The sequence below is a fragment of the Phocoena phocoena genome, chromosome 1, assembly GCF_963924675.1.
Source record: "Phocoena phocoena chromosome 1, mPhoPho1.1, whole genome shotgun sequence".
Lineage (NCBI taxonomy): Eukaryota > Metazoa > Chordata > Mammalia > Artiodactyla > Phocoenidae > Phocoena > Phocoena phocoena.
Genome location: NC_089219.1, coordinates 166,805,475 through 166,877,563, shown reverse-complemented (window position 1 = coordinate 166,877,563; position 72,089 = coordinate 166,805,475).

The window sequence follows — 72,089 nt, the reverse complement described above, 5'->3', positions numbered from 1 at the left end:
TGAAATGTCTAGAGATAGAAAATAAAATATCTGAAATGAAAAGTTATCTAGATGGGATTAATAACACATTAGACAGTGTGAGAAAGACAGTAGCAGTGAACTTGATGAAATTACAATAGAAACTAAGTAAAATGGGCTCTTTGTGAATTGTTTCTGGCTCCTAAGGAGGAGGTGTGGACAGAAATTGAGGTTCACAAGTCATCAGATCGAGGAGAATCATACTCAAGTAACTACACTGAGGAGCATCATCTGTACTTGGACCTGATGTGGATAATAATAATCTGTACTTCAAGACAATGCTACTTGGCAGTGCTAGGACTAGAAAACAGCTTCAGTGAGAAGAGATTAAGATGGCAGACTAGAAGGATGTGGAACTCACCTCCCTCCACAGACACATCAAAAATACATCTAGAGGTGGAAAAATTCTCACTGAAAACTAACTAAAGACTGGCATAAAAACTTCTGTACAACCAAGACTGTAAGAAAGATCCACACAGAATTGAGCGGAAAAGAAAGAGAAGCAATTAGGTCAGGACCTGTGCTCTTGGGAGGGGACTCAGAAGAAGAGGGGGATTACAGAGTAGCTAGGGAGTAAGCACTTTGAGCCACATATTGGGTGCACAAGCTCTGGGGTCTGACACCAGGAAGATGAGTTCCCTAGGCTGGTTGGAGGGCCTGTGGTACTAACAAGAAGGCTGAGGGAAGCCTAGATTCCACTCGTGATGAGCATGCACACATTCGCTTACTCCTGACACAGGGCAGAGTGGAAGATTGAAACTGTATGGGTCACTGGATGGTTTCCCATGACCACCCCAGCACATGCCCCAGCTCAATTTGAGTGACTTCTCTGGCCTCACTTGCATCACAACACAGCGTCACAGTGGATCAAGGGCTGCCGTAGCCAAAGGGAGAGCTTGGCTGTGAAGCACAAAGATAGCTCAGACCCAACACATTATCAGAGGTGGACGGAAGCAGACATTACTGGCATTCACAAAAGGCAGCACATCAGAAGTGGCCCAGGTCTCTGACTGCTGCCAGATAACCACAGCCTGCACCCAGACCCACATCAAGCACACAGTGACCCTGCCTGCCCTGCATCACAGCTCTACGCTATGGCAAGGGCAGCAGAAGTTGAGGGGAGAGCTCAGCTGTGAAAGACACAGGCAGCTCGATCCAGAGCAGCATCTGATCAGGTTGAGCACAGCCATTACTTGTCTTTACTCAGGCAGCACATCAGAAGTGGTCTGGGTCACTGACTATGGCCAAGGCTGACAAAGACCATGCCCAGAACCAAAATGACCACCCACACCAGTCCTCTTGATCCAGCACTACTCTCCTCTGGGGTGAGGGTGCCAGTGCTGGAAGTGGGGGAGCACACACTTAAAGGGAACAGAGGCAGCTTGGACAGAATTCTCAGAATTTCTGCTCCAGCAACTTGGGACATGACCTTGCCCCCAGTAGGGCAGAGACAGCCACTGAGCAAAGAGGAAGCCCCGGGTCACACCTGGGTCTGGCCCTAGCCCCTCCATCTGCAACCCTAACTCCTACCAAGGTAATAGCTGCCAGCATACCTCAGGGAAAGACATGATTTGTGTTCACATCAGATCCAGCTCTCCCACCAAAGCCAATGGACACATGAAGACTGTATAGGAATGCTCCCACAAAAGGACACCCCTCAAGACTGCAGTAAGTAACTTTCAATGAATTTTTTGGAGACAGAGAATGGTAAGCAAAATGAAAAGACAAAGGAATTGTTTCAATTGAAAGAGAAAAAAAAAACTAATGAAACAGAAATTAACAATTTACCAGATAAAGTGTTCAAAGCATTACTAATAAGAATGCTAACTGATTAAGGGAAAAGAATAGATTAACACAGTGAGAATTTTAACTAGGAACTAGAAAATATAAACAGGAACCATTCAGAACTGAAGAATGCATTAACAGAAATGAAAAACACACCAGAAAGAATTAACAGCAGAATAGATACAGAAGAATGCATGTGATCAGGAAGATAGAATAATGGAAGTCAGCCAATCAAAGCAAAAAGAAAAGCAAATTTTAAAATGAGAGCAGTTTAAAGGACCTCTGAGACAACATCAGTATGCCAACATTCACATTATAGGGGTCCTAGAGGGAGAAGAGAAAGAGAAAGGGATCAAAAATGTATTTGATAAAATTATGGCTAAAAACACCCCACGCCTGAAGAAGGAAACATATATCCAGGTAGAGGAAGTACAGAGGGTCCCAAACAAGATGAAATCAAACAGACCTAAAACAAGACATATCAAAATTAAAATGACAAAAGTTTAGATAAAGAGAAAATTCTAAAGGCAGCAAGAGAAAATCAAAGAATCATATACAAGGAGACCCCCATAAGGCTATAAGCTAATTTTTCTGCAGAAAGTTTGCAGACCAGAAGAGACTGGCAGGATATATTCAAAGTGCTGAAAGGGGAAAATCTGCAAAATAGGTTACTCTATCCAGCAAGATTATCATTTAGAATTGAGGGAGAGATAAAGAAATTCTCAGACAAGCAAAAACTAAAAGAGTTCATCAATACTAAACCTACCCTAAAAGAAATATTAACAGGTCTTCTCTATGTGGAAAAGAAAAATCTATGTCAAGAAGTAGGTATCTATAGGAAAGGAAAACCACCACTAGTAAAAGAAAATATATAATAAAGGCTGAGATTCAACAAATCAAATAAGTTAATATGAAGGTTAAAGGCAAAAAATTGTAAAATCAACTATAACTACATTAATCAGTAAAGTGATGAACATAAAGATGTAAAATATCACATCAAAAACACAATTTGAGAGAGGAGAGTAAAAAAATGTAGATATTTTAGAATCTGTTTGAACTTAAATGACTACCTGTTTAAACAAGTAGATATAGTTCAAGATATATAAATCCCATGGCAACTAAAAACCAAAACTTACAATAGATACATGAAAACTAGAGAGAAAGGAACACATGCATACCACTAAAGGAAATCATTAAACCACAAGGGAAGAAACTAAAAGAAGAAAAGAACAGAGAAGAACTCCAAAACAACCAGAAAACAAGTAACAAAATGGCAGTAAGTATTCAATACATACATATCAATAATCACTTTAAATACCAGTGGACTAAATGCTCCAATCAAAAGACATAGGTAGCTGATTAGATAAAAAAATAATAATGATAAGACCCATCTATATGCTGCTTATGAAAGACTCAATTCAGAGCTAAAGACACACACAGACTGGAAGTGAGAAGATGGAAAAAGGTATTTCGTGCAAGTGGAAACACCATAAAAAGTGGGGGAAGCATTCATATCAGACAAAATAGACTTTAAAGCAAAGTATATAATAAAAGACAAAGAAGGACATTATATAATGATAAAGGAATCAATATAAAAAGAGTATATAACACTCATTTAAAAATATGCATCTCATAGAGGAGCACCTAACTATATGAAACAAATGTTAACAGATATAAAGGGAGAAATCAACAATAATACAATAATAGTAGACTTTAACACCACAATTACATCAGTGGACTGTCATCCAGAAAGAAAATCAATAAGGAAACAGTGATTTTAAATGAAACATCAGACCAGTTGGACTTATAGATATCTACAAGACATTCCATCCCAAAATAGCAGAATATACATTCACATGGAACCTTCTCCAGGATAGATGATATGCTAGGCCACAAAACAAGTCTCAATAAATTTAAGAGGATAGAAAGTATATCAAGCATGTTTTGCAACCACAATGGTATGAAACTAGGAACCAATTACAGGAAAGAAAATTGGAAAAGCACAGACTTGGAGGCAAAACAACATGCTACTAAAATTAAAATCAATTTCAAAAAACTGATGGGTCTGTAAAGAAATCAACAAGGAAATCAGAAAATACCTCAAGAAAAATGAAGATGGAAACACAACTTTCCAAAATCTATGGGATGCAACAAAAGCAGCTCTAAGAGGGAAGTTTACAATGATACAGGCCTACCTCCAGAAACAAAAAATCTCAAATAAACCACCTAACCTACCATCTAAAGGAAACAGAAAAAGAAGAAATCAAGCCAAACATCAGCATAAGGAAAGGAATAATAAAAATTGAGAGAAAATAAATAAAAAAGAGACCAAAAAAAAAAACAGTAGAAATGACCAATGAAACCACAGGTTGCTTTTTTGAAAAGATTAACAAAATTGTTAAAATTTTAGCCAGGCTTATCACAAAAACAGAGAGAGGACACAAATAAACACAATAAGAAATGAAAGAAGAGAAATAACAACTGATATCACAGTGATACAAAAAAATCATCAGAGAATACTACAAACAGTTATATGTCACCAAGTTGGACAACCTTGAAGAAATAAACAAGTTTCTAGAAACATACAACCTTCCAAGACTGAATCAGAAAGAAATGGACAATAGGGAATTCCCTGGTGGTCCAGTGGTTAGGACTCCATGCTCTCATTGCCAGGGTCCCATGTTCGATCCTTGGTCAGGGAACTAAGATCCTGCAAGCCACACAGTACAGCCAAAATAAAAAAAGAAAGAAATAGACAATCTAATAGTGAAATTGAATTTTTAATTGAAAAATATCTCCCAGCAAACAAAAGTCCAGGAACAGGCAGCTTCACAGGGGAATTCTACCAAATACATAAAGAAGAGCTAAGACCTATACTTCTCAAACTATTCCAAAAAATTGAAGAGGATGAAACACTTCCAAATTCATTCTATGAGGGCAACATTACCCTGATATCAAAACCAGACAGGGGCTTCCCTGGTGGCGCAGTGGTTGAGAGTCCGCCTGCCGATGCGGGGGACACGGGTTCGTGCCCCGGTCTGGGAAGATCCCACATGCCGCGGAGCGGCTGGGCCCGTGAGCCATGGCCGCTGAGCCTGCGCATCCGGAGCCTGTCCTCCGCAACGGGAGAGGCCACAACAGTGAGAGGCCCGCGTAACGCATAAAAAAAAAAAAAAAAAAAAAAAAAAAAAAAAAAAAAAACCAGACAAAGGCACTACAAAAAAAGAAAATTATAGGCCAACATTGCTGATCAATATAGATGAAAAATCCTCAACAAAATATTAGCAAAATGAATTCAATAATATATTAAAAGGATCATACACCATGATTCAGTGGGATTTACTCCAGAAATGCAAGATGGTTCAACATTCAGAAATCAATTAATGTGATACACTACATTATCAAAAGGAAGGATAAAAGTCACATGATCTTCTCAATAGACACAGAAAAAGCATTTCACAGAATTCAACATACATTCATGATAAAAATTATCATCAGAACTGATATAGAGTGAACATATCTCAGCATAATAGAGGCTATTTATGACAAACCCACAATTAACATACTCAAAGTAAAAAGATGAAAGCCTTCCCTCTGAAATCAGGAAAAAGACAAAAATACCCATTCTCTCCACTTCTATTTAACATAGTATTGAAAGTTCTAGCTGCAGCAATCAGACAAGAAAAAGAAGTTAAAGGCATCCAAACTGGAAGGGAAGAAGTTAAACTGTCACTATTTACAGATGACATGCTAATACATATAGAAAACCCTAAAGTCCCCACCCAGAAACTATTAGAACTAATAAATGAATTCAGTAAAGTTGCAGGATACAAGATTAATATATAGAAATTTGTGGCTTTTCTATACACAGATAATGAAATATCAGAAAGAGAAAGCAATAAAACAATCCTGTTTAAAGTTGCATCAAAAAGAATAAAATACCTAGGAATAAACTTAACCAAGGATGTGAAAAACCTATACTCCGAGAACTATAGAACACTGATGAAGGAAAGTGATGGTACCAAAAAATAGAAAGATATATGTGTTCTTGGATTGGAAGAATTAATATTGTTAAAATGGCCATACTACCCAATCTACAGGCCATACAAAGCAATCTACAGGCTTAATGCAATCCTTATCAAAATATCTATGACATTTTTCACAGAAGTGGAACAAATAATTCTAAAATTTATATGGAACTACGAAAGACCCTGAATTGCCAAAGTAATCTTGAGAAAAAATATCAAGCTTGAGATATCACACTCCCTGTCTTAGGACTATACTACAAAGCTACAGTAATCAAAACAGTGTGGTACTGGCACAAAAACAGACACATAGTTCAATAGAATAGAATAGAGAGCCCAGAAATAAACCCATGTTTATATGCTCAATTTATCTACAACAAAGGAGGCAAGAATATACAATGGGGAAAAGCTAGTCTCTTCAATAAGTGGTACTGGGAAAACTGGGTAGCTACATGTAAAAGAGTGAAATTGAACATTTTCTCATACCATACACAAAAATAAACCCAAAATGGATTAAAGACCTAAATGTAAAATTCCTAGAGGAAAACATAGGCAGAACGCTCTTTGACATAAATCACAGCAATATTTTTGTGGATCTGTCTCCTAAGGCAAAAGAAACAAAACAAAGATAAAGAAATGTGACCACATTAAATTAAAACTTTTGCACAGCAATGAAAACCATCGAAAAAACAGAAAGACAAACTACTGAATGGGAGAAAGTATGTGTAAATGATGTGACCAATAAGGGGTTAATATCCAAAGTATATAAACAACTCGTGGCTTAATATCAAAAAGACAAGCAACCTGATTAAAAATGGGCAGAAGACCTGAAAAGGCATTTCTCCAAAGAGGATGGTCAATTGGCCAACAGGCACATGAAAATAAATAAATACTTGACATTGCTAATCATCAGAGAAATGCAAATCAAAACCACAATGAGGGACTTTCTTGGTGGCACAATGGTTAAGAATCCGCCTGCCAATGCAGGGGACCTGCGTTTGAGCCCTGGTCTGGGGAGATCCCACATGCCATGGAGCAACTAACCCCTGTGCCACAACTACTGAGCATGTGCTCTAGAGCCTGTGAGCCACAAATACTGAGCCTGCATGCTACAACTACTGAAGCCCATGCGCCTAGAGCCCATGCTCCACAACAAGAGAAGGCACTGCAGTCAGAAGTCTGCACACCACAACAAAAAGTAGCCCCTGCTCACTGCAACTAGAGAAAGCCCCCATGAAGCAATTAACACCCAACATAGCCAAAAATAAATTAAATTTTTAAAAAATGCAATGAAACATCACCTCACACCTGTCAGAATGGCTATCATCAGAAAAAGTCTACAAGTAACAAATGTTTGTGAGAATGTGGAGAAAAGTGAACCGTACTACACTCTCAGTGGGAATGTAACTTTTTGCAGCCACAATGGAAAACAGTATGGTGGTTCCTTGAAAAACTAAAAAAGGAACTACCATATGATCAAGCAATCCCACTGTTAGGTATATATCCAAAGAAAACGAAAACACTAATTTGAAAAGATGCATGTACCCCAGCGTTCATAGCAGCATTATTTACAAAAGCCAAGATATGGAAGTAAGCTAAATGTCCATCAACAGATGAATGGATAAGGATGTCATATATGTATATGCAATGGAATATTACTCAAAAATAAAAAAGAATGAAATTCTGCCATTTGCAGCAATGTGGATGAAATTCTGCCATTTGCAGCAATGTGGATGGACCTAGAATGTATTATGCTGAGTGAAATAAGCCAGACAGGGAAAGATAAATACTCTATGTTATCACTTACCTGTGGAATCTAAAAAATAAAACAAATACATATAACAAAACAGAAACAGACTCACAGATATAGACAAAAAACTGGTGGTTACCAGTGGGGAAAGGGAAGGAGGAGGGGCAAGATAGGTGTATCTAACTGAGAGATACAAACTACTATGCATAAAACAAATAAGCAGCAAAGATATATTATGCCACACAGGTAAATATACCTATTATTTTGTAATAACTTTAAATGGAGTATAATCTATAAAAATATTGAATCACGGTGTTGTACACCTGAAATTAATATTGTAATTCAATTGTACTTCAATTTAAAAAAAGAAACTAACTAAAATGAAGTACCAGGAGATAAAAGACTGAAATAAAATAATCAGAGTCACAGTATTATATAACAATACCTATAGAACTAATGTACTTGTAATTGGAGTCTCACAGAAAGAGGAGGAAGATTCAGAAAAATTATTTGAAGGAATAGAGGCTGATATTTTTCCAAATTTGATGAAAACTATAATCCCACAAATCCAAGAATTTCAGCAAACCCTAACCAGTAGAAACATTTAAAAAGAAGAAAAAAAACTAAGGCACATCATAATCAGATTGCTGAATACCAACGTTAAAGAGAAAATCTCAAAAGCCGCCAGAGGGGGAAAGAAAAAAAGACAAGTATATACAGAGGAAGAAAATATACCACCCATGTACCTAGCTCAATGGATGGACCTTTCTTTGTTGCACTTTGACTGACCTTCAGCATCACCCAGTGTCTGCTGACTACTACTGCATTTCACACATGATTAGGTCATGCATTATGGAAGTTTTCCATACATTTTATTCTGGGTTGCATTTTTCCATTAGGATAATAGGATAAGAGTCTCTGCACATCCTAATTACCAAATCTTTTTTTTTTTTTTTTTTTTTTTTTTTTTGCGATATGCGGGCCTCTCACTGTTGTGGCCTCTCCCATTGCGGAGCACAGGCTCCGGATGCGTAGGCTCAGCGGCCATGGCTCACGGGCCCAGCCACTCCGCGGCATGTGGTAACTTCCCAGACGAGGGCACGAACCCGTGTCCCCTGCATCAGCAGGCGGACTCTCAACCACCGCGCCACCAGGGAAGCCCCCAATTAGCAAATCTTTAAAAGAATCTGCTGACAAATGGAAAGTTTTTAACCGTCTACTATAAAATAGACCATATAGATACATAGGTTCTTATGAACCATTTTCTATATTTAAATATTAATCTTGGAACAATATTTACATATGCCCTTCTGGAATGTATGAGACTCTGTTGGGAAGGAAAGAGAATCCTTCATAAGCTTTTAAGCACTGAAATATTAACTGATTTCTCAACCACTCTTGTGCATTTGAAAAGTAAAACAGCAGAACCAAGCAGAGAAATAAAAGAATAGAAACGCCCACACCTCCTCCCGTAATACACTAGTTCCTCAGATCCCTCTCAGAGGCAGGCTCTCCTCAGAGATTACACTCATTCCTTCTCACGCCTCCCATTGTGCTACTGGTTCCCAAATACACCCAGTCCTAAGAGTCTGCTCACGTATCTCTAACCACCTGATTCCAAAGTGTCCCCTCTCCCCTGAATTCCCTTTCTCATTGGATAGCATCATCATCAACCCAGATGCCAAAACCAGAAAACTGAGTGTCAAACTTGATAGCTCCTTATTCCTCAATCCTCACATCAAATAAATTAGCAATTTCTGTCAAATCTACCATCTACATGTCCCCTGATCCCTCCTCTTCTCCACGTCCCCAATTCCTACTTAGTCTCCCAACTCTACCTTGTCTCTTTCACACTTCAACTAGAAAGATGACTTTTTTTTCCTGCTCAGTGTAATCGTCTCACTTCTGAAAAGTTTCTGTACCCTCGCCTAAGAATTTAACCTAACCTTTTTCACTTTAATTATATTTTTAATTTTATGTAAAACTTTATAAGACTCATTAGGAAAAACAGCCAGTCCCCAAACTTTCCCACCATCCTACTCCCTTGATACTCAATGGCAATCACTTTTCATCTTTTTTAGCTATTTTGGTGTTTACAAAATACCAACAGCATTCTTACATTACAATTTCTTGATATTTCAGATTTAGATGTTATCTATTAAATTCCTATCATGGAGAATAAAGATTTAGCTATCTTCCCAACAACTATCTCCCAAACCCACACAAACGCATACACACACACAAACTTTCCCTCCCTCATCCTCTGAAATAATTATATTGAAATGTGGGGTTGAATTCATAATCAAGTTAACATGACTAGGACCATGTAAATATTGTTCATAGGGAGCCATGCAGTATACAACAATTAAATTTCCTCTCTTATATAAATAATATTTTTCTCTTGACTTAATAATTGTTTCAGTTTTAAGAGCAATGTCAGGATGAATAATGGCTCTCAAAGATATCCAGGTTCTAATCCTTGGAACCAGTAAATGTAACCCTTTATGGCAAAAGAAAATTTGCAGATGTGATTTTAAATAATTAAGGATATTGAGATGTGGAGATTATTCTGAATTAACCAAGTGGGTGCTAGATGTAATCACAAGTATCTGTGTTAGAAAGAGATTCTACTACAAAAAAGAAAAGGTGATGTAAACTCAGCCAAGAGAGACTTGAAGGAGAAAGGGTCTGTGAGCCAAGGAATGTAAGGAGTTCAGCCCTATAAACTAGAAAAGGCAAGGAAATGGATTGTTATTAAATGCTTGTTATTAAGTTCTTGTTATTCATTTATTCCCCAATTCTCCACCAGCAGTGTAAGTCTGGTCTCAAATCATTCAAACACATCAGCTTGGGCATCGATTTCATCTTCACTCCCCGAGCCCTCCCTCAGCCTGCTCAGTCCAGACTGCTGCTCTCCAGGTCTGCTGCAGACCTGGTGGCCTGAGGGCTCCCTGCACCATCATCCAAGTGGATCTGGTCACCCCCTTCCTGTTTTGGACTCCCTACTTCCTGGATCTTATTTCTCTCTCCCTAATTTTATATTACACCCTCACTTACTCCACTCATCCCCTGAGGAAACAAAACTTCTGAAACCTTGCCTGTCTGAAATGCTGTATTCAAGACTCACACTTTATTTATATTTTGTATTTTGTCTGAGTATAGAACTACAGTTTGGACATAATGGAACTTAGAAGACATTCTTCCTTCGTCTTCTAGCTTTCATTTTTGCCCTTAAGAAGTTGAAAACCATTCTGGTTCCTGAACTGATGTATATGACCATTTTTCTCTTAAGGGAAGGTCTTAGGATCCTCTCTTTGGCCCAGTGTTCTGAAAATTTACATTTAATGTGCACTGTAATGGGTTTTGTTTGCCCCATTGTCCTGAGCACTTTCAATCTGAAAACTCATATTCCTCAATTCTACGAAATTTTCTTGAATTACTTCTTTGATGATTTCCTTTAATTTTCTTGTTGTAAAATTATTTGTCTTAAATTTGGACCTCCAAGTCTTGTTCTCTAGTTTTCTTACCATTCTTATTCTATTCTCTATCTTTTTTTTTCCTATTCTACTTTCTGAAACATTTCCTCATTTTGTCTTCTAAACCTTTTATTGAGTTTTTTACATCTTCTATAATAACTTTCATTACAAAGAGCTCTTTTTGATAATCTTAATGTCCTTTTCTCTGGTAGATTTGTCTATCCTTGTTTTATACATGAAATGTCATCTCATTTCTCTTAGAGTATGCTTTTTTTTTTTTTAAATAATGTATTCTATTTTTCTCTTTCTTCTGAAAGCTTTTGTGGTTTTTTTTCTGTTTATTTTGACTCTTGCTTTCATGTCAAGGCTCATCTCAAATATATCTGTTTATAGTTTGTTATACTGTCATTTTTAAGAAGGATACACTAAAAACCTGACTGGAAGTTTGTACACAGGTATCTAGCTTATCACCTAGTAAGCCTCACTGTAGTGTGATACAACAGGGCCAAGCTGTTTCCTTGCAGATTCATAACTAATATTATTTGTACTACTTTTCTATTGTGCAGATATTTTCCAGGACTAAATTTTTAAATTTCCTGCCAGAAGGTTGGGAGTGGGAGATAAATGTAAATCCAACTGTGACCAGTTTGGAAGGCAAGTGGGGGAAAGAGATTGAGGGTATGGATATCGTTGTTCAGAACATCAACCTTCAGTTAATTCCCCTATTTTCATTGGAACCCCCAAACTTTACTGTGGTTGGTGTTCCTAAATATAGAGTCTCACTGGTTTAATCTCTTCAGGGAATTAGTTACCATCTTATGCAGGAGTGTCTAGTGATATTTCTAAAAATATTTTATTATGGCTTTCTCTTGTATATCACTCTTCAATAAGTCCTATTTCGTTTGGGAAAAATTCAACTTGCTGAGCATAACCTCCTGATCTGGTTTCTGATTATCTTTTCTCCCTTATATTCTCTACACATTTTCTTCTTCCCCATTTCACCACTATAATTCCATCCACCTCCACTGTGTGCTCCAGGTAAACTGGGCTTGTTTCAATTGCCTGCCTGGGCCCTGCTCTTCCAGACCTACAGGCCTTCTCAATTGCTCTACCGTCTTCCAGTGACCAATATTTTCACCCTTCTTTTACATGAGTAACTCCGACCTATCCATTAGGTATCAGCCCATATGTCACTTCCTATGAGGAATTTTCTTTGACTTAGATAAACTGAGTTAGATCATATTTTGTGTCTCCTCCAGCACCCTGTTCTTTCATCTTCATGGACTTTACCACACTATATTATAATTGCTTATATATTTGATCTTCCGTTAGAGAAAATGTTCTCTGGGTGCAGGGACCTAGCACTGATCACTGTACTTGGTCCATAGAAGCATTTTAGTAAGCATTAATTAGGTGAAATGATTAAGGAAAAGAATGAAGGAGGATGGCAGGGAGAAAGGAAAAAAAGAGGAAGCCCTCAGGATCCTTCTCTTCCACATTCCTAAGTCCTTAATCACAGTAAACCAGAAATTTTGTAAGATATGTATGGTTAATTTTCCCTTTTATTAAACGAATGTACCTATATTTTTATAGGTACATTAGTCTACCTGATGTAAGGTATAATGTAAAGTGTAATGTTGTGGATGCCCACATCTCTTTCATTTCAAAGCAAGCTGAATGCTAACTCAGTCTAGGTCCCTATCTCAGAAATACACCAAGGGACACCAGAAATACTGGGCAAAAGAATACACTGGGGCAGCCCAGATCTAGCCCTCCTGCTACTTGGGTGGAAGGGGAGGCCTATGGCTTCTCACAGTGGGTGAATGGCATTATAAATAAAAGACGAAATATAATTGGATTTTACAATGAACCAATTTGGTGGATAAAAGGAGAAAGAATTTTCTGTATTGTTCTTAAGTGCACATTTGGATTTTCCTGTTAAACCTACTGGGCAATGAGCCTTTTAATCATAAGCTATTCCTTCACCCTTCTCTATAACCTCTGTCAGTGTCAAGCACTCAGCACAGCAAGCCCTCACTCACTACCTCTGCATCTCCCACCTCTCCCTTTCTGAATGCTCTTCTTCATGAACCAGACTTTGGAATTTTAATTCATTCCTCCCTCGAGAGACCCTTGAACCAGCTCTTTCCCCGCTACTCACCATTAGAATATACCCTTCCTTATTGGTTGTATGTAGTAGCTCCCAGGTAAGTGACACAATGTCCTTCTAGGTGAAATTTCTAGCTTAATTAGATAGTAGAAGAGCCTTCTCAGAGATATATTGGAACTGTGAGTCTGACCCTGTTTAAACATTGGCAGTTGTAATGAGAAGAACCCAGCTGCAAACTAGATGACCTAATAAGGTCTTTTTCATCTGTAGAATCTCTGATTATAGGCGTGTCATTTCTATTCCCATTCCAGAATAGCTTTGTTACTTTCTAAAGACTGAAAAAGTCTCATTCAGTTCTTTATGAAGCCAGAAGTATGAAATTTAGAGAAGTTCAGGTTTAATGACACATTTGACATACCATGTTTAGAGTCTCCATAGAAACAAATTTCCTCTCAGTGTCTGAATGTGTAACATTACCAACTAACACTCATATGAAGAAAAACCCCTATCTGGACACTTGCAGTACAGCTTTGAAATTCTCATGTGTTCTGAGAGTCTAGTAAGAAATTTACCTTTAAATAGTAGCTTTCACGCTAATAGGCCAAAGAATTTGCAAATTTTATCCCGGAAGAGAATTTCTCATGTTTTATTAAAACACAAGAGTTTATATTCAAATGACTTGCCTAGTCATGCTCAAAGGAAAGATGGGGCTGGGGGAGTAGGAGTGGGGGAAGTAATTGTAGATCTGTAATTCTTGTGGAAGTGGGGTAGAGTTTTATCCCACCAACAGAGATTTGTCATGTTACATCAAGGGCCACTTCCATTTTGAGTATGTCTCCTCTAGGAGACTTAAGCTAAACTTTAGAAATCCCAATTCTTGATCATTTATACTAAGCTTATCTTTATATCAGTGTTTCCCAGTCAATCATGTTACTTTCCACTTGTGCAGAAAAGAGTAACCATAGCAAGCTAACCTTAAAAAGACCTACATAGAAGGTTTGCCTTTGGCTGGCCTCTAGGAACTTGGATTTCAGGAGGGTTCCCACCCTAACTTACGAGTGGCCCACTGTGCCTGCACAGCTTAAACAATAATATGGTTTGTGATGAATACCTGCTGTCCTTCTGAAAGTCTGGAATTTTGGTATTTGCTTGGCAAATATGCCTGTATGATGATTCCCCCAGTAAAAACCCTGGGCATTGAGTCTCTAACAAGGTTTCCAATTGGCAGCATTTCACCTGTGTTGTCACAGTTTGTTGCTGGGGGAATTGAGTCTTGTGTGACTCCACTGGGAGAGGACCCTTGAAAGCTTGCACCTGGTTTCCTCTGGACATCACTCATGCATCTTTTCCCTTTGCCAATTTCGTCGTTGGTCCTTTGAAATAAATCACAGCCATGAGTACAATTATATGATGAGTTCTGTAAACCCTCCGAACAAATCACTGAAACTGGCATGGTCTTGGGGAACCCTGACACAACACCGTAGTCACAAAATTTTGCAATTACAAGACATTGTTATCAATGACATTGTTTTTAACATTGAAGTTGTCCCTTGTTTAAATTATAAAAGAACGAGTCCTCTAATGTGTATACTCATTTCTCTCCAGTAAAGACTCACTGTAATTCTCTTTATTTTCTGATTTTAGCCATGTGTTATTTTCTCATCTGGAGCCTACTTCCAGAAGTCACTTGTAAAACTAGAAGCTGAATACATAACTGGCTGGCTTCACTCAGCAGTGGTCTAGCAGTACTTTAAATCCATTGTGTGTTACTGAAACTTTTTTTTCTGGGGTACTCTCTGTTTTCTCACAAACTTTGTCTTGTTCTTTGATTTTAATATAGAATAGTCCAAATTCTATTTGCTTCTTTGCTTCTTTCATTCTCACGTACAACACTTGTTTGTAGTTACCCCTGCCTGGTCTTTCAAAGGCACTTGTTTTTTAAGACAAGATGCTTTGAAAAGAAGATGCTTTGTTCTTTGGTAGGAAACTTACAAGGCAAAAGTTACCACTTGTCATAATAATCTTATTTAATTGGATTTTATTAGAAAGTGGAGGAAAAGATACTTGGGGCTACAAATTCCAGGGCAAGACCGCCCTCACGGCACTTGACAAAACCAAGACTACACTTTAGGAAATGTGATCAGACGACCTACGATATATTCCACTGGGCTGGAGTCAGCCCCATCATTAACATAATACATAATGCATGTATTACAAACAAGAGTCTGGCTTTCTCTGAAAGCATATGAAATTACAACAAAGTTCTCAGGAAACTTTGGAAGCCTAAGGAGAAACCTAAGAACCTTTTAGACTGACATAAAAAGTCAGTTCATTGCTTTAAATCTTACCAGTCTTAGAGATCGCAGCCTTAATAGGAAAGAGAGTAAACCCTACAGCAAATGAGAGTCAAGCTTTAGGAAAGAATAACCCTTCTGCCTAAATCCCTCAACTCCAGTTTGGGAGGATGAGCTTATCCCTTCAATAGCCTCTCATGCCCAAATGGTATTTCCAGCTCTGACAGTCCATAAATGATTGTTATCCATCATCTGGTCACCGGGTTCGAATCCCAACCTGACCACTTATTAGCTGAGTGACACTGAGCTATGTGCATTAATTACATTGGGCTTCAGTTTCCTCACCTGTAAAATGCACCTGATAATAGCATCTATTTCATAATGTTGTTGTTAGGATTAAAGGAGCTCATATATAGTCAATACTTAAATCACGCCTGGCACCTTATAAGCACAGGACTCTAACTATGTATTATCATTAATATTATTGTAGCCACTTGAGGTCACAGCTTTCTTTTCATGAAAAAGAAATGTTTGTTTCCAAAGTTGGTAAAGGACTGTATGACCCAATCACTCTCTACTCTGGTTGAGTCATTGGAAGAAAAAATATTTGATTTGAATGTTCAAGAAGTTAAAACAAAAAGGATCCAACCCAAGTTAGAGTGAGAGGGCAGGAATTGTAGCTGGTTCATAATATGCCTCACTCGTTTATTGAGAGCTAAAAATGGCAGTATTTTTAAAGATTTGACATAACTCTTCAAGTCCAAAATGTTCTGTGATTTTTTTCCCTCAACTCAGGACTGCCAAGCATAAAATTTCCTAGAAGCTTCTTTTTAGTTTTATTTTGTCTACGCGACCCCACCGCAGTGCCTGAGAGTAAGTCAGAATCCAATCACTGTGCCCCTCTCGATGCAACACATTAACTCATCCAATTGAGTGGTTAAGAACCCATCAAGCCCTGCAGATGTTTTCTTGAGTCCCAAGATCTGTGTATTTGGCAGCATTTAGATACCAAGTGTTGTGAAAACCCAAACAACACTACCTCTGACCATATGCCAAATGGAGCTCAAGTTTCCAAGAGGTTGTGAGAGATGGTAAATGCATTTACCAAGGTTTTGCGAGGATTTCTGCCATATGAAGTGCAAAATATTTTGATTATCATTTGATTAGTCATAGGGTTTATTTAAGCACATATTTGGGTGCAGCTTACTATTTCAGTTAGGTGAATTACCCCAGGCTTAGAACATAAATCTCTGAAACTGAAAATAGCAGATAATACGAATTTTCTTTTTTAGACTGATAAAAGGCTCACCCTTCATGACTTTTTCCTTAAAGAAGGCCTTTCCTTGGTTTTGCTTCAAAGTTTTATAGTCTGTTGACATAATGTTAACTTCAGCTCAAACTTCACTACATGGATTGGAATTTGCAAAAATCGTTTGCAGATGGGAACCACAACACTAAGCATTGTAACATACCAGTGACCCATTGACCACCTTTCTCCAATGGGACTTTTAGTGAAATTTTTTAGTAGGCATATTGGGGCAGTGGGGAGTATGCTCTAAAGTGCATTTTGTCATATCTTCATTCCCATTAATTTTGCCAGAAATTTTACATTACTTAGAATCTAACCAAGGAAAAAAACTTTATGGGCCCAGAGATCTAACAATCAGATACATTGCTATCTTGCTGGGTATTTTTATGTTGGGGAGTGTGTATGGGTTTTGACACAAGAATAGATGTTATTCCATCTTGTGGATGTCAGGAAACAAATATGAGGCTATAATAGGCGTCATGAAGGAGTAAGAATACCCTTACCTTTAAGGTATTTATAGCCTAGTAAGAAATACAGTAAATAGCACATGCAAGTGTGCATGTGTATATACATAAACATATTGGAAAGTATCAAAGATTAAAACTTGAGAACATGAACTGGATTGACGGGTATTAAAATAGATAGCTAATGTCTATGAAAGGAGGAAAAGATCAGAGAGAAGGAAAAGGAAGTAACATTTATTGAGCAACTATGCAGTGCAGTAACTATGATTTCACACACATTATCTCCCATAATCCTCACACCAACTTTTCATGGCCAGCAGTATCTTAGAGATGAGGAAAATTTTGAACTTAAACCAAGGTCAGTAGACTCCCAAATCCCAGCTTTTACTCAAGACGACCCATTAACTCACCAAGCTACATGACATTAATTTTCTTTCTTTTGAATGCTGCCCTCTATATTATGAATATATTCAAGTACATGGTGTGTGCACATGTGCACACATGATACATACTTACTATATTATAAAGCTTCTTGAAGGAAAGGGTATTCTCACTCCTTCATGGTGCCTATTATAGCTCAGCACTGACTGGCAGAAGCAGTCTGCAGCTGACGTACAGGAAAGTAAAATTTTAATCAATCAACCAGTTGAACTAAGTTTTATTGCTACTAAAGTGGTTAAAATTAACTGTCCACTTTAACCAGCATAGGGAAAGCCTGACTAACTGAATAATGAACAAAATTGTAGAAGTAGGGTGGAACAGAAGTGCCTTCACCTCAGCACTGCCCTAACCACATGACAGTCATGAGCCACTGCCTCTGAATCTCTTGGACTCCCCCAAATTCACAAACTACAGTTTTAGAAACAACTAGATCAGAATGCTTCAGACCATAACCTCTGTTTTCAGAGCAACACTCCCATTGTTTGGTCTCAATATGAGAGAATGCTTTTTAAAAATGTAATGGTAGTGCAAAACTTGGTTCCAATCTCTTCTTTAATCACCTAATAAACCAATATATGGCAGAGTTAGGATCTATGCTAGAAGGTTATTCCCAAGGCAATTCCCTAAGAATCTGGAGAACAGGCTGCAGGGGAAATTTTCAAGTCACTCTATATCAGTAGGAATATAAAAACTGAACAGATGTTTTCTCATCAAAATATTAATCTAGAACATTCCTTTTCAAGTGTAATGAAGCAGAATTGAGGAAGTTAGTTCTGTGATCCATATAATTATTCTGATTTGGGGTTTACAACTGCTTAGAAATCAGAACGGGATAAGAGAAGGAAATGGGAAATGAGGATGAGCTAGAATCCCAGTCAGCAGGATGTTTGAAAGCTGTCCACTTTACTCACATTCTAAGAAAAATGTTAAGAACTCAGATTCACAGAAATGGGAAGTAGGTGCCTCCTTTGGCATATGGCTCTGACAATCTTGAATAATTTTCAAAAGTTTAGCCACTAAAGATTTAACATAAGTGAAAACAATTAGGATGCCTTTCTGTTCCCCAAATAATTAATATATTTGTTTTCATAGTAAAGTCCACTTTAGAAATTTAAAATTTAGAAATTTGAAATAGTTCATCATGAGATCAGGCACTGAGCTCTACACCATAACACAAAATCTTATAGAACAAAAATAGTAACAACCCAATAGAAAAATAAATGGGCTAAGGTTATGATTAGGCAATACACAGATGAGAACCAAAGACAGCTCATAAATGGGCTCAAAATCATTAGTAATCAAAGAAATAAAATTAAAACAAAATGATATTATTCTAGGCCAAACAGGCTGCCAAAAACTTTACAAGGTGAATAGTTCCAAGATTTTGGCAGGGTGTGGGTCTTAAGACCCAGGCATCAAGAAGGATAAAATTACCTTCATCAAAGATGGAGAAGGATACTAGAGCAGATTCATGAGAGAAAATCTAGAGTCTTGTTTTTGACATGTTAATTTTGATATCCATTAGATATCCAAGTGGAAGTGTCAAGTAGGGGATTGGTTATACAGATCTGAAGTTTGGATGAGGAGTTTAGGCAGGAAATATAAATTTGACTATTATGAATATATAGATGGCATCTAAATCGGAGGACTTGGTGAGATTAACAAGCAGTAAGAGATTGCCAAGTGTAGGTAGTAAAACAAATAAGGTCAAGGACTGAGCCTTAGTGTAACTCAATGTTAATATGAGTGATCAAAGGAGAACGCAGCAAAGGAGACTGGGGAGGTTTCAATGTTCTCTGGGGAGAACAGAGGTGTGTGACATTCCTGGAGAGAAGGAGGTGTGACAGACCATGCCAAATGTCACTGAAGTTCAATCACTGGAAATAGCAACATAGAGGTCGATATCAAAAATGCAGTGGAGGGGAACTAGTGGAGGTTCATGGAAGACATTTCACTGGATAATGTTTGGTACCTTTTGGATGTTTATCCATGTGAATGAATTATCTATTCAGATTAAAAACAAACAAGCAAAGAAACAAATTTTCTTAGTCTATTGAAGCTGCTATGACAAAATATCACAGAGCGAGTGCAGAAATTTGTTGCTCATGCTTCTGGAGGCTGGAAATTCAAGGTTAAGGTGTCAGCATGGTGGGGTGAGGACTCGCTTCCAGATCACAGACTTCTCATCACATCTTCACATGGAGGAAGGATCTAGGGATCTCTCTCAAGCCTCTTTGATAAAGTGTTAAAATCCCATTTATGAGAGCTCTGCCCCCATGACCTAAGCATCTCCCAGAGGCCTCACCTCCTAATACCATCATCATCAGGGGTTAGAATTTCAATATATGAATTTTAGGGGGACACAAACATTCAGGCCATAGCATAAATAGAACTTTTTATTTATTTATTTATTTTTTAAATATGTAATTTATCTTTTTTTACATCTTTATTGGAGTATAATTGCTTTACAATGGTGTGTTAGTTGCTGCCATATAACAAAGTGAATTGCCTATACGTATACATATATCCCCATATCACCTCCCTCTTGCTTCTCCCTCCCACCCTCCCTATCCCACCCCTCTAGGTGGTCACAAAGCACTGAGCTGATCTCCCTGTGCTATGCGACTGCTTCCCACTAGCTATCTATTTTACATTTGGTAGTGTTTATATGTCCGTGTCACTCTCTTACTTTGTCACAGCTTACCCTTCCCCCTCCCCATATCCTCAAGTCCATTCTCTAGGTCTGTGTCTTTATTCCTGTCTTACCCCTAGGTTCTTCATGGCATTTTTTTTTCTTAAATTCCATATATATGTGTTAGCATATGGTATTTGTCTTTCTCTTTCTGACTTACTTCACTCTGTATGACAGACTCTAGGTCCATCCACCTCATTATAAATAGCTCAATTTCATTTCTTTTTATGGCTGAGTAATAGTCCATTGTATATATGTGCCACATCTTCTTTATCCATTCATCTGATGATGGACACTTAGGTTGTTTCCATCTCCTGGCTATTGTAAATAGAGCTGCAATGAACATTTTGGTACATGACTCTTTTTGAATTATGGTTTTCTCTGACCCAGTAGTGGGATTGCTGGGTCATATGGTAAGAACTTGATTTTTTTTTTAAATCAAAGGATAGAGTTAAAAGCAGACTAGGTATAACTAAAGAAAGAATCAATGAAACATAAGATATAGACTCCAAAATGCCACATTACATAGAAAAATAGGAAATATGAAAGAGAGGTTACAAGATATGAACACTAAATGAAAGGTTTATCATGCATATATCAGTTTCCCAAAAAGACAGAATAAAAACGTGAGGCATTATTTTAAAATACCATGGCTTTGAATGTATTACAGCTGATAGTTAATATGAATCTACAGATCCAGGAAGCCCAAGATATTCCAAGTAGGAAAAAAAAATTCATTCTAGACATATGGTAACAAAGTTGAAAAACAACAAATACAAAGAGAAAGTTGATAAAGCAGCCAGCAAGAAAGGATGGATCACCTAACAAGAAATGACAACAAAAATGACAGTAGACTTCTCCAGATCAATAATAGAATCCAGAAGACAGTGGAATAACATCTTCAAGGTGTCAAGATAAAATAATTGTCCGTACAAACTTTTTTAACTAGCAAAATTTTGTTCATGAACAAGAGTGAAATGAAGTCATTTATAAATAAAAAGTAACTGAGAGTTTACCATACAAAATCTTGTCATAAAGGAACGTATAATGGAGTACTTTAGATAAAGGAAAATAATTCCAGAAGGACAGTCAATATAAGAAAAATGTATCAAAAAAGAAATGCAAGTGAGGTTCTGAAGTTTTCCCTAGCCTAGCTGTGAGGTCATCAAACTCATCTTCCAAACATGTGGTCCTCAGTTTAAAATCAGAGAGTAAAGCAGGTTATTCTTGACCACAGGTAACTTCAAAGTAGTTGACAGTTCAGCTCCTGAGTCTCAGTGGCAAAACACGTTGCTGTGTTTATCTGTTAATAAAATGTTGGTTGATCAAGCCATTTGGGGACAAGCTCTTAACAAGTCATTCCAGACTTTTCCTGCTGCTACTTTTTTCTATCTTCCTATTAGAGTAACTCATTTGTTCTCAACTGAGTCAAAACATTTCCCTACTCTCTGACCAATCCAGGACTTTATTTGAGGAGTCACTGTTGTGGTCACTGAAGCTGGGACTGGATTTTACCCTCACTAAGTCTGCTTTCCTTGAAAACAAAGTCATAAAAACCTTTTTCTTGCAGAATTTCCCAGCTTTATAGACCTTTGCTGCTGGGACCAAAACAACTCTACTTCTTCCCCTCTTTGTTCAATCACTCCCAGGGAAAATTCTCTAATCACGTTCATGCCAAATTCTGGCTTGAGTCTGAGGTAAAATAGTTTATTTTTACAATTTTCTTTTTTGTTCAATTGGTGTGGTGTTTGGAAAGAAAGATTCTATGGTTTAGTTTAAAGCCATTAACTTCACACAATAAGTGGATAGATAAAGCAATAGCTTAGACATACTTGAAGAGACAAATTGTACACTGAAAATCCACAAAATGGACATATAAGTAAATGAGTAAATGAGAGGTTAATAAGCATAGAGGATGGAATAAGGAGACACAGAAGGAGAGAATGTCAGCTATAGACAAGAGAAATTCATTTAAAAAAAAAAAGCTGAGAATTTTCCGACATCAAAGAAAAAAAAAAGATGTCATTGATGAAGCATACCAGCTGAGCTGGCCTCTATACACACTTACTTGTATTCTGGCACCTGTGACACCATATAGTATCAATTTTCTTGTCTATCTCCCCACTCAGACAAGCCACTTAAGAGCAGGAAATTTTATCATATTCATTTCTACATCACTAGCACCCATGCAGAGTTTTGCAGAGCTTAATAAACATGTGCTGTTTTACAGAAGATAGAAAATAAAAAGAGCTTATTAAGAAAGTACTTACTACACATTTGTTGAATGATGGGGACATGCGCTGTGACCATTTTTCTTTTCTTTTTTTTTTCATTGAAGCATTATTTGTAATCACAAAAAATATTGAAAAAAACTTAAATAACCATCATGAGGGACCAGTTACATACATTATGGTATTTTCACACAACGCAATGTCATGCAGACTTTACAAAGAAATGATATTAAGGGTTTCAAAAAATTTTGAAAAGCCAGAGGCAGGACTTCTTCAATCACTGTAAAAACCAAGGTAGTCTTTTTACTTTTTTTTTTTTTAATTCAAACAGAAAGTCACAAAAATTATAATCATCCCCAATCAGTTCACTCAGTCCCATGTAATTAATTTTTTTTATCTTGATCTTTTGTTAGCACTTTTATGAATTCAGCAGTTTTCCATTAGAGTTCTGAAAATGCATATTCATTCAGTTCAGCAGTATAGTCAGTTACCAGAAACCTGTACTTGTCAGAGTCTTCTCTATGAATTACTTGAAGATGAAACCATTTTATAGGAACATTTTTGCAAAAGCATCGGAGTACACCCAGGACTGTCTGTAAATGACAAAAGACTTGAAAACGACCACAGTTAAAGATTTGATGAAAATTCATAATAATGCAATTGACAAGAAAATTTAGTTATTTCTGAGATATATATTTTAAAGTAATAACTAGAATTATGACTTATAACATTATACCAGAACATATAAGATTTTTAGGAATTTCTGGTAATGTCTGAAACATTTATATTAGCATATTTCTATACAGATAACCCAAAGAAAGTATAGTATTAGGGTTTTTTTGAATTTTATTTTATTTATTTTTTTATACAGCAGGTTCTTATTAGTCATCAATTTTATACACATCAGTATATACATGTCAATCCCAATCACCCAATTCAGTACACCACCAGCCCCACCCTACCGTGGCTTTCCCCCGCTTGTGTCCATACCTTTGTTCTCTACATCTGTGTCTCAATTTCTGCCCTGCAAACTGGTTCATCTGTACCATTTTTCTAGGTTCCACACACATGCATTAATATACGATATTTCTTTTTCTCTTTCTGACTTACTTCACTCTTTATGACAGTCTCTAGATCCATCCACATCTCAACAAATGACTCAATTTTGTTCCTTTTTATGGCTGAGTAATATTCCATTGTATATATATACCACAACTTCTTTATCCATTCGTCTGTTGATGGGCATTTAGGTTGCTTCCATGACCTGGCTATTCTAAATAGTGCTGCAATGAACATTGGGGTGCATGTGTCTTTTTGAATTATGGTTTTCTCTGGGTATATGCCCAGTAGTGGGATTGCTGGATCATATGGTAATTCTATTTTTAGCTTTTTAAGGAACCTCCATACTGTTCTCCATAGTAGCTGTATCAATTTACATTCCCACCAACAGTTCAAGAGGGTTCCCTTTCCTCCACACTCTCTCCAGCATTTGTTGTTTGCAGATTTTCTGATGATGTCCATTCTAACTGGTGTGAGGTGATACCTCATGGTAGTTTTGATTTGCATTTCTCTAATAATTAGTGATGTTGGGCAGCTTTTCATGTGCTTCTTGGCCATCTGTATGTCTTCTATGGAGAAAGGTCTATTTAGGTCTTCTGCCCATTTTTGGATTGGGTTGTATGTTTCTTTAATATTGAGCTGCATGAGCTGTTCATATATGTTGGAGATTAATCCTTTGTCCATTGATTCGTTTGCAAATATTTTCTCCCATTCTGAGGGTTGTCTTTTTGTCTTGTTTATGGTTTCCTTTGCTGTGCAAAAGCTTTTAAGCTTCATTAGGTCCCATTTGTTTATTTTTGTTTTTATTTCCATTACTGTAGGAGGTGGGTCAAAAAAGATCTTGCTGTGATTTATGTCAAAAACTATTCTTCCTATGTTTTCCTCTAAGAGTTTTATAGTGTCCAGTCTTACATTTAGGTCTCAAATCCATTTTGAGTTTATTTTTGTGTATGGTGTTAGGTAACGTTCTAATTTCTTTCTTTTACATGTAGCTGTCCAGTTTTCCCAGCACAACTTACTGAAGAGACTGTCTTTTCTCCATTGTATATCCTTGCCTCCTTTGTCATATATTAGTTGACCATAGGTGCATGGGTTTATCTCTGGGTTTTCTATCTTGTTCCATTGATCTATGTTTCTGTTTTTGAGCCAGTACCATATTGTTTTGATTACTATAGCTTTGTAGTATAGTCTGAAGTCAGGGAGTTTAATTCCGCCAGCTGCATTTTTTTCCCTCAAGACTGCTTTGGCTATTTGGGGTTTTTTTGTCTCCATACAAATTTTAAATTTTTTTGTTCTAGTTCCATAAAAAATGCCATTGGTAATTTGATAGGGATTGCATTGAATCTGTAGATTGCTTTGGGTCATATAGTCATTTTCACAATATTGATTCTTCCAATCCAAGAACATGGTATATCTCTCAATCTGTTGGTATCATCTTTAATTTCTTTCATCAGTGTCTTATACTTGACTTGCATACAGGTCATTTGTCTCCTTAGGTAGGTTTATTCCTAGGTATTTTATTCTTTTTGTTGCAATGGTAAATGGGAGTGTTTCCTTAATTTCTCTTTCAGATTTTTCATCATTAGTGTATAGGAATGCAAGAGACTTCTGTGCATTAATTTTGTATCCTGCAACTTTAACAAATTCATTGATTAGCTCTAGTAGTTTTCTGGGGGCATTTTTAGGATTCTCTATGTATAGTATCATGTCATCTGCAAAGAGTGACAGTTTTACTTCTTTTCCAATTTGGAATTCTTTTTCTTCTCTGATTGCTGTGGCTAGGACTTCCAAAACTATGTTGAATAATAGTGGTGAGAGTGGACATCCTTGTCTTGTTCCTGATCTTAGAGGAAATGTTTTCAGTTTTTCATCATTGAGAATGATGTTTGCTGTGGGTTTGTCATATATGGCCTTTATTATATTGAGGTAGTTTCCCTCTATGCCCACTTTCTGGAGAGTTTTTATCATAAATCGGTGTTGAAATTTGTGGAAAGCTTTTCCTGCATCTATTGAGATGATCATATGAATTTTAACCTTCAATTTGTTAATATGGTGTATCGCATTGATTGATTTGCATATATTGAAGTATCCTTGCATCCCTGGGATAAATCCCACCTGATCATGGTGTATGATCCCTTTAATGTGTTGTTAGACGCTGTTTGCTAGTATTTTATTGAGGATTTTGGCATCTATATTCATCAGTGATATTGGTCTATAATTTTCTTTTTTTGTAGTATCTTTGTCTGATTTTGGTATCAGGGTGATGGTGGCCTCATAGAATGAGTTTGGGAGTTTTCCTTCCTCCGAAATTTTTTGGAAGAGTTTGAGAAAGATGGGTGTTAGCTCTTCTCTAAATGTTTGATGGAATTCACCTGTGAAGCCATCTAGTCCTGGACTTTTGTTTGTTGGAAGATTTTTAATCACAGTTTCAATTTAATTACTTGTGATTGATCTGTTCATATTTTCTATTTCTTCCTGGTTCAGTCTTGGAAGGTTATACCTTTCTAAGAATTTGTGCATTTCTTCCAGGTTGTCCATTTTATTGGCATAGAGTTGCTTGTAGTAGTCTCTTAGGATGCTTTGTACTTCTGTGGTGTCTGCTGTAACTTCACCTTTTTCATTTCTAATTTTATTGATTTGAGTCCTCTCCCTCTTTTTCTTGATGAGTCTGGCTAATGGTTTATCAATTTTGTTTATCTTCTCAAAGAACCAGCTTTTAGTTTTATGGATCTTTGCTATTGTTTTCTTTGTTTCTATTTCATTTATTTCTGCTCTGATCTTTATGATTTCTTTCCTTCTGCTAACTTTGGGTTTTGTTTGGTCTTCTTTCTGTAGTTCCTTTAGGTGTAAGGTTAGATTGTTTATTTGAGATTTTTCTTGTTTCTTGAGGTAGACTTTTATAGCTATAAACTTCCCTCTTAGAACTGCTTTTGCTGCATCCCATAGGTTTTGGATTGTTGTGCTTTTATTTTCATTTGTCTCTAGGTATTTTTTGATTTCCTCTTTGATTTCTTCAGTGATCACTTGGTTATTTAGTAACGTATTGTTTAGCCTCCATGTGTTTGTGTTTTTTAATGTTTTTTCCCTGTAATTCATTTCTAATCTCATAGCGTTGTGGTGAGAAAAGATGTTTGATATGATTTTAATTTTCTTAAACTTACTGAGGCTTGATTTGTGACCCAAGATGTGATCTATCCTGGAGAATGTTCCATGCACACTTGAGAAAAAAAGTGTAATCTGCTGTTTTGGGATGGAATGTCTTATAAATATCAGTTAAATCTACCTGGTCTATTGTGTCATTTAAAGCTTCTGTTTCCTTATTTATTTTCATTTTGGATGACCTGTCTATTGGTGTAAGTGAGGTGTTAAAGTCCCCCACTATTATTGTGTTACTGTCAATTTCCTCTTTTATAGCTGTTAGCAGTTGCCTTATGTATTGAGGTGCTCCTATGTTGGGTGCATATAAATTTATAATTGTTATATCTTCTTCTTGGATTGATCCCTTGATCATTATGTAGTGTCCTTCCATGTCTCTTGTAACATTCTTTATTTTAAAGTCTATTTTATCTGATATGAGTATTGCTACTCCAGCTTTCTTTTGATTTCCATTTGTATGGAATATCTTTTTCCATTCCCTCACTTTCAGTCTGTATGTTTCCCTAGGTCTGAAGTGGGTTGTTGTAGACAACATATATATGGACCTTGTTTTTTATCCATTCAGCAAGCCTGTGTCTTTTGGTTGGAACATTTAATACATTCACGTTTAAGGTAATTATCAATATGTTTGTTGTTATGACAATTTTCTTAATTGTTTTGTGTTTGTAGGTTCTTTTCTTCTCTTGTGTGTCCCACTTAGAGAAGTTCCTTTAGCATTTGTTATAGATCTGGTTTGGTGGTGCTGAATTCTCTTAGCTTTTGCTTGTCTGTAAAGCTTTTGATTTCTCCATGGAATCTGAATGAGATCCTTGCCAGATAGAGTAATCTTGGTTGTATGTTCTTCCCTTTCATCACTTTAAGTATATCATGCCACTCCCTTCAGGCTTGTAGAGTTTCTGCTAAGAAATCAGCTGTTAACCTTATGGGAGTCCCCTTGTATGTTATTTGTCATTTTCCCCTTGCTGCTTTCAATAATTTTTCTTTGTCTTTAATTTTTGCCAATTTGATTGCTATGTGTCTCAGCGTGTTTCTCCTTGGGTTTATCCTGTATGGGACTTGCTGCACTCGCTGGACTTGGGTGGCTATTTCTTTTCCCATTTTAGGGAAGTTTTCGACTATAATCTGTTCAAATGTTTTCTCTGATCCTTTCTCTCTCTCTTCTCCTTCTGAGACCCCTATAATGTGAATGTTGTTGTGTTTAATGTTGTCCCAGAGGTCTCTTAGGCTCTTTTCATTTCTTTTCATTCTTTTTTCTTTAGTCTGTTCTGCAGCAGTGAATTCTACCTCTCTGTCTTCCAGGTTGCTTATCCGTTCTTCTGCCTCAGTTATTCTGCTATTGATTCCTTCTAGTGTAGCTTTCATTTCAGTTATTGTATTGTTTGTCTCTGTTTCTTTGTTCTTTAATTCTTCTAGGTCTTTTTTAAACATTTCTTGCATCTTCTCGATCTTTGCCTCCATTCTTTTTCTGAGGTCCTGGATCATCTTCACTATCATTATTCTGAATTCTTTTTCTGGAAGGTTGCCTATCTCCACTTCATTTACTTGTTTTTCTGGGGTTTTATCTTGTTCCTTCATCTGATACATAGCCCTCTGCTTTTTCATCTTGTCTATCTTTCTGTGAATGTGGCTTTTGTTCCACAGGCTGCAAGATTGTAGCTCTTCTTGTTTCTGCTGTCTGCCCTCTGTTGGATGAGGCTATCTGAGAGGCTTGTGTAAGTTTCCTGATGGGAGGGACTGGTTGTGGGTAGAGCTGACTGTTGCTCTGGTGGGCAGAGCTCAGTAGAACTTTAATCTGCTTGACTGTTGATGGGTGGGACTGGGTTCCCTCCCTGTTGGTTGTTTGGCCGGAGGCAATCCAACACTGGAGCCTATCTGGGCTCTTTGATGGGGCTAATGTCAGAATCTGGGAGGGCTCATGCCAAGGAGTACTTCCCAGAACTTCTGCTGCCAGTGCCCTTGTCCCCACGGTGAGCCACAGTCACCCTCTGCTTCTGCAGCAGACCCTCCAACACTAGCAGTAGGTGACCATTTTTCTTGCACGTGTTTGCATGACACCAGCCCCTCCCATCCACAGGATACTGTAGCTGGGGTTGGGGTGAGGAAGAGAGCTCCATTCTGAAGGGAAGAGTTTGTCAAAAGGCTACAGCTAAGATAATTTCCATGAGCTGCCCTCCAGCTTCATTTACTCTTCCTATTTACCCTAACATAGGATTCTGGTTGTGTGTAAAATAGAGCATTGACTTTAACCTGAAGCACATGGAACAAGAGCAAAAGCCAAAATAATGAGCAAGATCCACACGAGACAACGAGTTAAAAAAATAACCAAAAATAGCTACAAAGAATTATGAGTCATTGAACCTCAGTGGAATAGAATCATAGCCTTACCCCCCAGCCCCCCTAAAAAAAAATCCTGAAAGTGGGAGAGGTCAAACAAAATAGATTTTCTGAAAATATCTAATCTTTCTGCTGTTCCGCCAAATATCTAAGTTGTGATGCAAACTGATAACACTTGGCACTCACAGAGGTTTTCATTTTCACACTCTCTATACAGAATCTAAGTAATTAATCCTGACAGCTCTACTCCATGGGATGCTGGTTAAGAGCCAGCAGAAGTGTGTGTGTCCACACAATTACTGTGTAACCTTGCATACATCCATTTCTTTCCTCTACAATTTCTCATCATCCACAACTTAAATTCTCATGGCAGATTTTAAGCAGTCTCATCTTCAGCTTGTCCTTCTGTGTTCTTTTCAGGATCATGTCTCCCCTCCAACTTAGCCAACTCTGGTTTCACTCAGGTCATTCAAATGCATCCCAGGATTCTAGCCTGAAAATGAAGAAAGTGCCATGATCCCAGGGGTCTTCTTGTGTGAGGAGTGCATCTCTTCACGTTTGGGGAATGATGCTACAAGTTCTGTCTTCCAAGGTTGTTCCCACAGAATGAGAAGAGAAATAAAACAAAATCAAATACAAAAAAGATAATTTCACTCTCCAAAGGAGAGAGAAAATGAAACTCCTTGAAAGAAGAACTGAAATACCTCTCCCCTTCCTCTGTCCCATCATTTTGTCTTCATGGAAAAGGCAAGCTTCAAAAGAGGTTACCTTATTTGTCAAAGGCTAGACCATCTCTCCATGATTGGACATATGATAAGTCAAGTTTTATACCAGGGCCCACTGATATGAAGAAAGAATATATATACATTGACATTAAAAAGCTATTTGAGTTTCCCTACTTCTAATATGTTCTGGCTTTGAAAGAAATTGAGCCTGGTTTGTGGCCACCTGTGCTGACATCTAAACCTAGTCTTATGGGCCTTGTCACCTGGCTCAGATAATGGGCTGTGATCAGTGTCCTAGCTGTAAATCATGCTATCCAATTCCTGATGAAATACTTGGGTATTCAGCAGCACTTAAAGGTGAGTCCCCTTCGAAAAAAATCTTAAAACACCTTTACAAAATATCTGAAAAAGGATGGTCACTTATACCATCCTGATGTGCAAAGATGTGGGAAAAAAGTGTCTTCTGAAAAATAGCAGAAGTCCCATAAAACTACAGCACTGATAATCAAATGGTCGTAAGTATTCCTGCAAATCATCTGAATGATTTGAAGTCAAACAAATGTAAGCTTAATATAATAAAACCATGAGAGCCAAGATTTTTAATTTAAATGATAATCTAATGAACAGAGCAAGAAAGGGGGAAAAATTACATAGTCCATTTTAATTAAACACTCCAGAAAACCTGATTTTACAACCTCATCCTTTCTACAAATATGGCTTCTTATTAATAATTTAACCTTAACAGTTCCCAACTGTGGACTTTAGGGATCACAGTTTAATAATCCATTTACAATGGCTATAAATTCCTCAAATAAGATACCGACTGTTCAATATGTAAATTAATGACTCTCTGAAGTCCCATCTAATCTTTAAAACATTACTATCTTAACATCCCCTCATTTTAATAAGACTGGAACTCTCTGAAAGCCTCAGGTGACTCTTTTCCAGGGATAGGGCCTCCTTAAGGTATCAGATTTTCTAAAGCCTGTGTGCTCCATCCATGTTCGTCCCCAGTGGTTCCTGACTTGAGTGAGTTCCCATTCTGGCCTTCCCAGTCCTCCAGTTGGCAAGGTGACGAGGGAGGGGTGGGTCTTAAATCTTTGGAAGATGAGTCAGAGGAAAACTGCTTAAGAGCCAAGGAAAGCAAGGACTCCCATATAAATTCCTCCAAATGACTGGGCAGTTCAGAGATGTATTTAACTGGCATCCACATCCATGCAAAATCCAATCTAATGGAACAGAAGTACAGAAGTTGCCAGTATGCCAGCTGTAAGGGAGAAAATAGGGAAGGATTTATGCTTCAGGTGGGAAAAAATGTATTCTGGTGAGAGTTAGGTGGAATGGTATGATCCTAGTCCACAAGACTGAGGTCCAGGGCAATGCACAGTCCTAGTATAAAACTTGAAGAATGGATAAAGAAGATGTGGTACATATATGCAATGGAATATTACTCAGCCACTAAAAAGAATGAAATAATGTCATTTGTAGCAACATGGATAGACCTAGAGATTGTCATACTGAGTGAAGTAAGTCAGCAGAGAAAGAGAAATACCATATGATATTGTTTATATGCAGAATCTTAAAAAAATGATACAAATGAACTTATTTACAGAAACAGACTCACAGACTTAGGGAATGAACTTATGGTTACTGGGGGAAATGATGGGTGAAGGGATAGTTAGGGAGTTTGTGATTGGCATGTACACACTGCTATATTTTAAATGGATAACCAACTGGGACCTACCATATAGCACAGGGAACTCTGCTCAATATTATGTAACAACCTAAATGGGAAAAGAATTTGAAAAAGGAGAGATACATGTATATGTATAACTGAATCACTTTGCTGTACACCTGAAACTAACACAACATTGTTAATCAACTATACTCCAATATAAAATAAAAAGTTAAAGTAGAAGAAGAAACAAGAAGAAGGCCAGTGCTGCAGACTGGGACCTCACATTCCAGTTTAGAAGAAGGCTACCACATCATGAACTGTACAACTCATGGCTCACCCCACCTCAGGGCACTAGAAAGGCGTAGCAGCAAGATGATTTCCAAGCCAAATTCTGGTGGATCAGACCTGAATGATATACAAATCTCCTAGGTTAGCCTGGCTAAAGTCCTAAGCAGACTGGAGGCTTCAGGAAAAAGACAACAGTATCTGCACCTAGAGTGGGCTGGAGAAAGCTGGGGATGAAACACACAGTTCGCTTCCCCTCACTTAGCCTGTGAAATAAATAACAAAGATGAGTGTCAGGCTTCTCATGCCCTAGGAGCAATCTCAATACTGACTCACAGATGCATCTCCCTCAACCCCTGTGTTATGACTCCCTTAGAAATGTACTATTACATCAGTACCTGATGTTTTCAAAGCTGGACAGAATCTACTCTAAACACACATTTAGTCTATTGAGAGGCATGAGATTTTTTTTTTTTTTTTTACATTTTAACATCTCTTAAATCAGGATTCATCTAATATGATGTCTAACAACCACTCTCGACCAAGTGGTCATCATGACAGAGTTGGCATTGTCTGCAGGCATATGAACATGGTTGTCATTCCTGGGGCTTGTCTGGACAACCACAAACCCTAAGCACTTCAGTCAACACAGCACTTAAAGACCATTAGAAGAAGCAATAAAAAAAAAGAAGAAGAAGAGAAGCAATACAATTTCTGGTTGCCATTTTCTTGTAAGATCAAAAAAGTGCCTGCATCAAAACATACAGAAATGGTGTAAGTGGCCCAGAGGAAAATTCAAGAGACTCCATGAAGAACATATTTAAGGAAACCTCTTGATAGCACAGAGGACAGCAGTGAATGTAAAAACATGGACATTGATGACAGACCTAAAAGCAATTCAGAAAAAGTAGGCTCTCAATGTAAAGAAGCTTCAGCAACCCATTAACCAATTTATTTTGCTTAAATTTCCCTTTATACTAGATAACACAATCATGATATATAATTTTTTTAAGTCTCAATAATTCTAAAAGAATTATTTCAGTAATTTCTAAATGATAAAAGAGTGATTTTAAAAAGGCAATATAACTACTTAATTTGAAGAATTTTTTCTTTATTAGAAGTACACAAAAAACAGTGGCTAACAGTCAAGAGCATTTTGGATTTAATGAAATACAGCAATGTTTCTCATTTTTCAGCCTCTATATTTTCACTTGACCCTTTCAACAACTATATCTTACAACTACCACTCCATCCTCTGTGTTCCAACCTAACTGACCTTCCTAAAGTGACTCAAACACACTGCAGCAGAGAACACTTGTGCTCCTTAACACCCTGGTTTTTCCTCTTGTTCCAAGGTACACAGCTAGATTTGCAATTAAGTGAGACCTTCTGTACGAGCTCTGACTTTTGGAACATTTGTGGGAGTGATGTATGCCACCTGCAGACCTGGTCTCTTAATCAACTCATGTGATACTCTTTGCACTCACTCTATGCACCCTTCATAACACTCTTCATTCTGGCTGACAGATGATCCCCATGGCAACATTGGGAGCCATTGTTGAAAGTATCAGAGGCCCTCAGCCTGGATCCCTGAATGACTCAGTGGAACAGAACTCCCATAGCCTCTGATGCCCACTAGACGCTGATATAAATGAAAGATGAACTTTTGTTGTATTAAACCACTGAAATATGATGGAGTTTGTTGCTGTTGTTTTGTTGTTGTTGTCATAGCAGTTATCCTGCCAAGCACATTAACATCTCAGGCTTTTCACCTGCTGTTTTTTCTTTTCTCCAAGACATTCATTGGCTCAATCCCTCACTTCATTTAAGTCTATACGCAAATGTCACATCCTTAAAGATGCCATTCCTGACCTTCCAATCTCTCTAGCCCTTTATGCTGCTTTATTTTTCTATATAACATTAATCTCTATGTGATATTATATTATAGGTTTATTTATTTGCTCTTTTGCCTCCTCTACAAAAAATTAAACTCTGTTTTGTTCAGTGGTATGCCCCTCCACATGTCTAGAAGAGTGCCTTGAACAGAGTAGAGCCTCTGTAAATACTTATTGAATTAGTCAGTGAATTAACTATAGGAGAGAAGTAAAACAGGTTAAATTATTGTCCCCATTCAAGTCAGAGAAACTGAGTTACAGACAGAATGAGTGGAATCCCAAAGTCCTAAGCAGTGACCAAAATGAGACTGGTGAGCTAATTGGTAAAGTTCCAATTAGTTAAATTACCAATTCCTGGAGATATGAAGAGATCACAGACAGGTAAGCATTTTTCAGTAACCTTCAAAAGTCAAGATGTGAAAAGAGTTGACCATAATTCTTCCTATTTTTTCATTCACACTAGCCAATTATACTCTCCTGATATAAGGAAACTGCTCTAACCAAGCTCACTGCTCCAGGGCCCCCAGCTTCTATTGCAGCAACACCCAGACCGATAGTGTTTTCAGCTAAATGTAGACCTATGACATCTACATTGAATCTTCCTATCTCCTTCCTTCTACCCTAAATGCATCCAATCCTCATAACTCCCACAAACTATCTCCCAGAAACCAATTAGTAAATAATCTTCTCATAAGTGGACCAAAATCCTAACCCTCACAGAATTTCTAAATGCTGGGTTTACAATTTAATCTCTCTTTTCTTGTCCAGAGAGAACAGTTAACCGCTGCCCTTACACACCATATCACTGAAGTTCTCCTTGTAAACTGAGTGTTTTCTTAAGTGCCAGGGCTGAACTCAAGTTTGGGAAAAATCCTGAAGTTGGGAAGCATCCATTTTTGTGCCCTTGTTTAGCCCCTTCTTCACTGGCTAAAGCTATGAGAAGTTACAACTCCCTCCAGCCTGCCTTCCAAGGCAGTATTGCATGTGCTCCCCAAAAGTCTAGTTGTGTGAAATTGTCCATTATAAATAGTTTTATGCTCAGATAATTGGGGGAAATCCTGCATCTTATACACCAACATCATGGATTCGTGTTGCATAAACATATATTAAAGGTTTTGAGAAACACTAGGGTATTAACTTTGTTTAAGCCATAATTCCCAAAAGTATTTGACTAACAATTTACTTTCTTTCCCTCTTAATGCCTGCTAACTTGCCACTGAATTAGTGTTCCTTGAAAGGCTCTAGGTCTTTGTAATCCCAGTTACATACATCCTCCCAACCACAATTGCCACCAAAGCAAAACGATGTTTTTAAAAAATCAATTTACAATTCTAAATGATTTCCACCACTCATCACACATCTGCATTTGTATCTCTGGGGCTGCTGCAGTTCTGACCTGGTCTGGTACTGGGACTGTCCTTGAAGGCACTGTCTCCTCCTGCCCTTCTCCTTGGCATTTGTTCAGCTTCCTTTGGCAAGGTCCAGCGGCCCTTCTCTCTAAAGAGTCATGTAATGACTCTGACCTGAATAGACCCAGTTATATGAGTTCTTTCTTTTTTCTCTCCATGCATCAACCTTTCTCCCAGGCATTCTGTTCTGAATTCTAAGTGTTCCCTGACATTTAAACAATTGCCTCATGAACTGTGATTAATTTGATGATGGGAAGAGTCAGGGTAGGCAAGAGACCAGGAAGGCAATCACTTGTGGCTCTCTAGTCAATCCCAGTTACCTCTGTCAATGAAGGAAGGAGGTGCTTTGGGGACTCCAAAGCATTCTCGCTCTGGAACCTCCAGAATGACATTGGGTAAAATGGTGGACCCACCCCCACCCCACCTTATGGCCATTCCAGTCTGAGGATCATCATGGAATATAAATAATCTTCAGAATCTCAACCATTTGGGCCAATTGATCTCACAAAAGGAAACAGCAAAGGGAATAAACAACTTCTCCTCAGCATCAGGTGAATGACAACTGACCAATTCTCATAGGAAGTTTCTAGATGCTTCTAGATATAGAAAAGACCTCTGTAGAATTACAAAATAAAACTATGAAAGGGCTGCTGCACTGAGTGAGGTTTCACCTTTGGAATAAGTGCCAGCCACCTGCTCCAGACCCCGTTTTCTCTGGGGGATGCCAACTTGGCAGCATGAATGTGAGCCTCCAAATTTTAGACCCTGGAAGTAGGTACAGCTATAAGGGCATGAGAGAAATAAGTCACAAGACTCTTAGGAACAGGAGTCTTATTTTGCGGCTGGTTTTATTTCCAATGATTTCTGAGCGTCAATGTTCATTCTGAACCCCCTTAAGCATTTGTAACATGGCTGCCTTCAGAATGACAGAGTCACATCCTATGACAGCTTGGAAAATGCTGTGGTTTTTCATACTCTTTAGAGCACACCCTTAGGCTGAAGTTAACAATATAGGTTTGAAACTAATTAGACATGGGGTGTAGTCAGGTCACAGTGTTTAGTAGTTTCAGAAAGCTCCCATGTATAACAAAATGGTACTCTAGAAGGTAACAAGGAAAGATGCAAGACACTAGTGAAGAAACTTGCAGGTTTATGAAAATGTTTAACAAATGGGAGGAAACATAAAAAACAATTACAAAACTTGGTTCTTTTCTTATTGCCCCCAGCCCTCTGAAACAAAGGGAACAAAGGAGTAAGAGAGTTAAGAACCTTTTGAGCATAATCTCTTTATATGAACTTGTGTCATCATTTATATCCAGCTCCTCTCTTTAAAAAACTTAAATATTTATTGGCCAATAGTATTCACTCTCTCATAATAAAAATGGATAAAAATAATTTTACTCGCTTCTACTTTTATCTAAAGTTAAATGAAATTTCCCACTAATCAGTCATATCCATAATTTGCACTGAAATCCTCTTATTGAAAGTGATTCTTGTGTACAGAAAACTCTATCAGGCATTCTTCTGCTACCATCAAAGCTAAATACATCAGTGAGCGACCCAAACTTCTCAAGTTCATTTTGTGTCCTAGATACTGCCCCTGCTTCTTCAGATCACCCTTCTGTTCTTCTCTCCCTCCAGACTCCTTTGTCCAGGACCAGAAAGATAGAGGGGGGACAAATCCAGGAAGTAAGGAGTTTCAAATGTGCTTAAAACTGCTATCTCACTCAATTTGAAATTAATTAAAGGGAAAGTAAACAGCTATTTTTAGGCTATTACTGAGTCTTACTCAAAACATAAGTGGAGATTTTGTCCCTTAGCTTTTTAAATGTCATTGTATATGACCTTTTGAGCTATGTAAAAACATTACAATGACACATTTGAGAAGTAGCAACTCAAGTTTTCTCCTGATCTGCAAGATGGGTGCTTTTTTCCTCCTCCCCAGAGCCAACACATGTACTGATACTGATCTGCTGTCAAAAGGTGATTCCTGCACAAAATTAGCCTGCAAATAATCTTGCCCCTAACTACATGCCTTTGAGTACAAACATGAGGATGATTCATCTTTTCAAACAGAATGTAACTGGCAAAAATGTTGTATTTAATTTTGCCTTTGGGTTTGAAAAGAAAAAATAGCAACAGCTCAGCTATTACCAAATGAACTACTTATTCTTCAGTGTTGAGTCTGACTTGACCAAGAGGGCATATAAACAGTTTGCTTACTTTAAGAACAGCTGGTTGACTCTCTGATTACAGTCAGCAAATTTTCTAGCTGTGTCAGAGCTTGCTTGGGATGGCTACCAGGGAAGCAAAGATATTCCTTAGGCAGGTGGGACTTTTAAAATCAGAGCCTGCTGTATTTAGGTATAAACTTTTAACAATACCATTTTATTTTTAAAATTGAGCGCATGTATTATATAAATTAAAAGTTAAAACAACATTAGACTATGGGAACAATTGTAGAGGTAAACTAGATGATGTGAAAGAAAACTGGCTACAGCAAGAATTTATATAGATGTCAACCCTGAGAGAGCAAAATGTTAATGTCTTTAATAACACCGTTTTCCCCCAAACACTTTTTGTCTAAAAAGGTACAGTAGAAAGTAAATTTGTATGCGAATAACAAAAATAAATACTACTTAAATCTCAAAAAAAAAAAAAAATCAGCCAGCAGCTCAGGAAACTCAGAATTTCAAGTCCCTCGGTGGCTAACACTCATCATGCATCCTGGGTCAGCCTCTTCTCCCTGTTTGAGATTCAGCCACCTACCTGGAAAAACATAATTATTCTTCATCACCATCAGTATCTTCATCAGCACTGTCACGATCATTACCCAAAGGAATTAAACTCCCACCTGCATAGGATACAGTACCTGGTACAGTACAAACCCGAGGGAAGCAACCTCTCCTCCCCAGCTCTCCCACCGTACCTCTATCTGAATCTCACTTACCACCCAGTATTGGAATTAATGGTGCAGGTGTGTGCAGGCATGCATTTCTTCTGTAGTCTCAGAGACTCTGCACGAGATACTGTCACTTACTCATTCCTTTTTTACTCGCCACACTACCCCACCAGTGATGCATAATTCAAAGGAGGATTCTAAACAAAATTCAAGTGGGACCTTATAAAACTTCATCATCCAGCATGAAGCCTCAAAGTGATCATTTATTGAAAGATATTTTGAGACATTTTGATAACTATATATTTATAAAAATTACACAGATAAGTAAATCTCTATTATCTTCATTAATGAAAAAATATGAAGCAGTTAATTCAAAGCAGAACTTAAGACACTATGAATATTTGCCTTAGAAATGTTATATGAGTTTTATACAGTGATTTGATATGTGCTCAGGTCCCACTAAAATGAGTTTGCATTTCCCAAATAAGGTACAGGGGAGTATAACTCAGCACGTTCTGGGTGACAAGGGAGAGTCAGTAAGAAATGAATTAAACATGGCTGATGAAACTTAATATGATAAACTGTGTGTGTATGTGGGGGGGGGGTGTGTGGGGGGCTGGTGTGAGTGGCTGGGGAAAGAGAGAAACACAAGAGATGAATAAGACAGACCCGAGGCATGATAGGTTCTTTAGACAAAACATACTTCCAGAGGGAAGGAAGCAATGGAACGCTTCATCTGACTACAACAGAGACATCACTTTCATTTCTTATTCTTCCAGGTTCATGACCCCAAGAAAGACTTCTTAGAAACCACAGAGACCTTAAGGCAGAGATTTCAGTATTTAGCATTCTCTTTCTTTCCCCTAACTCTAAGGCAAAGCCATTCTCTCAGAACAAATTGCAAGTCGAGAATCCCACTGCATCCAGATAGATTAGGAATTGCTGATCGTTCAGAGTCTTGTGCTGCGTAATCCAGGAAAAAAATTCTCATCTCTGACAAAGATTCACTAACATTATGCTGCCTATCTTTCATTTGCCCTCACCACCATCCCCTCCCCATTCATTCTTCATCTTCATCCTCTCCACCCCACCTTGTGTCCGGGGCGGTGACTGGTACAGATAGCATCGATAGGATTTCTGGATCCTGGTTAGGTCCAGCCAATGGGAACATGGGTATGAATGGGAGGGAGGTGAGGTGAGACAGGGTCAGTGTGCCCTGGCCTTTCTCCCTGCAGAGTTCTGGCTGATGCCTTAGATGGGAGCTTGATGCTCGGGTCAGGTAGGCCTTACCACACAATTCTCTGTCTGGGTTCCAGTAACCAGTCTTCCCTTCCTGTCCTCAGGCTCCCAGATACACCCTTCATTCTCCATTCCTCTGAGGGGTGATACACTCCCTTGTGGCTCTTTATACCCTGCCTTCTCTTCTGAAAAATAGCTTATTTATTAAACTCTCTTCAAATATTTGCCATCCCCTCACATTCTGCTGTTGAGTTTCTGACCCTACTGGTAAAGAAAATTAAACTCTCAGAAAATTAGAAGAGTGGTAACCTGAAGACCAGGGTTATGCTGTGAATCAAAGTGCAAGGTCATGTCAGTGAGAAAATGTCTCTCCTGGAATTATCGCTCCAGGATATTCCAAATCAGAAAATACATCAGAAACACTGATGTCCGTCTCATCGGACATAGAATACCAAGATTGAATGACTATTTTATTTCAATGCAGTATATGTGCAATAAACGTTTGCATTTCAGAAGCATTTTTCTAAACTATTTGAGAAACAACATTCCTTCCTAACGAGCATTTAAAACTGTTAGGAAATTGTGTTTGGGTTTTTTTTTCCTTTGGTTTTTATCCTTTGCTCTTACTTTTTTAAGTCATCAAAAAATAATCATCCCTTGTTTGGCTGTTCTACTAAGATCGCAACTCCTCTATAGGAGTGTCCAAAAGGACACATGCCACCAGTCCCATTGGTTAGTTTGGCCTTGCCCCAGAGACCTGAGATGACTTGACTTATGTGGTCCAACTCTATTTGTATCTCCTTCTGATTGAAATCCTGAATTCCATCCCCTTCTGAATGTGCCTGCTTTAACTCTCTAAACAGACATCTCCAAATAGGAAATAAAAGGAGAAATATATAAAACAAATGATTGTCAGCTGTTTGGTCCAGTCTAAACTGATCACACACTTAAAAGGAAGTGGAAAAATGCTTAACAAAATTAAGCATTTTCAAATATGCCAGGCAAATATGTGTTTTGAAAATAATGGAACCTAAGCAATTGTATCCAAAGATCATTCATTCAGATATTAATTAAGGGCTTGGCAGCGATTCAGAAGATGTATATGACAAGGTCTGCCTCTGGAATTTGCAGCATCATCAGTGAGGTGAGCTGAATATACCTTTAATAATTACTAAAGAGTATTAGCGAGTATATTCTGGAGTGCTAAATTGTGTCATTACAAAAATAGTAAGTCCTTGATGACTGATGGGGGAGGTCATCAAGAAAAGGGTTAGACCCATGTGCTGGACCCAGGCAATCAGAGGCTCCTCACTCCCTACCCTGTCCTTGGAATGTGCAATCCTCTTGCCTTCTCTGCTCCCAGAAGCTGCCGCAGGTAGTGTAATAGTGTCAACATTATTTGAACTGTGTAAGTGAGTGAACCCAGTTAAGGCCACCATATAAACTTTTAAGATTTGGCAGGTGGGTGAGGAAATCATTTTGCAGCTGCCCAAGACAAGCCTCTTTAGGAAGTTCCCTTGCTTATTAAACCTGCCACCTACCTGTCAGGAGTGGGATAGCTCTTTCTTCGGTCTCTCCCTGCCCTCCGTGTATGGGGGCCAGTTTCAGATTCAGCTGGGAAGCTCCAAGGTTGTGAACTAAAATTGACCAGTGTTCAGAGAAGAAAAAGAGTCAACATGGATTTATTGATATAATGAAAGAAAACTTCATAGAGGAATTTTGAGTGTGATAATAACAGGGGTTAATATTTATTGAGAATTTCTTATGTGCCTGGCATAATTTTAAGCTCTCTTTACACATTAATGTATCGAAGGCTCATGACAACTACATGAGATAGTTATTACAATTTTTTCCATTTGCAGAAGAGGAAACTAAGGTTAATGGAGCTTAAGTAACTTTCTCAGTGTATACAATTCAGCAAGTAGAAGAGCTAAAATTCAAACTGGGCAGTCTGACTCCAGAGCCTCTGCTTTGAACTTCTCTGCCCTCTGCATCCGTGTAAGTCACTTGCTAATGCCACGTCACAGACGCTCTGCACCTCCATCAAACAATCTGCCATTTGGCCACTTCCATCTTGGCTCCTTCTTACCCAGCAACTAAGTGAGAATTAGAAGATATTCTACTCCAGGGCCTCCACTAACTTGCTATGTAATCTTGAAAATTTCAGTGTTTGCTGCCGCCGCTTCCTTATAGATAAGTTTGAAATAATGGTACTTTCACAAATGTACCTTAACAACTTACAGGCTTATCAGAATTTTTAAAATGTGGGAATAAAAGGGAAAGCCTACTGAAAAATATGAAACACCTAAAAGGTGAAATTAATGATCATCATTTTTATTATTATGTTTCCATCCAAATCAATGGCCAGCAGGTATCTGTCTAACCACAATCTGGTAGGACAAGGGGGACTGGACAGAAGTCTGTGGCTGGGTCAGCATAGACTGACAATCTCCACTAGATGAGCTACTCTGACCCGTACATCTTGCAGAAGATGGAATGGTAGGTGTGCAGATTTGGATTGCCCGGGGGTTTCATACATGCGGAAGAAGGAAAGAAATGACTTTGGGAACCAATTTTGTTTTCTGCTTGTGTTATTTTACACAGGACTACTTAATGTCTCATTTTCAAATTTCTCTGAATATACATTCCTATGGTGCAAGCAAGACACAGGGCTCCTAAATAAAGGAAGAATACAGACAAACAGTATTGAGATTTATTTCTTTCTTCTTTGAAATACATACTTCTATCCTGGCAGTGTATAGAAACCCTAAAGGAGCACTGAGTAGAATTTTTTAAAAGCGCTTGAACTGATTCAATCAACACTCACTTCATGAAGAAAACCTAGTAAACTCAGATGCATGAGTCCACAGTGAAGTGACAGAAATCAAAAAGACTCTATATTACATAATATTGATCAGAGTTCCCAATATTATGTAACAACCTAAATGGGAAAAGAATTTGAAAAAGAAGAGATACATGTATATGTATAACTGAATTACTTTGCTGTACAACTGAAATTATCACAACATTGTTAATCAACTATACCCTGATATAAAATTAAAAGCTAAAAAAAAAACTGTGGCTGCCAAATTCACAAGATGATAATGCCTAAGATTGGCCTTGCACCAAGTTGTGGGAGCCCTGAAACACTTAATGTGGAACTAATAGTGCAGGAAGAATCTATTTTGCATTTGATAATAAGCAAAAGCCAAAGGGTTAGAGGTAATATTTCCTGGAACTTTCCATGTCTGATGAATTGGAGGGAAGTTTTCCTTGGCTAAAAAGAAAGCAAGCATAGAACCATAGATGTGACAGAAACATGGACAAATATTTATGCATTCATTATTTCATTCATTCATAAATTATTCAGTGACTGTTAAATAACTGAATGCATCTTAAGCACTCAAACACTGGGCTAGGTACTGCAGATAAAAATGAAAGAAACATAGTCCCCAATAAGAGTAGCTCACAATCTAGTGGCAGAAATATATATAAGCAGATAAATATAATGTGATGAGTTTAATCAGAGAGATGGACACTAGGTACTATGGGAGCATCTAAGAGGACACAGGGAAGCTAGAGGAAGGGTTACTGGAGAAATGACACCTAAGCTGAGTCTTCAAGTGTCAGTAGGAGTTGGCCAGAGAAGGGCACAGAGCAGGCCCACAGAAGGCCTACTTGGGTAACAACTGAAAATGAGCTGGAGAAGCATTCACACATTCTCTGCAGGCAACTGCACACAGCTCCTCATTCCCATGGTGGAAAATGCAGGGCAGGGCAGGTGGAGAAGAAACTGGAGAGACCGATGGGGACCAGAGCAGAGCAGGCTTTGCAAGACTTCTCAGGACAAGGAGCTTATACTTTTCCCCCATTGGCTAATGGTTCTCAAACTTTAGCATGCTTCAGAATTCCCTGATGGGTGTTTTTTTTAAAAAACAATGGTTTCTGGGCCCTTCCCCCAGAGTTCCTGATTCAGTACGTTTGGGCTGGAGCCTGAGAATTTGCATGTTTAACAAGTTACCATGTGATGCTGAAGCTGAGACCAAACACTGTGGGCAACCAAAGGAACACACAGGATTTCAAGCCAGAGAGTGATAAGGTGAGTTTTGCCCCTTCAAGCCTTCGGGGGTGGGAAGAGTCCCTGTGTAGACCGGATGGAGTCTGCAAGGTCTGGGGGAGCGGTGGGGAGGCCAGTTAGGAAGCTGTGGCAGAACCACAGGGGGAGCAGGAGGTAGACAAGCCAAACCATAACTCTGTTAGTTAGAGATTCCATATTTATTCCCCATAGAACATCATAATGGACAAATCTATACATTATGTTTGCAGTGAATGGTTCTTTTATTTAATTAAGGCATCAAAAGTGAACAACATTAAATGAAAATATATTTGAGAGAGAAGAGCTATACACATTTTCTATCCAGAAATGAGTCCAACTGATTAAAGCCAGAGAATGGAGATTACTTCCCAAACAGCCTGGCCTTTTTGATGAGACAGTAAGAGATATCTCCTCATTCCCTTCAGAAAGTAGAAGAATTTCTTCCCTGAGAGAATGAAAAGCTATGGCTTTGGAATTAAGAAGCAAGGAGTGTGTAGTAGGTACAAATGGAGGCCAGGGTGAGAGTGTGACGGAAGTGGGGGTGAGTGAGCTCAGACACAACAGCTCCCCAGCTCTGACGTCCAGGTTAGGTCCTACACCCGCCAAACCACCCGTGCATCGCTGTATATTTATTATTTGCCTTTCCTCGAACTGAGTTGAGGAGTCCCTCTCCCGGAACCCGAAGATTGTGAGCGAGATGCAGAGACTGAAAGATTCTGGAGGAAAGTTTTTAGAGTAAAGTCCTAAGAGAGGGGAGGGAGCAGAATCCAGAGGCATCCTGGATCCACCTTTCCCTAGGTCTTTCAGAACGTGCTCAATTCTGTGAGTGACCCCAGTATTACTAGAGAGGGGCTTCATCAATCATCTGTGGAGAAGTACCTGTTTTTTTTTTTTTAATTTCCAAACCACCACTCACCAGTGCTTTTGTAATACATGATAAAAATGCATTACTATAACTCCAGTCTAATCATAAGAAAAACATCAGACAAGTCTCAGTTGAGGGATGGTCTACAAAACACCCAATAAGAGAGACCAAAAGTGTCAAGGTCATCAAAAATAGGAAATGTCTCAGAAACTATCACAGCCAAGAGGAGTCTAAAAAGACACAATAATTAAATGTAATGTATTGTCCTAGGTGAGATACTGGAACAGAAACAGAACATTAAGTAAAACCTAAGGAGACCTGAATAATTATGGACATTAGTTGATAATAACATATCAATATTGGTTCATTGATTGTAACAAATGTACCATGCCAGTGTAAGATGTTAGAAAAAAGGGAAACTGGGTGTAAGGTATATTTTCTGTAAACCTAAATTTGTTCTAAAAAAGTAAAGTTTATCTTTTTTAAAAATGAAATATGTACCAGAAAAATGAAATGGGAAAAAAAGCTGAACAAAATACAAACTCAAATTTAATTACTATATTCAGCAGCCATAAAATTATAGTTTTATAACTATAAGAACAAATAATATCTAGAAAAAGAACGGGAGAATTTGTGCACTTTATTTATTGAAAGCGTGTGTATAAGTGAATAAATAATTTTTTCCTTCTGCACTTGTAACTAAACAAAGAGTTATGTGTGCAAGTGTGAGTCTCCGTATGAAATGGTTAAATGCACATTTTGAAGGAGCATAATATTTACCAGTATTAAAGTTCTTAACATGACAAATGAGCATGCTGTGTGCTTGTTAACGTATCTGATCTAGTTTAGATTGATTACAATGGTTCTCACCAGTGATAATGTGTATCTAAATTGTTTCTGTGCTTTGTTTCAGTAACACCGACAGTACAGAAACCTGTCTCGACAGAAGTATGTTGACAGGAGAATAAGAGATAATTTTTATAGTAATTTTAGCAAGCTTGGACTATTCATGTCTGATTTTTATCCAAATGAAGAAAGCAACGTTTTCTTTTTTCTGAATTCTGTTTAATCCTTCATCAGTATCCACTTCCAACAACTTATCCTTCAAAGTTATAATTAAATGTAAATTATCTCTCAATGAAAGGAATGGATTTCAGCCCATGGATTTTCAACATAAAGATCTTTTAATGGAAAATACAATGTGAAAATTCTGCCAAAATCCAGAAGGTGTTTGGTGATAACGTTTTGCATTTTTGAAATATCAAGATTGTGACCTTTTTTATCATTGTTTTTCTATTATGGAACATGTCATAACCATGTATAGGAACTTTGTTCTTCTAAGCGTCTGCCTTTTGTTCTTGTCCTTTGATCTTATCTGCCATTCAAAATCATGCTGCACTTCTTCCTTGCATGGAAGTATTAGGATCATTATAATACCAAGAATATCAGACAAATAAGCAAATCCAGCTTTCCAATTCACCTCTTTAACAAGATGGGACCCAACAGGATTCTTATCTTGCAGAAACATTAAGTGTTTGTTCTATAAATAGATCAAGCATTCTCAACTTTTCTTCTCTGCAATCATTGTGCCTCAATATGCAATGAAAATCATTTATAATTCATCTTCCATATTATCACATAGTAAAGAAAGAGAATTATCTAGAATTTAATGCATTACCCTTTACTTACAATTTTTGTTATGTCACTTGACACTTTATTTTGGCTAACATTGTTTTCATAGCAAGACTTTCTCAGTAAAGGAAGCAGTGCATTAATTTCCTTATGGTCCAACCTCCTAGACATGGGGTAACTACTCCAGAAAATTTTCTTTTCACTGCAACTGTGACATCAGAGTATATTTTCACACAGAACTAACTCTGAAACATACATGTTAACTTTATAATCCATCACAGTTTTATACAGTTCAGAGCCAATTATAACTGTTGACAATGAAGCTGAAAAAAGTGAATTCTTCAAACTGCCATCATGTTCAAATTGCACATATGTGGAAAAAATTGCAAGCTCAGCAACATTTGTGCATAAGTCAAGGTGCAATGAAAAATACGTTTTTAGTTTATTTGTTCTTTGAGTTGGTTTTCCATATCATTAGCCAGCTCAAAAATAAATCAAGCTATTGTGTCATTGAAAGGTGACACTTGAGCTATCTGCTTTGCTACAGATTAACCCATCTCCAAGCAAACATCTTTAAAACGGCTTCAGTAATTATATGTAGTTTTTAGTGCTAGCAACATGAACTTCCATCTTATACATGAAATAGTAAACATCTATTTCTTCCATCCTTTGAATTCCACACATGTTCTTTCAAAGATTTCATTTAGTTTTGAACTTATTTCTTTATGTTTTGTGTATAAATGCAACTTAAATTTTGACAGTTTTATTGTTTCATTAGCTAGTACATCTCTGAAAATTGAATCCAATAATATATAAAAAGATTAATACATCATGACCAATTGGAGCTTATCCCAGGAAATCGAGGCTGATTTAACACTCTAAAAGGACAGTGTAAACAAACTAAGAAAAATCATATTATTATATCAGTAGATATACATTTGGCAAATTTCAACATTAATTCCATTAATTTCTGATAAATACTCTCAGCAACCTAAGAATAGAAGGAAACATCCACAACTTGATAACAGGCATTTACGAAAAACCTACAGCCAACATCATACTTAATAATAAAAGACTGAATGCTTTTGCCCTATTATCGGCTGAATTGTGTGCCCCAAAATTCATATGTTGAAGCCCTAACTCTTAGTACCTCAGAATGTGACTATATTTGGAGATAGGGTCTTTTTTGGAGGTCATTGAATGGACCCTCATCCAATGACTGGTGCCAGACACACAGGGAAGACCACGTAGGGACACAGTAAAAAGGTGGCCATCTACAAACCAGGGAGAGAGGTCTCAAAAGAAACCAAACCTACCAACACCTTGATCTTGGACTTGTGACTTCCATAAATATGAGAAATAAGTTTCTGTTGTTTAAACCACCCATTCTGTAGTATTTTGTTATAGTAGCCCTAGCGAACTATTAAACTCCCTACAATCAGAAAAAAGACAAGTATGTCTTCCCTCATCACTTCTGTTCAATATTGTTCTGGATGTATAGCCAGTTCAAGAAAAAGAAATAAAAATCCAGAATGGGAAGGAAAAAATAAACTATCTTTATTTGTAGATGACAAGATCATCTATGTAGAAAATTTTATGGAACCTACAAAAAAGATAACAATTATAATGTGAGTTTAGCAAAGTTGCCACTTATGAAATCAACATACAAAGTTCTACTTTATTTCCATACACTAGCAATAAAAATGGAAATTGAAATTTCAAACCACTACTCTTTACAGTAACTTCAAAAAATATTAATATTTAGGGATATATGTGATAAAAGGAATACCACAGCTGTACACTGAAAACTACAAGATATCACTGAAGTAAAGTAACAGAGACCTAGACACATAGGACCTTTAGGGATTAGGAGATATATCAATACTCTTAAGATATCATTTCTCCCAAAATTGACCTAGAGAATCAATGCAACCCCAAAACCAAGCAAAGACAAATCAAAATCCTAGAGGCATTTTTGTAGAAACTGACAACTTGATTCTGAAATTCACATGGAAATGCAAAGGACTTAGAATAGCCAAAACAACTTTGAAAATGAAGAACAAAGTTAGAGGACCAGCATAACCTACTTTCAAAATGTATTATAAAGCTAGAGTAGGAGTTAGCAAACTAGAGCCTGAAGCAAATCCAGCCAATGGCCTGTTTTTTACAACCCTATGAATGGTTTTTATATTTTTAACAGGTTGTTTAAAAAAGTTCTACAGAGGACATGTGTGCCCCTAAGAAGCCTAAAATATTTACTATCTGACGCATTACTGAAAAAGCTTGCTGTCCCTGAACTACAGTAACCAAGATAGTGTGGTATTGGCATGTAGACAGATGAATAGATCAATGGAGCAGAGTAGAGGCCTCAAAAATAGGCCCATACTCATAAGGACAACTGGTATTTTTTTACAAAGGTGCAAGGCAATTCAACGGACAAATGATAATCTTCTCAACAATGGTGCTGGAACAACTGGATATTGAAGTACAAAAAAGTGAACTTTGATCTATATCTTGCATAAAATATAAAAATTAACTCAAAAGGAATCATAAATCTAAATGTAAAACTGAAAACTATACAACTCCTAGAAAAAAACATAAGAGAAAAATCTTTGTGACCTGGATTTGCCAAAAAAGTTTAAATATAACACCGAAAGGAAGATCTATAAATTAAAAATTGATAAATTGAACTTTAATTTAAAACTTCTGCTCTCAAAAGTCACTGTGAAGAGATTAAAAGACAAGCAGAAAACTGGAAGAAAAAATTGCAAATCATACATCTGACAAAGAACTAGAATATAAAGAATTCTGAAAATTCAATAATAAGAAAAGGACAACCTAATATTTTTAAATGGACAAAAGATATGAACAGACACGTCACTAAAGAAAAATATAAAGATGGCAAATAAGCACATGAAAAGATGCTCAACATCATTAATCATTAAGGAAATACAAATTAAAACCACAGAGAGATACCAGCACATATCTATAAGAATGGCTAAAATTAAAAAGACTGACCATATCAAGTGTTGACAAGGATGTGGAGGAGTTGGAACTCTCACACACTGCTGGTGGAATTGTAAAATGGAAGAACCTCTTTCAAGAACAGTTTGGCAGTTCTTTAATAGATAAACATATACTTACCACATGATCAAGCCATTCCACTCCTAGGTATTTCCAAAAGAAATGAAAACATGTCCATATAAAGACTTGTACCCAAAACTTCCATCTATTAAATAAATGTCATGGGAATGTAATGTACAGCACGTTGACTATAGTTAATAATACTGTATTGCATATTTGAAAGATGCTAAGAGAGTGGGTCTTAGAGGTTCTCATCACAAGAATAAAACTTTTATAACTATGTATGGTGATAGATGCTAACTAGACTTACTGTGGTAATCATTTACAAACATCTACAATATCAAATTATATTGTGGTAATATACACAAATATCAACTTATTATGTTACACACCTGACCTAAAAACTAATATAGTACTATATGTCAATTATACCTAAATGAAAAAAATGGCATGTAACTGAATGTTCATAGCAGCTTTATTTGTAATAATAAAAAATTGGAAGCAAGCCAAATATCATCAAGTATATAGATAAACAAACTGTGGTATAACCATGCAATTGAATACCACTCAGCAGTAAAAGGAATTTACAATTGGAAACTCAACAACGTGGGTTGATTTCAAATAATTGTGCTATGTGAAAGACGTCACATTGAAAAAGAAAAAGCAGGTACTGTATGATTCCATTTACACAAAATTCTAGAAAATCTATGGTGATAGGAAGCACATCAGCAGTTGCCTGAGGATGGGATGGGATGTTAGGCAGGACAGGGGAGGAAAAAGGAAAGGGACACCAGAAAACTTCTGAGGGTAATAGATATGTTCATTATCTTGATGGCGGTGATCCTTTCCCAAGTGTATACATACATCAAAACATCAAATTATATACAAAATGTAAATATGGACATATAAATTATGTCAATTATACCTCAATAAAGCTTTTTTTAAAATAAGGCAGGTTAAAATTTTGATTATGCTTTAAAAAATTAAACTCTTTTAAAATTTAAAACACACACATCATTTAAGTACTGAGTGTTATAGAACGTAAACTTTCATTGAAACACAAGCAAAACGCAGGGAAAATCCAAGCTGGCATATCACCAGTTAGCAAATATAAATTTTTTGAGAAACTCTGGATATTGTACGTACTACATTTCACCATCTACCCCTGCCTCCATCTTGGATATTCTTTATGTACATTAGGGTACAAGAGACTCTACAGGTCCTGAAGGAAAGAAACTTCCCTAACATTGAGCCAAGCCCCTTTGACCAAATACAGTAAGTCCCCTACATATGAATGAGTTCTGTTCCAAGAGCACATTCGTAAGTCCAATTTGTTCATAAGTCCAACAAAGTTAGCCTAGGTACCCAACTAACACAATCGGCTCTATAGTACTGTACTGTGATAGGTTTATAATACTTTTCACACAAATAATACATAAAAAACAAACAAACACAAAAAATACAGAAAACATATTTAATCTTACAGTCCAGTACCTTGAGAAGTACAGTAGTACATTACAACAGCTGGCGCTTCTTAGCAGGACCAGCTGCAACACTGCTGCTTTTACGCTTGCTTCTGGACATCCTGGGCTTGAAATTAAGACACTGTACTACTGTACTGCATATAGTACTGTACAGTAAAGTACACAAAAGCACACCACTTGCAGAGGGTACATGCACGTGACAATGTACACCAGACATGTGAACTAACTTATGTGATTGGATGTGTGAACACACATTTGCATCTTTGAAGGTTCGTATGTAAGGGACTTACTGTAATTATAAGTATCCCCATAAAAGGTGTCCATGGGATACACTTTCAGAAACATTTTTGTAGGCTCTAGGTGCTAGCAGAGGTCAAGTAACTTCCATCCCTTATATTTTATTCATCTGTGATACTCAAAAGTTGGACCATTAAGTTGGACCCATGATTAAAACATATGCTAGAAATGCTCCCACACCATTTCAATTACCTTTCAAATTTTGTAAAAGGAGAGCAGGAAATAAAAAAAAGATAGTAAAGTCCAATGTCAATAAATAGTCTGATTTTGCTTCTTACATGTTTTATCACATCCTGTCCTTGTCAAATTTCTCTATTATCTTAGCTTCAGGTTAACCCCTATGCTCTGCAGACTGTTAGTCCTTCAATAAGTTTTACATCTTTATGGTTCATTGTCTAAAAGGATAACCATCACCTAATTAAAAATGCAAGGGGGGCTTCCCTGGTGGTGCAGTGGTTGGGAGTCCGCCTGCCGATGCAGGGAACACGGGTTCGTGCCCCGGTCCGGGAGGATCCCACGTGCCGTGGAGCGGCTGGGCCCGTGGGCCATGGCCGCTGGGCCTGCGCTTCCGGAGCCTGTGCTCCGCAGCAGGAGGGGCCACGACAGTGAGAGGCCCATGTACCGGAAAATGAAATAAAATAAAATTAAATTTAAAAAAAAAAATGCAAGGATTAATTTCAAATCTTGAAAATCTGCCTTGAAAAAACACTCTAGTGCATACATAAGTGCTCATTTTATATTCTTTATACATTTTTGTATGTATAATATATTTCTTTAAAAAACTCATCCCTGCCTGATTGGACCTCTTGGGACCCCATCCTTTGCATTTATCCTATCCCCACCCTACCTCCCAACTCCTTGAAAATGCTTTTATATTCTTGAATTCCAAACGTCAGTCTGCAATAGCACTCAATACAGTATCAGAAAAAAGTGGGCTATCCAGCCAGAGCAGGAAAGCCTTGCCTAACTTGCAAGATAATTCATGCTTAGCCATGCTCCCTTAGACACCCCAGACTGGCTGCTCTTGATGATGTAGGATTGACAGACCAGTCTTTCACGCAGTTTTACAGGAAAAAAATAATTTTAGCCAGACAATTGACTTCTAAACTCCTCTCTTGGTGACATTGTGGATACAAGACTCCCACTACAGTCCTGTAAATACAACTCACTGGCCATATATACACCTTTTACACACTTTTTATTCCTTTTTTTTTTTTTTTTTTTTTTGCGGTACGCGGGCCTCTCACTGTTGTGGCCTCCCCCATTGCGGAGCACAGGTTCCAGACGCACAGGCTCAGTGGCCATGGCTCACGGGCCCAGCCGCTCCGCGGCATGTGGGATCTTCCCAGACCGGGGCACGAACCCGTGTCCCCTGCATCGGCAGGCGGACTCTCAACCACTGTGCCACCAGGGAAGCCCGACACTTTTTATTCTTTCCTGACCTCCCATCCTCTGGGGAGCCTCTAAGTACCTTCACAGCACTTTAGCAATTAGAAAAGTTAGAAAAAACAGAGCAGTGCCCTCATTTCTCAGACTCTGTAGACAACTCCCTTTGTCATCATACTTGGGTTGGGCTACTGTGTCTTCACTGTGCTATCATTTGAGGGGTTAAAATAGTGGGTCCCTGAAAGGGAAGGCATAGAATTTCTGATTTCCTGTGGCATTTCTTCCAATGTCTTGAAACAGAATTCTATAATTAAAGAAATTGGGGAACTTCACAGAAATCCTTTGGTTATCGTAAAATCCTCAGTCTTGGCCTTGCACCAAACCAAAACACCTTCAAATCCATTATCACACTTAACTCTCACAATTAGCCCCATGGCATAGGCTGTGCAGATGTCATTGTGCCCATTTAACAGGTGAGGCACAAGAGAATTTTATTGACTCACAGAACTGGAAAATCCAAGTTCTGACTAAAACACCCAATTGAATCCAGAATTCCCAGTTACATAGCTTGCATGTCCAACATCCATCCAGAGAAGTTAAGTGTCTTGCCTAAGATCACATAGCTCATAATGAGTAAGCCCAGGACCAGAACAGCAGTCTCCAACTCCAAATCTTAATGCTTTCTCACAGTTTCATCTGGTGAAAAGAGAAAGAAGCCCAAAGTTCCCTGCTCAGGATTAATTCTCCCCTGATCTATATTCTCATATTGCAATGATGGCTCGTGTCACAGTGCATTATAGCTATTTGCTGATGTATCTATCTTCTTTGCTTGTGAAGGCAGACACTGTCTTATTCACCACTCAGTAGATGTCTTTTAAATTGAATTAGCATCAAAAATAATTTATCAGTGGTTTGCCTCAATACATACTCTCTCTCACCACACACACATACACACACCAAAAAGATTTAGGTGGAACTTTGAAGAGAAGGCCACAGTCTTAGCCCTTGCCTTTTCATGGGTTATAACCCAGGACAGACAAGAGAGAGAGACATGGATGGGCACAGTGAACTTTGATAGGATAAACATGAAAAAGAGGTAGTCAAGAATCAATAAAAGGGTGAGTAAACTAGGACTTTTGGCTGCAGTCATTGAGGCAAGAACAACAGCACACACACAAAAAAATTATATTAGCTCATAGACCTGGAAAACCTAAGAGGTATATCTGACTAAAGATATAGCTGAATCCAGGGCTTCAAATCACATCATTTCGTTGTCCAATGCCCATCTCAAACCTAACATGTCAAAACGTGAGCTCCCATTCTCCCTCCAAAATCTGCTCCTCCTCTCCTCCAAAATTCTGCATCTCAGTAAATGGCAGCTCCATCCCTCAGTCATTCAGGCAAAACACCCTAGAGTCCATCTCTTTCTCTGAACCCCCACTTCCAATCCTTCATCATACTGTGACTCTGCCTTGAAAATACAGCCTGAGTGCAACCTTCTGGCTACTTCTAAACCAAATCATCACTGTCACTCATCTAAATAGTTACGATAGCCTTGCCTTTCTAAGGTCAATTTTCAACTTAACAGCCAAAGTGATGCTATAAACGAACTCAGATCCCATCACTCCTCTTCTCAAAACCCTACAGTGCCTTCTGCTCTCACTCCACATAAAAGCCAACATCTTCACAATGTCCTACAAGGCTCTACAGTATCTGTCTGCCTTACCTCTGGGACCTCACCTCCTACTCTCCCCCTCACTCGCTCTGCTCCAGCTACACTGGCCCTCTTCCTCTTCTTCAAACACACCTGGCATGTTCTCACCACCAGGCATTTCCATTTGCTCTTCCCTTTGCCCAGAAGCACCTCCTGCAAATATCCACAGAGCTCACACCCTCTTATCCTCCAGATCTTTACACAGATGTCACTTCCTTGGAAAGGCCTTTCCAATACACTCTTTCAAAATTGCAAAATTCTCTACTACCGCCACCCAATGTTCCTATTGTCCTTCCTCATTATTTATCTTCACAGCACTTATCAAAATGCTCTACAATATACTAACGTGTTTTGTTTATTGTCCATCTCACCCCTCTGAAATGTAAGTTCCTTTCTCCATTGGAGGACACCAGTGTGTTCCACGCAGAAATGATGGACAGTTACCTCTTTCCCTTTCTCTGCAGTGAACTATATCACTCGAGCCCTAACTCTCACAAAGGTCCGTGTCAAAAAGGACCCTTTCAGCTTCTTCCAGTGCTCCTTTTCCATTTGGGGTCAGACTTTGCCCTGGAACCAGGCAGCACAGGACACCATTCTGCCTCTGTTAGGGAAGCTGAAGACATCCTCTTCCTGAGGAGCAGTAGGTGCCCAGAGCCAAACTTCTTTCCTCCCCCTTCTCCTCCTCTAGTCAAAACACAGAAATTCTCAGACCTATCATCTCAGCCACAGAGACCCAAGACGTATCTGTGTGTCGTCATGAGCCAGGATGGGGGCAGAGGGGCAAAAGGAAAGAGCCTTATGATCTGATGTCAGCTTGGGTACAGTTGGGACTAAGACCCTCCAATTGTGAAAAAGACTGCTGGTTGGCCAACAATATCCATTTTGCCTTCTTTAGTAACAGAGCTCCCGAGTTTTAGCTGAGCAGCCTATGTGGTCTGTGAATAAACTCTGGCCAACAGCACGTGAGAAGTGAGGTGCGCCACCTACAGGTCGTGCTTCTAAAAAGAAATGTGTGCTTTCTTTCCTGACTCCTTTTTTTCTCTCCCCAGGTTAGGGGGATGATAAGAATTAATCATCCGCTCTGGACCCAGAGGTGGAAGCTCTAAATGAAAGACACCTTCGCTACCCTACAAGCCCTAGACCACTTCCCTCTGAGCTATCATAGGAGGGAGAGATAAATTTCTATCTCTTTTGAGCCATTGTACCTTGGGGTTTCTTTGTTACAGCAGCCTGGACAATACACTAACAAAACAAGTACACTTAGGATGTCTTTCTTGCCATAGAGTATTTCAGGATCAAAGGAAAATAATTGAGAGTTGTTGCAAAGGAGTAGAAGTAAAATTAAGGATTCTGAGTTCCAGATCCAATTCTGTCACCAAATGCTGGAATGTCTAACATCATAAACTGTTAGAGCTGCTATTTGGGCTAATGTGGAGTAGTCTCAAGAAAAATTGCTAATATGCTATCATTATTCAATTTTTTAAAATATTTATATATATGCAAAGTTTATAAGCATAGAATATTTCTGGAAGAATATCAACAAAATTGTTTAGAGTGGCTACCTCTGAAGATGGGAACTAGGGAGCACAGGAGATGGAATGTTGGAGTAAAAGGACTTATGTTTGGTGCCTTTAGAACATTACCATTTTTAACTATGCAAAGATAATAATATTTAAGCCTCAAAAAAGTGAACCAATCTAAAATAAATTGCTGGAATGGCTAGAATCTTTTCTATTGGTCCTTTACCTCACATGAATTAATTTCACCCTATTTGGGTGACCATAGCCCACAGTGGGGCAACGAGAGGAGAATACAGTATTTTTTTTTTAACACCTTTATTGGAGTATAATTGCTTTACAATGTTGTGTTAGTTTCTATGGTATAGCAAAGTGAATCAGCTCTATGTATACATATAGCCCCCTATCCCCTCCCTCTTGCATCTCCCTCCCACCGTCCCTATCCCACCCCTCTAGGTGGTCACAAACCACCGAGCTGATCTCCCTGTGTGATGCAGCTGCTCCCCACTAGCTATCTATTTTATATTTAGTAGTGTATGTATGCCAATGCTACTCTCTCACTTAGTCCCAGCTTACCCTTCCTCCTCCCTGTGTCCTCAAGTCCATACTCTACATCTGCGTCTTTATTCCTGCCCTGCCCCTAGGTTCTTCAGAACCTTTTTTGTTTGTTTTTAGATTCCATATATATGTGTTAGCATACGGTATTTTGTTTTTCTCTTTCTGACTTACTTCACTCTGTATGACAGACTCTAGGTCCATCCACCTCACTACAAATAACTCAATTTTGTTTCTTTCTATGGCTGAGTAATATTCCATTGTATATATGTGCCACATCTTCTTAATCCATTCATCTGTCGATAGACACTTAGGCTGCATCCATGTCCTGGCTGTTGTAAATAGAGCTGCAATGAATATTGTGGTACATGACTCTTTTTGAATTATGGTTTTCTCAGGGTATATGCCCAGGAGTGAGATTGTTGGGTCTTATGGTAGTTCTATTTTTAGTGTTTTAAGGAACCTCCTTACTGTTCTCCATATTGGCTGTATCAACTTACATTCCCACCAACAGTGCAAGAGGGTTCCCTTTTCTCCACACCCTCTCAAGCATTTATTGTTTGTAGATTTTTTGGTGATGGCCATTCTGACCAGTGTGAGGTGATACCTCACTGTAGTTTCGATCTGCATTTCTCTAATGATTAGTGCTATTGAGCATCCTTTCATGTGTTTGTTGGCAATCTGTATATCTTCTTTGGAGAAATGTCTATTTAGGTCTTCTGCTCATTTTTGGATTAGGTTGTTTACTTTTTTTGATATTGGGCTGATATGAGCTGCTTGTATATTTTGGAGATTAATCCTTTGTCAGTTGCTTCATTTGCAAATATTTTCTCCCATTTTGAGGGTTGTCTTTTTGTCTTATTTATGGTTTCCTTTGCTGTGCAAAACCTTTTAACTTTCATTAGTTCTCATTTGTTTATTTTTGTTTTTATTTCCATTTCTGTAGGAGGTGGGTCAAAAAGGATTTTTCTGTGATTTATGTCAAAGACTGTTCTTCGTATGTTTTCCTCTAAGAGTTTTATAGTGTCTGACCTTACATTTAGGTCTTGAATCCATTTTGAGTTTATTTTTGTGTATGGTGTTAGGAAGTGTTCTAATTTCATTCTTTTACATGTAGCTGTCCAGTTTTCCCAGCACCACTTATTAAAGAGGCTGCCTTTTCTCCATTGTATATTCTTGCCTCCTTTATCAAACATAAGGTGACCATATGTGCTTGAGTTTATCTCTGGGCTTTCTGTCCTGCTCCATTGATCCACATTTCTGTTTTTGTGCCAGTACCATACTGTCTTCATTACTGTAACATTTTAGCATAGTTTGAAGTCTGGGAGCCTGATTCCTCCAGCTCCATTTTTCTTTCTCAAGATTACTTTGGCTTTTCAGGGTCTTACATGTTTCCATACAAATTGTGAACTTTTTTGTTCTAGTTTTGTGAAAAATGCCATTGGTAGTTTGATAGGGATTGCACTGAATCTGTAAATTTCTGTGGGTTGTATAGTCATTTTCTCAATGTTGACTCTTCCAATGCAAGAACATGGTATACCTCTCCATCTGTTTGTATCATCTTTAATTTCTTTCATCAGTGTCATAGTTTCCTGCATACAGGTCTTTTGTCTCCTTAGGAAGGTTTATTCCTAGCTATTTTATTCTTTTTGCTGCAATGGTAAATGGGAGTGTTTCCTTAATATCTCTTTCAGATTTTTCATCATTAGTGTATAGGAATGCAAGAGATTTCTGTATATTAATTTTGTATCCTGCTACTTTACCAAAATCATTTATTAGCTCTAGTAGTTTTCTGGTAGCATCTTTAGGATTCTCTATGTATAGTATCATGTCATCTGCAAACAGTGACAGCTTTACTTCTTCTTTTCCGATTTCGATTCCTTTTATTTCTTTTTCTTCTCTGATTGCTGTGGCCAAAACTTCCAAAGCCATATTGAATAATAGTGGTGAGAGTGGGCATCCTTGTCTTGTTCCTGATTTTAGAGGAAATGGTTTCTGTTTTTCACCATTGAAAATGATGTTCACTGTGGGTTTGTCATATATGGCCTTTATTATGTTGAGGCAGGTTCCTTCTATGCCTACTTTCTGAAGAGTTTTTATCATAAATGGGTATTGAATTTTGTTAAAAGCTTTTTCTGCATCTATTGAGATTATCATATGGTTTTTATCCTTAAATTTGTTAATATGGTGTATCACATTGATTGATTTGCGTATACTGAAGAATCCTTGCATTCTTCGGATAAACCCCACTACATCATGGTATATGATCCTTTTAATGTGCTGTTGGATTCTGTTTGCTAGTATTTTGTTGAGGATTTTTGAATCTATGTTTATCAGTGATATTGGTCTGTAGTTTTCTTTTTTGTGACATCTTTGTCACAAAGGTGGTTTTGGTATCAGGGTGATGGTGGCCTCATAGAATAAGTTTGGGAGTTGTCCTCCCTCTGCTATATTTTGGAAGAGTTTGAGAAGGATAAGTGTTAACTCTTCTCTAAATGTTTGATAGAATTCACCTGTGAAGCCATCTGGTCCTGAGCTTTTGTTTGTTGGAAGATTTTTCATCACAGTTTCAATGTCAGGGCTTATGATTGGTCCATTTATATTTTCTATTTCTTCCTGGTTCAGTCTTGGAAGGTTGTGCTTTTTAAGAATTTGTCCATTTCTTCAAGGTTGTCCATTTTATTGGCATATAGTTGCTTGTAGTAATTTCTCATGATTCTTTGTATTTCTGCAGTGTCAGTTGTTACTTCTCCTTTTTCATTTCTAATTCTGTTGATTTGAGTCTTGTTTTTTTTCTTGATGAGTCTGTCGAGTGGTTTATCAATTTTGTTTATCTTCTCAAAGAACAAACTTTTAGTTTTATTCATCTTTGCTATTGCTTCTTTAATTTTTTTTTCATTTATTTCTGCTCTGATCTTTATTTCTTTCCTTCAGCTAACTTTGGGGTTTCTTTGTTCTTCTTTCTCTAATTGCTTTAGGTGTAAGGTTAGGTTGTTTACTTGAGATGTTTCTTATTTCTTGAGGTAGGATTGTATTGCTATAAACTTCCCTCTGAGAACTGCTTTTGCTGCATCCCATAAGTTTTGGGCCATTGTGCTTTCATTGACATTTGTTTCTAGGTATTTTTTGGTTTCCTCTTTGATCTCTTCAGGGATATCTCAGTTATTTAGTAGCATATTGTTTGCGTCCATGTGTTTTTACGGGTTTTTTCCTAAAATTGATATCTAGTCTGATAGCGTTGTGGTCGAAAAAGATACTTGATACTATTTCAATTTTCTTAAATTTACCAAGGCTTGATTTGTGACCCAAGATATGGTCTATCCTGGAGAATGTTCCATTAGCACTTGAGAAGAAAATGTATTTTATTGTTTTTGGATGGAATGTCCTATAAATATCAATTAAGTCCATCTTTTTTAATGTGTCATTTAAAGCTTGTGTTTCCTTATTTATTTTCATTTTGGATGATCTGTCCATTGATGAAAGTGAGGTGTTAAAGTTCCCTGCTATGACTGTGTTACTGTTGATTTCCCCTTTTATGGCTGTTAGCATTTGCCTTATATATTGAGGTGCTCCTCATGCACCCCAAAACAATGGTCTCTTGCCTCTTAGGCAGGTCCAGACATTTTCCCAGACTCCCTCCCAGCTAGCTGTGGTGCACTAGCCCCCTTCAGGCTGTCTTCACGCAGCCAACCCCAGTCCTCTCCCTGGGATCTGACCTCCAAAGCCCAAGCCTCAGCTCCCAGTCCCTACCCACCCCAGGGGGTGAGCAGAAAAGCCCCTTGGGCTGGTGAGGGCTGGTTGGCAGCAATTCTCTGTGTGGGAATCTCTCTGCTTTGCCCTCCACACTCCTGTTGCTGCGCTGTCCTCTATGGCTCCAAAGCCTCTCCCCGACCCACTCCCAGTCTCCACAAGTGAGGGGGCTTCCTAGTGTGTGGAAATATTTCATCCTTCACAGCTCCCTCCCAGAGGGGCAGGTCCTGTCCCTATTCTTTTGTCACTGTTTTTTTCTTTTACCTTATCCAGCTATGTGGGGATTTTCTTACCTTTGGGGAAGTCTGAGTTCTTCTGCCAGTGATCAGTAGGTGTTCCGTAGGAGTTGTTTCACATATAGATGTATTTTTGATGTATTTGTGGTGAGGAAGGTGATCTCCATGTCTTACTCCTCCACCATCTTGAAGGTCCCATCATTTTTTTAAGGCCATTGTTGTCAATGGATGAGAAGACAAAGTTGCTTTTGGACATACATATCTTATAGCTTTCAAATAAGGTGCAAGAAAAATAAGAGCTTTCCCCAATGTATTTGTTTGTTTCCAGTGGAGGCAAGAATCAATTGGCGTCAGCCTACCATCCTTGAAACTTCTGCCCTCCCCTCCTCCACACATACATATCATCATTTTTTAAAGGTCATCCCATAATGAAGGAGTTGCCAAGTCAGGGTGGAGACAGCTCAGCCAAGGCCCTCATTACACTGATCTGTGCTGTCTTCCATCCTTCAACAGCACTGAAGTCAATATTTCATCTGGGAGCTAAAATTAAGTCATCACCCCTCCTATGAGCAACACTACTCCTGAAATAAAAATTTTACAACATTAGGTTGGAGGAGGATCACTTAGCATTTGAAAACACTTCCCTGTGACCTTGAGCTTTTATCTCTTGGCAGCCAAAATAAAATCTCTGAGGCAAGATTTATGAATAAATATTTAACCCTGAAAATAAAATCAGCACTGGAAAAGAAGTGGGTCCTTTCCATTTACAGGCAAGTTTCTTTTGTGGATGTCACTCTCTCTTCTGTGCACACAGCATTTTTAGGAAAAAAAGTTCCAAGATGTGCCAGCCTGACCTAACTGCAGGAGGTGTGAAAACATGAGGACAGATTCTGCCTCTTCGTGTGTCTTCCTGGATCTTCAGAACTTGCCTGGGTCACCCAGACACTGAGGGGCAATGGCAACACTCACTGTTCATCCTTGGTACCTTCTCCCCACTCCAGTCCACCCTTTCCAACAAGAGCATAGGGGTTCTCTCCCAGGTGTCTACCAGCCAGCCCAGGTCCTTCTCAGATGAGATGCTGGGATGGGGAATCAGCAGTGACTCAAGTCCTTCAGAGAAGACCCCAGGGCTCATACAACCAACCCCCACCTCAGTGTAGGGCTCTCCAAGAGTAACTCACCCGATGGTATAAAAATGATGACACTGGGGAAAGTTCAACCCACTTTCCAGGCAACTTGGAAAAAAATTAAATAAAGAGAGCTCCCTCTCTCCTTTAAATGAAAACTCAGCATCTGGAGAAAACCAGCCTGCTGTCCTTGGATCTGACTCTCCTGAGTGCTCTCTGAGGAGCTGCAAGTGCCTTTCCCTCCTCTAAAGTGCTAGCCACCTGCTGAGCAGCCCATCCTCACCCCCTTACATGCAACCAAACACCTGCAGTGTGGGGAGAGGAATGCAAAGAGAAGAGGCCTTGCTGCCCCACGGGAGAGAACAAGAGTGTTGGACCTTCTACAGAATACGAAGCCAAGGGATCTCCGAGTGCATCCTGGGTCCAAAATCCATGAAGATGCATAAAATAAAATTGAAAATCTACACTTTTTATTTTTCATTTCCACGGCTCCTATTGTTTTCCTTTAAACTGATCTAATCTGCCTCCTTGCTGATTCATTTGAGTCATGTATTCTTTGAAGAAAGATTTTGCATCAAATCATTCTGGAGCCCAACCACCTGCCTAGGGTCAGAAGTAGACCCTTCTCAGCCTCCTGAATCTCCTTGGGGAGGAGGTGGAGGGAGGGGAGAGTGGAAGGAAGGGATGGGGGGGCAATGAGTCCTCAAGGGACCAGGAGCAGGCTGGGTCTGGGAGGTTCCCTGTCCCTCTATTCAACACAGAAGCATACAGGTTGGTGGGGAACCCTGTTCCCAGAAATGAAAACAGCAGAAACACTCTTCCCATCAAATGGAGATTAAGGCTCTTATAGCTCCCAGTTCCTCTCAGAAGTGAGGTTCATTTTAAGAATTCCTCCAGGGCTTCCCTGGTGGTGCGGTGGTTAAGATTCCCCCTGCCAATGCAGGAGATATAGGTCTGATTCCTGGTCCGGGGAGATCCCACATGTCATGGAGAACTAAGCCTGTGTGCCATGACTACTGAGCCTGTGCTCTAGAACCCACAAGCCACAACTACTGAGCCCGTGTGCCACAACTACTGAAGCCTGTACGCCTAGAGCCCAAGCTCTGCAACAAGAGAAGTCACCACAATGAGAAGCCCGCACACTGCAACAAACACTAGCCCCCACTCGCCACAACTAGAGAAAACCTGCATGCAGCAACAAAGACCCAATGCAGCCAAAAATAAATAAATAAATTTATTAATAATAAAAAAAGGAATTCCTCCAGCAGGACCTCAGTGTTCTTGTACCTTTGAGATTCCAGGACTCCCACTCTTCCTGTTTTGAGCTGGGGCCTTTGGTGAGTTTGCTTCTCCATGACAGACTCTCACATTGAATTTCCACCTTGAAGATTCTTTTGAGATAATATTAGCACTTTGCAAACCCAAAGCCTGATACCAATGTCAGTGTGTCTGTTTGTTTAACAAACTGCTCACTTCTGTTCTATATTCCTGAAAAATTTAAACTGCAGACTATTTATCTTATTCTTAAATCACTCTTTTATTCTTGCCATAAATGTTTTTAAGCAGCTTTATTGAGGTATAATTGACATACAATAAACTGCAAATATTTAAAGTGTACAACTTGATAAGTTTTAACAACACCCATAAAACCATCCCTCCAATCAAGATAAGAAACATATCAATCACCTTAAAATTTTCCCAAGCCCTTCTTAAATGCATTTAATAGCAAAATAACATTGTTTTTGCCCTAGATCTGGCCATAACCTGGTGTGTGCCTGTGCAAGTTTTCATTTCCTCACATGTTAAATGAGGGGATTGGACTAGATGATTTCATGAGGACCAAGCTTCTTCTAATCTATTCTTGAAACTAACCATCAAGGGCAAATGGTCACCCATGGGTTTCCTCATTGTTCTTTCTGCCCAAAGAATTCATCCTCCAGCTATATGACATAATGCATGGCATCATAATGTTAAAATTTTTTGAACAAAATTCCATCCATACTGTTGCACTTCTAACAGGACCGGTGTGGTTACACAGGGCCCCACCCTCAGAAGGAGCATGCATACACTTGCCATTGTGAAATTCTCAATAATCTTATCCTTGAACTTGTGCTTAGTAAGTGAAGTCTGTGGGACAATAGAGCAGGGGGCTTGGAGATTTGTCTCTCACGCATCCCACCTTCTCACCGCTCAGCTGTCTGCTTTCTCTGCAGTGGTACCCTGGTCTCTCATTACTGACCCGATCCTAAAAGAACTGTGTACTCCACCTGGGGTGAAAACCAAGTAACACTTGGGGGAGAGGCCTGCATTCTGCTGTCATCCTCTGCCCCCAGCAGGGGGAGGATCAGGGAGAGATGTTCACTCTATAGCATCCTGGAACAGAGCCATCCTGCCCCTGCTTGGCAGCACCACTGCACATTTGATAGGCAAGTTGGAAGATGGGGAGGGTCAACTTCAATTCGGGTACCAAGCATATTCAGGCACAGGTTAGGGCAGCTGGTATATGGGAAAGGGAGATCGACTTCACCACCCCACCTGGCCCCACATTTTCATTTTGCACTGGGACCCACAGAGCATCTCTAAGATCACATTTTATGAATATGAATTGGCTGGTATAATCTAGGAATCAACAGGACAGCCCTCATCTATGCTATGCCAAGAAGTAAGGCAGGAAATGACACTTCAGAGCATTAAAGTAATGACTATTTAATGATCTTCTGCCTCTGGTCATTTTATTACCCAAGGGCAGGCAGAAACAGATAAAGAATCTCCAGCTGGTTCAAGGAACAGCACAAAATGGTGTTAGCCAAGCTGGAACTGAACTGTAGTGAAGGCCAGGCTGAATTATTCTTCCAGGTTGCACGAGTAGAAGCATCTGAGTAGATGGCAGCCCTTCCTGGTCTGCTCGTAGGTCAGGGCTCTGCCCACCCTCCTCCAGATACCTCTCCCACCAGCTCACTGCTGTCTGAAATGGCTTTGATGGAAAATAGCACCTGTGTTAGTTTGCTAGGGCTGCCATAGCAAAGTACCAAGACTTGGGCTTGGAACAACAGAACTTTACTGCCTCAGAGTTCCGGAGGCTGGAAGTCTAAGATCAAAGTGTCAGTAGGGTTAATCCCTTCCACTGTGAAGGAAAATCCAAGCCTGTTCCCGGCCCCTTCTCTAGCCTCTACTGGTTTGCAGGCAATCTTTAGTGGTCTTTGGCTTGTAGAGGTATCACCCTGATTTCTAACTTCATGTTCACATTGCATTCTCCATCTGTGTGTCTGTGTGCAAATTTCCCCTTTTATAAGGACACCAGTCATATTGAATTAGGGCCCACCCCATCCAGAATGACATTGTCATAACTAATTACCTCTGCAACAACTTTATTTCCAAATGAGGTCACATTCTGAGATACTAGGGTTAGGATTCCAACATGAATTTCAGGGGAACACAGTTCAACCCATAATAGTACCCATGAGTCAACCATCAGAGACCATGTTTTAACAATTACTCCTGGGAGAGGAAGAACATTGGCTAGCTCAAAACTCTCACCAAGGGTAAGCAAGTTTTGACTAGAGAGTAGAGAGAAAAATCTAAAGTCCCTTGGCTGTAGGATACAGTTGAGGGTTAGGACAGAGGGTTGGAGGGAGAGAGGAGAAGGAAAAAAAATAAAGGGTCATCACAGAATAAGGGGATAAAAGAACATATAAAAGAATGACAGAGCTGAAGGACAAGTTTTGCTAGCTCCATAAAAGGTCTGGCCCCAGTTCTGAGGCTAGAGAAAAGCTACTTTTTGAAGAAAGTTGCCTGTCTCCAGTCTGTAACTTCACTCTTATTTTCCCAATTTGGAAACTTAAACCAACACACACACACACACACACACACACACGCAAACTACCATCAAATAACTCATCTTTAACAATCTTCCCTTCATTGCAGCAAGAGCCGGTTTCTTCCCCAAAAGCGAGTTCTTCCAGGAATGTGTCCTCCATCTCCAACTGTGCCCAAGCCTGAATCAACACTTCTTACCTGTGTTAAAGCAAAATCCTGCAGCATCTGCAAGCCTGGATATCAGAAGCCTGTTAAAAAAGAAGAAAAGAAGTTGCAATTGCTGCACCTTCCTGAAAAACAGAAATTAATTCAATGCTTCTTCAAATACATTCAAGTGTACATACAAGATGACAGATGGGTATTTAAAATCCTATTTAGAGCCCCTGCCTTATGAACAGTCATCCCCAGCAACTGTAATCTCTTCTTACAATCCTGCTTTCCTAACAATATCCTATGGTGTTAGCTAACTGCTTATATAGCAAAGGAAATGTACGTGTATGTTCCAATGAATATACACTTATTAATGGCCCTAAATGTTCAGCAACTTAGCAGACTTTAAAAATTCATTAACACTTCTGTTCTTAATCCATGGATTTAGTCATTTAATAAACATGAGCTCATAGTAAGGAGCTATTAGCCTTTTGTGATTGTTATTTGGGGGCATCTGGCAAAATGATGAATTAGATGGGGTTTTAATTTTTTTGGAAGCCACGTGTGTTGAAATCCTCTGCAAGAGGAAATAACCAAGCCTTGCCCAGGGGTGGAGTCACATGGTTTTGAATGGCCCTGGAACTCCAGAATAATGATTGGCTTGAAGAAATACTAAGTACTCTTTGCACCCTCCCAAATACCCTACCACATAGGTACCATCATTATCCCACTGTATGGTCTTAAATCCCAGTTAAGTGGCAGTCATTAAGAAACAGCAGCTGCCAAGAAACAGAGATTCCAGAGAAAAGAGCTATTTGGGGGTAAGAAAGAAAGAAGAGAACTTGAAGAAAAGGAGAAATGCAATCCACTTTTCTTTAGAGTGCCAGGATAGAGGAGGAGAAGGAGAGAGGAAGAGAAAGGAGAGTTCCACTCCTTCCCAGGATCAGCATCTATGAGTTGTTCCTCTTCTCATAGTTTCCAGTGTGTTCCTCCATTTCTGAAACTATAGATTCATAAAAGCTTCTGTTTTTATTCCATGTCCCTTCCTGCTTGATGAAGAGATTCTCAGCTCATGATAATTTAGGGAAATTAGAAGCTTTTATATAATAGTTATGTAATAAAAGTGACAGCCCCAAAGTGATGGTCAATGTGAGTCCAATGCACTCATTTGCTGACAGTTGCTGGACATTGGTGGACTTCACAGAAATTAGTACTGTCTATATGCACATACACACAAACACCACACCTAAACTCCAAATAAAAGAGGATAACCTGGTGGGGGGGGGAAAAAAGGTAAGGGTATTTTTCAGTTCAGGCTGCCATAACAAAATACCACAGACTGGGTGACTTAAACAACAGAAATTTATTTCTCACGTTCTTCAGGGTGGAAGTCCAAGATCAAAGTGCTGGCATGGTCAGGTTTTGGTGAGAGCTCTCTTAGTGGTTCTCAGACAACCACCTTCTCATTGTGTCCTCACATGGCAGAGAGAAAGCAATCTTTCTCTCTTTCTCTTCTTATAAAGCCACTAACTCCATGATTAGGGTCCCACCTTCATGACTTCATCTAACCCTAATTACACCTCAAATGCTCATCTCTAAAAACCATCACATTAGGGGTTAGAGGTTCAACATATGAATACTGGGGAGGACACAATTCAGTCTATAGTATTCTGTCCCTGACCCCCCAAAATGTATGCCCATCTCACATGCAAAATGTATTCATTCTATTCCAAGAGCCCCAAAAGTCTGATCTCATTGCAGCACCAACTCTAAAATCTCACCTAAATATCATCTTAATCAGATATGAGTGAGACTCGACGTACAATTCATCCTGAGGCAAATTCCTCTCCAACTGTGAATGTGTAAAAACAGACAAGTTATGTGCTTCCAATATACTTTAGTGGGACAGACATAGGATGGGCATCCCCATTCCAAAAGGGAGAAATTGGAAAGCACAAAGGGGCAAAGTGTCCCAAGCAAGTCCAAAACTTAGCAAGGAAGATTCCACTAGATCTTAAGTCTGGAGAATAATCCTCTTTGATTTAATGTTTTGCCTTCTAGACTCACTGGGGCAGTGGTTCTACCTCCGTGTCTCTGCTGGGTGGAGTTGCACCAAGGATCTGGGCAGCTCCATCCCCAAGATTCCACAGGGTGGTCCCAGCCACAGGGCTCTGCAGGACAGTCCCACTCCCAAGTCTTCAGTCAGAGGCCACCTGGCCTGTTGAAACTAAGGCAGTGCTGAATTACATTCAGTGTTCTTCTTACATTTTCTTGAAGAATAGTGCACATTTTTAACCATACAGCACTATGACCCAGCCTAAGATCTAAGAATTCCAAGAGCCTTCCTTCATTTTGTCTCATTTTTTCTATCCCTTTTAGTTCCAACTAACAATATCTTTGGTGGCATAATCCCATCTCTGTTCTTAGCTTCTGTTGTAATTGCTAATTAAGTCTACAAGTCACATCCAAGATATCTTTACTAAATGGTTGTTTAGCCACACTCTTAGTGTTCTCTTCAGAACAAGCTTTCTCATTTTTTTGCAGTATAGATAGGCTGATACTGTTGGTAGGAATGTAAATTAGTGCAGCCACTGTGGAAAACAGTGTAGGGTACATATCCCCCCAAAAAACCACCCCCCAATTTGAAAAGATACATGCACCCCAATGTTCATATCAGCATTATTTTCAATTGTAAAGATATAGAAGCAACCTAAGTGTCCATCAACAGATGAATTGATAAAGAAGATGTGGTATATATATATATATATATATATATATATATATATATACACACACACACACAATAGAATACTACTCAGCCATAAAAATGAACAAAATTTTGCCATTCACAGCAACATGGATGGACTTGGAGGGCATTATGCTAAGTGAAATAAATAAGACAGGGAAAGACAAATACTGTACTATGTCACTTATATGTGGAATCTAAAAAATACAACAAACTAGTGAATATAACAAAAAAGGAGCAGACTCACAAATATAGAGAACAAACTAGTGGTTACCAGTGTGAGGGCAGCACTATAGAGGTGGGGGAGTAGGAGGTACAAATTATGGGGTGAAAGATAGGCTCTAAGGATGCACTATACAATATGGAGAATATAGCCAATATTTTGTAATAATTATAAATGGAGTGTAACCTTTAAAAATTATATATAGAATTTAAAAATGATAAGTAGATAGAGATATAGATAGATAGATAGATAGATAATAGGCTGAGAATTTTCCAAATCTTCACGGTCTGTTTCCTTTTTGCTTAATAATTCCTTCTTCAGTTTCTCTCTCTCTTTGCACATTTTACCATAAGCAGTCAGGAATAATCAAGCTACTCCTTCAATACTTAGCTTAGAAATCTCCTCAGCTAAATAACCAATTTCATTGCTCACAAGTTCTACCTTCCATAAAACACTAAAACATCATTCAGCCAAGTTCTTTGCCACTTTATAAAGGAGATCACCTTTCCTACAGTTTCCAATAACATTCCTCATTTCCAGCTGAGAGCTCACCAAAACCACCTTTTAACATGCCTATGACTTCCCTGGTGGCACAGTGGTTAAGAATTCTCCTGCCAATGCAGGGAACACAGGCTCGATCCCTGAGCTGGGAAGATCCTACATACCATGGAGCAACTAAGCCCATGCACCACAACTACTGAGCCTGCGCTCTAGAGACCACGAGCCACAACTATGAAGCCCACACGCCTAGACCCCATGCTCCACAACGAAGAATAGCCCCCACTCACCAAAACTAGAGAAAGCCCGCGTGCAGCAACGAAGACCCAAGGCAGCCAAAAATTAATGAACTGATTAATTTTTTAAAAAATACATGTCTAGAGTGCACCTCAAAATTCTTCTAACCTCTACCAATTGCCCAGTTCCAAAGCCACTTCCACATGCTTAGGTATTTGTTACAGCAACACCCCACTTCTCAGCATCAAAATCTATATTAGTCTGGGTTCTCCAAAGAAATAGAATCAATAGAAGGAGAGAAAGAGAGAGAATTGGCTGATGTAATTATGGATGTAATTATGGATGGTAAGTAGTCCCAAGATCTGAGATTGGCAAGCTGGAGCCCTAGGAGAGCTGATGGTGTGGATCCAGTCTCAGTCCAAGTCCGAAGACAGGAGAAGACTGATATCTTCAGCTCTAAGACAGGTAGAGAGAGAGAATTCTCTCTACTCCACTACTTTGTTCCATTCTGGCCTTCAATTGATTGGATGAGGCCCACCCACATTGGAGAGGGCAATTTGATTTACTCAGACTACTAATTCAAAGGTTAATCTCATCCTGAAACACCCTCACAGACACACCCAGAATAATGGTTGACCAAATATCTGGGCACTCTATGGTTTAATCAAGCTGACACACAAAATTAACCATCACAGGACCCAAGGAAAATGAAGACAGCACTATGATAGTATGGTTTCAGCCTCTCCATTCCGTTCCCTCTTGGCTCCTTCCCACTGACCAAGTGTTGTCTTAACTGAATGAAGTGGGGAGAGGTAGGAGGAACAGGGATGGAGATGGACAGGATGGACGAAAGAAGGAGAATTCCTAAATTAGTTTGGGGCCAACACACTTTTGGGATAAGAGTTAATTTGGAGTAATTTACCAGTTTATAGAGGGAGATTTTTTAATAATCCTTTTGTATTGGCCTATATCTCTAGTATGATAATGCATTAAATGGGATCACATAACATAGTCAAGATTTGCAAGGAAGGGACAGGATCAAGAGATTTTTTTTTTTTTAAAGAAAGGTTTTAATAAGCTCCCACAAGGTCCCTGACCCTCATCTCATGCCCCTAGGTCCCTTTGAGGTAGATATTATTATCCTCATGTTACAGATGTGGAAACTGAGGTAGAGACCCGTTCTGCCAAGATGGTGGAACAGGGACCGAAAGGAGTACCTGTCTTTCCTGGTCTGCTATTCTTCACTACTTCACACTCAGCCGCTGACCTGCTGTTAATTAGCAAAGGATGCCCCCCTCCTTTCTTCACGTGTGTACATCTCTAGAGAACATTTTTCTCTCATTAGTATCAAAAACGAACCAGGGTTTTTAGTACCCAAGCTCTGGAATCGATTAAGCATTTTAATCAGATGAGAGTTATAAGAAGCTGTCAGTAGACTCATTCCCAGCCAAATACTCTTGCCCATGGCTCATCACTTCTAATAAGACAATAATAACACTTTTAATCCTGCACTCCACAGTTAGTGAGTCATTCCTAATTACCCTCATCTATGAGAGAAATCTCTTTATTAGGCCCTGAGCTAATGCTGTCCTAGAACCCCTTCTATGATTTCACAAATTCTCTGGGACAGGGTCTGTCAAGATGAGAGGAAACAGGGAAATATATTTGTCCCTGGGCAGAGAGCCATGCACAAGGCATCACATTTCATGCAGCTGTAATAAAGCCAGGGGCTATTAGTCATAATTAATTGAGCTGAATTAAAGAGAGGTTGAACTTTTTTTCTTCAATTTATCTACCAGCAAAGAAGGGATCACAGCACATTTTTTAGTTTCCCGGAAAATAACTGCAGAAAGTTGGGTTATTCTATGTGGTCAGACTTAGCATACCTTGTCCTTGTTACTAGTCAGTTCCCATTCTAGAAAAAAGTAGGCTTGTGGCTCCTGTTCCATAGAAACACACTTGATGATTTTTTTTTAATTGAAGCGTAGTTGACTTACAATGTTGTGTTTGTTTCAGGTGTACAGCAAAGTGAGTCAGTTATACATATATTTTACATATATATATATATATATGTTCATTTTCAGACTCTTTTGCCTTATACGTTATTACAAAATATTGAGTATAGTTCCCTGTGCTATACAGTAGGTCCTTGTTAGTTATCTATTTTATATATGGTAGTGTATGTTAATCCCAAACTCCTAATTTATCCCTCTCCCCCTCCCCCGCCTTTTCCCTTTGGGAAAATTGATGATGTTTTTAAGTAGCACTCTGATGGATTATTGCAAACAGTGACCATCCTGACTTGATATACATCTTTCCCTAGGACACCAAAGGACACACATGGACACCCACACACTTCATCAGTACCTTAAATTGGTCAATTATGTTTGAATAAAAGGGACCTCTCTCCTCTGTGCCAGTGTTTGGTTGAGAAAGCCACCTGGGGAGGGAGAGAGGCATTCAGTTTTGAATATACAACTGAGCTCTCCATGCAAACAAGGCAATAGAATCAAAGACCCAAGAGAAAACTCTCAGTGCCACTCCATCCAGCCCCCAATTCCTCAATAATAAATCCCCTTCCCTCCAAAATAGTAGTGAATGCTGCAAAACTGTCAATAGCAGCTTGGACTAGTTTTAGTCTAGCTGTCACTTTTCAGATAGGCTTAATATTGGATACTAAACCAGAAGAATACAAATATGGCCTGACCACAGAACACAGCAGGCAGTAGCTCACTGAAGCATCACACGGAGGTTGTGACAAATTCATGCTGCACTGTGTACACCTTCTGCTCTCTGTGCATTCCATGCCATCTGCTCCTTTGCCACTGCCACCGTGGCAGGACATCTCCCAGGTTACTGCTGCTGAGCTGAAACTGTGCCCTCTCCCCTGTGATCTGCTATCAGAAGAGCATTTAGCACTCATCCCCGAATCAGAGGGGACCATTTAATCCACAGGGACATGCTGTGTAGGCACATCTTGATAGGCTCTGCAAGAGTCTGCACTGCTGTGAAAGGCAGACTTGGGAGAGATGCTGGGCTATTGTTTCCAGGCCTCATCAGGCTTAGAAAGGCATGAACATCTAGTAAACAGTCGCTCCCCCAAATGCACAAGCCAGTAAAAAGAAAACTGATTCTAACACTCCCTGCTTTCCCCCTCCCATGAGTGCTCTCTCCCATCTACCTACAGCACACAATGTATTCATTCAGTCAATAAGTATGCTCTGGCACCTGCACTGAGCTCTGACACATAATCCTCACCCTCATGCAAGAGCAGGGAGCCAATAGAACTATTTGGACAAGTTCTTAACATTCACAAAGGGATTCAAATTTAGACTTGTGAAGTTACTGCCAAATGAAGTCCTGTATCAGTCACAAAGATATACTGAATGACTGAAAGAA